This window comes from Panthera pardus, unplaced genomic scaffold, assembly GCF_024362965.1.
Source record: "Panthera pardus isolate Hobbes unplaced genomic scaffold, ASM2436296v1 HiC_scaffold_17, whole genome shotgun sequence".
In the NCBI taxonomy this organism is placed as follows: Eukaryota; Metazoa; Chordata; class Mammalia; order Carnivora; family Felidae; genus Panthera; species Panthera pardus.
Genome location: NW_026526732.1, coordinates 30,290,813 through 30,362,901, shown reverse-complemented (window position 1 = coordinate 30,362,901; position 72,089 = coordinate 30,290,813). Strand labels below are relative to the sequence as shown.

The 72,089-nt window shown below is 41.1% G+C and overlaps 1 long non-coding RNA gene across 2 annotated transcripts; it reads right to left on the bottom strand.

The window, feature by feature from the left end:
• Positions 1-41,589: 41,589 nt before the first annotated feature.
• LOC109249899 (uncharacterized) lies at positions 41,590-63,094 on the bottom strand. 2 transcript variants are annotated; one of them, XR_002072804.2, is made up of 4 exons: positions 62,956-63,094; positions 58,686-58,810; positions 57,427-57,558; positions 41,590-43,613 (listed from the first exon to the last, which is right to left on the bottom strand). It is a non-coding gene; the product is annotated as an uncharacterized LOC109249899 (long non-coding RNA). The 2 variants fall into 2 exon arrangements; XR_002072805.2 differs by lacking the exon at positions 62,956-63,094 and adding an exon at positions 58,932-59,042.
• Between the last annotated feature and the right edge of the window lie 8,995 nt (positions 63,095-72,089).

The window sequence follows — 72,089 nt, the reverse complement described above, 5'->3', positions numbered from 1 at the left end:
CTGGGTTTGGAGTCTCCCAGAGTCATCATCACCTCTCATCTTCCAGAAAACAGCCAAGCGGAGACACGGTGGAGCCTTCCAAATACATGATTGCCCTTGGCGCTCGTAGCAATTCTGTGAGGTCCGTGGGATGATCCCATTTTACACCTAAGCCCTCGACACACTAAAACAATGTATCCCCGGCTCATCAAGGCCCGGAGAGGTGGAGCAGGGATTTTCAATCTGTTCCTCTGATCCCAAAGGCCGTTCTCTTTCCATCAGATCATGCAATCTTCTTCCCTGGACTGTTTCTAGTATTGTCCACATACCTGAGCTTCCTAATTTGTAAAATGGAGATAATAATACCTAACTCTGTGACACTGCTACAAAGATCAAAGAGATTGCATAGGTGAGAGTACTGTGCAGAAATGTAGATTGTTTTTCTAATAGTAATTCCGTACAACAGCCTTTATGCCTCTTTCATACCCCCAGGCCCCTTATGCCAAACAACGGGGAAAGTTTCTGCTGGGTCAGGAAGATGGATCTTGTTGGGCCCATGACTGAAATTTCACTTCGCATTTCATTAACTTTAAGAAATGTATACATTTTAACCGAATTCAACTAGATTTTCTGGTATTTCATCTCAGGAGCTCTTACAGATGGCCCATGTGAGGTTAATCATTCATTTACCTTCCGTTTATGGCTTCAGAGTTCTCATTAAAATACCCAAATGTACTTAATGATATTCTTTAAGAAAAATCTAGCATGGAAATCAGATTATGGCGAGTCATGATTCCAAATGCATGTGCAAATATCAAAACAGGAGCTTGATGAAATGGAGGGAATTGCCTTTACCCTGATTTTCTTTTAATTTTCTGTAGTCATTACCTCCCTGGTAGGAGGGAGCAGTAACACACATCACCAGACTTGCACTGACCTTCAGGAAACAGGAATAAAACATAAATGAAGGCTGCTTATATATTCTTATAAACAATTTGTTATTCAGATTCACTAAAGGGGGTATTCATTACGCAAACCATCCTAAAAAGCTTTCTGTTAAGAAATAAATTCCAGAGTTTAGCATTTCAAAACTACATAATTTGAATACATTTTTGAACCATCCAATGGAAAATAAGATTGATTCCACATGTGCAAAGCTTGTAAATAGCTCAGTAATTCCTTCACTGTTTCCAGACACAAACTAATGGCCTCCTTTTCTTTCCCTGGTAGAAAATTAGGCTATTTTTTTCAGGGTCAGGGGGAGAGAGTGGGGAGCAAGGACTATAATGAAAAAATGTAATTCACTCAGGATTTCGGGACTGTATTAGGGATTATGTAAATCTCTTCTTCACAGGATATAGTTGCTGTGAAGAGAAAAGTCCCCCACAATTTCAGGGATGAGCACACAGCCATGTAACAAGCTAATCTTTTTTCTTGCTAAAAAAAATCTTGGAATTAGATTGTGTGCGTTTATAATACTGATAGAAAATGATAGTTTCAGTGGAGGGCACCGAATAAATAGATGAACAGGATTAGCCTTACATAAAAAATAACTTCCATATTCGGGAGTGATTCGTCTTTTCTCATTTTAAAACTCTTTCGTTTGGAGAAATGCCAGATCATGAGACACAGGGTCAGAACACCTGGATTTGGTCCAGATTTTGTGGCCTCTAAATCGTCTTATGTCTTTGAGTCTGTGAAAACTAAGTGAGTAATATCTAATATGCTAAGCACAGGACTGTGCCAGGGTGTGAGATATACACGGTAAAAATTCATTCTCGGTTTTGCCGCTGTTATTATTTAGATCATGGCCATTAAATAATGAGACCTCCCCGTTTCAACGCCAATGCCATGTCACTCAAAGGTCATCAAAATGGAACTAATTATCCTGCCTCCTCGGATATGAACCCACGGATATCTTTAACATCTTTTCCATTTACTCCCTAGCATCTGAGCTCATGGATTATCATAAATCAGTTTAATTTCCTTTATTAAGAGAGACCAGCAGACCGCCCCAGCGTGGAAACAATTCCCACAGTCTCCTGGGGGTGCGTGGATGGTGTCTTGGTACTGATTTCCTCTGTCACTTTTAAAGGAGGTTCTTAGTAACTGCAAACCAGTGAGCATCCAGCCGGGCTGCTGGCACTCACTGAGCCCCTGAAGTACTCCTGGCGGAGCCTGCTTTCCAGAAACTTCCGTGAGTGAGCTTCGCCTCACCTGAGCGCCTTGCGTAGAGAGTCCAAGAAGTCAAACTTATAAAACCGTGAAGATGAATGGAAACATGTACTGAAGGACCCCAGATATCCGCTCTGCCCTCGGTGTCCATGCTTACGAAATGACGATGAAATTTTATTCACCAATCATCACAAATATAAACGAAAATCTTTCTGAAATTATTTTAATTAGATTTGGTGTGTTTGTTTGTTTGTTTGTTTGCATCTTGAGATGGAAACAGAGAGATTTCTGTTCAAAGAAATTTTTGTGCCCTTTCAAAAGTCACAGGAATTATAAGGTAAACTGACAGGAAGGCAAACTGGCCGAGTTGCAGGGGATGCCTAAGTCTTACTCCTTAGAACAGGTACTTAGCACACAACCTCACTGACACTGAGCCAGGCGTCATTTCAGCAAAATATCTTCAAAACCCAGAGATTGTTTGGGGGGCCTGGGTGACTCAGTCAGTTGAGCGTCGATTCGTGGTTTTTGGTTCACGTCATGATCTCACAGTTGGTGAGTTCGAGGCCTGCATTGGGCTCCACGCTGACAGTGTGGAGCCTGCTTGGGGCTTCTCTCTCCCTCTCTTTCTCTCTGCCCCTCCCTGGCTTGTGCGCTCTCGCTCTCTCTCTCTCTCTCTCTCTCTCAAAAATCAATATATTAACTTTTTAAAAAATTGTAAAAGAAAGGAGATTGTTTCAGCAAGTTTCCTTGCTCAGTCAAAATGCATTTCATACTATTCAACTCTCTCTGAAAGGCCAAGAATCTAAGCACCTGGTTTATAAAAACGTGCTTACTCTGTGCCAGGTACTGTTCCGGATGCTTTATTAGATTAAATGATTTCATTCTCATGGTTCTATGAGTGTCATCACTGTCCCATTTTACAGATGGGGATGAGGTACAGAGATGTTACGTAACTTGCCCAGGGTCACACAGAGCTAGTACATGACGGAGCTAGTATTTAAACCCAAGAGCTCTGGGGGCGCCTGGGTGGCTTAGTCAGATGGGTGTCCGACTTTGGCTCAGGTCATGATCTCGCGGTCCGTAGGTTCAAGCCCCGCGTCGGGCTCCGTGCTGACAGTTCAGAGCCTGGAGCCTGTTTCATATTCTGTGTCTCCCTCTCTCTCTGACCCTCTCCCATTCATGCTCTGTCTCTCTCTGTCTCAAAAATAAATAAATGTTAAAAAAAAAAATTTAAACCCAAGAGCTCTGGCTCCAGATTCATCACTCTTAACCACTCAATTATATTATCTGTTTTCCCCCCTAAAATGAAAGTTAATGCCTTTGAAATTTGGGACATCCCATAGCATACTCCCACTAAAATAAAATTCTTAATATCTCCCTATAGAATGTAATGAGAGGTAATAATGTACCCCAGTAACCCAACTTATTAACATAATGAGTTATGAGTCCAATAACTTTCTATGTACACATCACATCGGTCAATCCACAAATGTTAATTTTCAGTAAATATATATAGAGAGATGTATCTATCTCTCTATGGTATTATTGCCAGATAACACTGCTCCATCTATGCTTTTCTCTGCAACAAATATAATCCATTTCTCTGGGGTAATCACTGGCGTCAGTTACACAGGAACACCTTTAAGGGCCTTTCATGCCGGTCTTCACAAAGGGGGTGGAGTTATAGGAGGTCACATTTACACCCCAGTCACTTTCTCCTTTAGAGTTTTAGTGTTGGAAGTCAGTTGTTTGAAACATACTGCTATGTATACACGAGGAAGTCGTAATGTGTCTGCAGAAACTCTGAGTACGACAGCTGAATGGGTGTCAAACCAATGATTAATTTCCAATCCACGATGGAAGACATTTAATGATGAGGAGTTATCATCAAATGTTGGAAATAAGCTGACTGACTGTTTTTCGGCGCCCAAGACCCCCAGTCACTTCAGAGGTTAGGGCTTCCCTTTCAGTTGCTGTAAACACAGTTTCCCCCAAGACTGTTTATATGTCTGCTTGTCAATCCAGCGCCAGTCGCCGGCACTCCCGTTCTTTACTGCTGCTGCTCCCTCATCCTGTTTACAGGGCAGGGAGGATGACCAAGGAGGCAGAATTATTTTAACTCACCACAGCCTTGGAGAAACCAGCCGGTTCCGCTTTGTTTTAAGATGGTTCATTCTACACTTGGACCTTTAGTTTAATCTTACTTTCCCAAGAGCCTGTCAGATAAAGCTCGTTGGCCTAAGCCAACGAGTTATCACTCTTTTAAGACAAATTATTCCAAGCCTGAATATCTATGGTTACAAACCTTTTTTGACCTCCTCAAAGGACAGTTTATACTATCAACTCAGGGTAAAGGATCCTTCCTGTTAATAATGAGTCTTGTTAGAATCCCCTTGGGAATTTTCCGTCATCGTTGCTGTTGTCTTTTGGGTAGCTAGCGAGCTGGTTAGCTCCTTGGACCCCGCACCGATCAATTAAACCAGGATCTCTTTTTACGAACTCCCTTTTGATACTGAGGAATGGCCAGGATTATGAACCACTACTCAAAAGTCAGTATCCGTTACAAACAAGTAACCACGCAAATGTTATACATGTGAGTAGGTCAAATGGATCCATGCCAATCTTTACCCATATCTTCCAAACAGTTTTAGGTGACATGACATGGCTGCCCTGGTTGAATACAGAAAGCAGCCCTCAGGTGTGGATGGCCGTGTTGTATAATAGGATTCATTACCTCCCTTCCACAGAACCTAGTCTCTTTAAAAAGTGAGATAAACCAGGGGCGCCTGGGTGACTCAGTCAGTTGAGCGACCGGCTTCGGCTCAGGTCATGATCTCACGGTTTGTGAGTTCGAGCCCCACATCGGGCGCTGTGCTGACAGCTCAGAGCCTGGAGCCTGCTTCTGATTCTGTGTCTGCCCCTCCCTCACTCATGCTCTGTCTCTCTCTGCATCAGAAATAAATAAGCATTAAAAAAAAATTTTTTTTTAAGTGGGATCAATGAACTAAGGGCCAGCTTCCAGCACCCCATTAGCATAAAGAAGAAATCAGGTTCTGATCCTTACCATGAGATTCCAGTTAAAGGAAAGAATTAGGACACTCCCTTGAAGTTCAACCCCCCTCCATACATCAAAAGGCGGTCTTGAAAAGAAATTACACAATGTCTTCAGTGTAAATAAGAAAGGGAAGATCAGAGATTCAAGCTCAGAGGTCCCCTCTCTTGGGACGCCTTCCCAGGGCATCAAATAGGAATCTTTGATAAAAATATAATGCTGCTGAAAATCAATTCAATTCAATTCGATGCCGAGAAAGAGCAGTGTAGTCCCTGACAGGGGAGCTCGCCTGAAGCTCACAGCTGGGCCCTGGCATTCTCCTGCTGGGTGGAAACGATTTCACAGAACAGTGACATTAGGCAAGGCCATTCTGCGACCGTGGTGGATCAGGACAGAAACAAGACCACTCCAGAACAATGTCTAGACACAAAAACACAAACAAAAATTACCCAGTCCGCCCCCCTTCACCCGAACTAATATGAATTACTGCTGCTGCTTTACCAAATTGCAGTTTTAGCCTCAGGCTAGTCTTCCTTCCTTCTAGATAAGATGTGGGAAAATATCCAATCATAGAATCATCCCCACTTCCTGACAGTATTCAATCCAGAGTAAAGCCTACTTCCTTAAACCCTCCCCCAAATCACCTCACACCAGCCCAGATCCTATGATTTATCACTTCTAACCCATCTCAGTCCCCCAGGGTGTGTGTTCTCCCATGGTGTGTGAGTTGTAAACTCACTCTTGGGTGAGTCTTGCCCCCCTACAGGTGGATGCTTGGCGGTTTCCGCCAGGGGAGGACTGACAATGTTTTCGTTAAGCATCTAGCATATGTCACGTCAAGAACAAAACAAATATTTGAAGTGTTCAAAGGGATTGGGAAGACATCTAAGAAATGGAGCCAAATCACACGGCCAAGGCCATGCAGGTGCACTGGTGAAGAGGTTCCAGACCGTTCTTGAAAACTGTCAACAAGGGTGCCTGGGTGGTTCAGTCAGTTAAGTGTCCGACTTCCACTCAGGTCACCATCTCACAGTTCATGAGTTCGAGCCCCACCTTGAGCTCTGTGCTGACAGCTTAGAGCCTGGATCCTTCTTTGGATTCTGTCTCCCTTTCTCTCTGCCCCTCCCCCAGTGCTCTGTCTCTCTCTCTCTCCCTCTCTCTCTCTCTCTCTCTTTCTCTCAAAAATAAAATAAACATAAAAAAAAATAAAAATTGGGGGCACCTGGGTGGCTCAGTCGGTTAAGCGGCTGACTTTGGCTCAGGTCATGATCTCTCAGCCCACGGGTTCAAGCTCCGCATCAGGCTCTGTGCTGACAGCTCGGAGCCTGGAGCCTGTTTCAGATTCTGTGTCTCCTTCTCTCTGACCCTCCCCCATTCATGCCCTGTCTCTCCCTGTCTCAAAAATAAATAAATGTTAAAAAAGAAAGAAAGAAAGAAAGAAAACTGTCAACAAGATGAGATACAAGCTGTGCTTTGAGAGAGGAACAGAATTGGAGGACAGGCGACTGGGAATGAGACTGCCTTTGGGCACCTAGAGCCTTCATGCCTCTCTTCCTTCCACAGTTTCCTCCGTCACTATTTTACTTCATCTCCTTCTCAAAGATAAATGAGCTTAGAAGAAGAAAGGCACTTGATATCTAACTTTTCCCATTTCCTTCTGTGTTTTGAATAGAGAAACAATGTCCAGTCCATTGTTTAACCAAGTCCTGGAAACACTGTACAGGAATAAAATAATGCCACTGTTCTAAGACTGTACTGGATTCATGACACACAGAATTAAAAAAAAAATAATAATACATTAAAAGGTCACTGCTGACGTCATCTGGGAAGACGCATATTCATTCGAATAGGAGACTCTTGTCGGTGAATCAGGCCTATAGAATAACCTGCTACTAACTGCAGTCCTTCCTCTTTCTCCACGTTCCCCAAGTGTCTTCCATTTCAGAGATTCACTGGTTTAGACGATCAGTCAAACAGTACATCCTTGTGCTTCCCAAACAAATCACATCTGCATATTTTATATTTTCCGACACCACTTTATTCTTTCTGCAGTTCAGTGGGGGGGTTTTATAAACAAAATTTAAGCCGTAGAAATGTCTCTCTCTCTTTTTTTTCTTTCAAATGAAATGTCATGGCAGCTGTGATGGAAAACAGAATAAGGAGAGAGTGCTCTGGGTGAAGAGGGGGGGAGGGATGGCTCCCCAGAGCCACTCTCCCCACGCTGCCTCCGTACCCTTAAGGATCTAAGAGAAATTTCTGAAGACTTCGAAGAACACGGTGCTACGTCACCTGCATAGCTATGGCTGCTGCCTGTCAGTGACTAAAATCTGGGAACTGGCCGAAATGCAGACGGGAGAGAGGAGCTGAGATCCTCGGGATGTGGAGAGAACACGCATGGCAGAAGCTTGGTCATATGTGAGCCCTCGGCTCTCCGCAAAGCTCCTTCTGTACCCCCTACTTGCGCGTCCTCAGATGCTCCCTCTCTGCTCCTTTCAACCATCTCTCAAAAGGCATCAGCCATTCTCTCTTCTCCTGACCCTACTCATCACTTAAGTCTGTCCACTGGAGCCTCCTTTCATGCTGCAGCCCTACGTGGTCACTGCCACCCTTTCTGAGGGACACCACCCGAGCAGAATCACCCCTTCGGCCAGGCTCTACAACCTCCTCAGCCAGGGGCCACCTGCCTGCCCACTCTTTCTTACATTACTCTTGTTAATATGGGCCCAAATCATACTGCTTCTGCCTGCCATGTCTTCCAGAACCTTGAATGAAACAAGTCTTCAAGTTCTCACTTCACGTTCAAGTACCTTATCATCTGGATACAACTCTAACAGGAATCTGTTTGGATCTAGGAAACAAACTTAAGTAGCAGGTATCCTGCTCTAAGGTTCCCCTTTTCTCCCGCCTCTACTCTATTTGGTGCTGCTTGCTCCCTAGGTGACCATACCCAGGCTCATGGTTTCAGACATCATGCATACACCGAAGATTTCTAAATTTATACCTCTAGACTCAACCACGTTCCAAAATTTATTTTCACACATCCAACTGCCAATATGGTATCCACACTTGAATGTCAAATTGGTGTCTCAAACTGATACGCCCATATTCCGCTCTTGTCCCCGATGTTCCTCATTTCAATAAATGACACCACCCTAACACCCTAATGGAAATTAAGGCCCATGACCTTGAGTAGAGAAACCATAGGACGAAAGCCGCCACCACTTCATATAATTTGTTTTGGCAATATATCAAGCTGATTTCAGTTCAAGTTTTCCGGGAAAACCTAAGGTGACAGAGCAACCTACAGTAAAGAAGTATATGAAAACCCCTCCTGAAATAAGAATGAAAGAGATTTGATTACAATTAATCTTCCTTTTGTGTATATGTGTGTGAGAATCTCCAAGGTGCTACGAAGGGAATCGTAATATGGGATCATAAATAATACACTTCAAGGTGCGTGTTTTTAAAAAACCAAGTGCCTCTTCCCTTTCTAACAATAATTCTTCCACTAGGTCTCAAAAGCAAATATAGAATGTACTTCAAAGTGGTTGGTCCACCAAAGCCCAAAAGAACATCGATCGCGTTCTAAAATGTAGGTGTTTCCCATGGCACCAGTTCAGGACTGGCCAGTTGGGCCACAGCAGCAATAACAGTTAATAACATTTATTATTTCTATCCCCATTTTACAGAGGAACAAACTGAAGCCTGAACACATTTGATGTCTTTTCCAAACCTGAACAGCCAGTAAGTGACGAAGCCTGCCTCGAATGGAGGCCTGGTGATCCCAGTGACGTGGCCCCGGGGGCCACTCTACAACACCGTTGGCTGCTCGGCTCATTCTCTCTTTGGTTCCCTTTTGGTTTAAGTTGCTTTTACTTGTACTTATTCAATCAGCTCTTCTTCGCTGAAAGAATTCCGCGCTTTTGTTTAGAGTGGCAATGTGCCCAGAATTACTTGCAGCTAGTGGTAGCCACGTGACTCAATTTTAGCCAATAAAATGTAACAGAAAGTCTACTGGTGGAGTGTCCAGGAAATAAAACCCTACTTCTTCTAACAAAAGGAGAAAAGCTCAGCTGGCGTGTGTCTTTTGTCCTCCGCCCTTCCCCCTTCAGCTCTTACTTCTCAACCTCTTTGGGAAAATTACTAATTTTGAGAAAATTACTAATTCTCCTGAATTGCTTTATTATATTTTTAATTCCCTTCCAGAAATTTGGTCAGTTGCAAGAAATTGGCACATCACAAAGAAATAAACCCAAGATGGATCCCACGTACGTGTGCACTTCAAGTTATTTGTTCCATTTCCTTAAAAAGATGGGGAATAATAACATCTTAATAATATACACAGATTTAAAGCCCATGCCAAGCTGACACATTTTCTCTGTCATTTCTTATGGAAATTTCTATATGAAGACAGGAAGAACACAGAACTGATATCTCCTTACTCATGAGGCAGGGGGCATTTCTGGGGATACGTTTGTGACTCAGTGGTGGTCTCATTTACATTTCCATCTGAGGATATCTTGCGGCATTAGATAAAACCACTTGGGTTTCAGCCAAGTGGGTGGGTGAGGAAATAGTTGAATTACATCAAATTGTTAGTTGTTGGGTTTTTGTGTGTGTGTGTGTGTTTTTTATTTCACTAAATTCAACCATCTATGGATTTTACTTCTCTAAATCCGTTCCTGTGCATAGTCACAGCCATATTTAGGAATCAAATCCATTTTTCATTTCGAGGCTCTTGATTCCTGATTCATCCCAGTCCACAGACCCTGGCAGGCATCCACTCACACACACAGGCCATGCTGCAAATGTTGCTTAGTAAATTAGATGTTTGGAGTGCCAAACACATTTTCCCCCATATAAATCGTGCTACAGATGGTGGCTAGTTTATCCAGTCCAGATAGCAAATGTCTGTGCTCACACAATACAGGTGAATAATGATATTAAGAGCCTGATAGATGCTGGCTGGCTTTCTAGCCCTGTTTCCACCATACAGGGTAGGCTGTTAGAGGAGATCGGTGTGAAGGTTGTGCTCACCCCCTAGGCCAGTGCTCTGGGGCACCGGCAGAAGCTTTGCTGGTGGAGCCAGCATTCTCCTCTGGGCTTTCTTTCTTTCTTTTTTTTAATTTTTTCTAACATTTATTCATTTTTGAGAGACAGAGGGAGACAGAGCGTGAGTGGGGGATGGGGAGAGACAGAGAGGGAGACACAGAATCCGAAGCGGGCCCCAGGCTCTGAGCTGTCAGCACAGAGCCCGACGCGGGCCCAGTCCCACCGACCGCGAGATCACGGCCCGAGCTGAAGTCGGACCCTTAACCGACTGAGTCACCCAGGCGCCCCTCCCCTGGAGTCTCTAGAGGATAAGCAGTAGTAGCTTGGCCAGAGGGGTAGCAGCTCCCACGGGGCCATGCTCACTCCACGGTGCCGCAGGAAGAGGGCTCTGGTGGCAGAGAGGCTTCGGCGGGTGGCTGTTCGTCACGCTAATTGTAGGGTCGAGGCCACCTCAAAGCAAACCAAGAATCTGTCACTGAGGAGATAGTCACAGGCAACCGGCCGTCTCTGACCCCACACATGTAACTTCAGCCAATTACAAACAGATTAACTCAGCTCTAGATGTTATTCAGAGGGCAACTGGAATCCTGAAAAAGAAAATTTCACATAAACTTTCGCTCCTGGAAGCATACATAGCTCTGAGAAGAAAGAAACGCCAACATCTGGAGAACTTCCGGACAACATAGGGGTTTCCTTTTCGTGGCAGTCAGAAGGCAAACCAGGATGTGGGTATTTTTTGCTATGTCTTGCTTTAGGAGAGGCCCCCCCCCCCCCCCCACCGCTTCCACTCCCGACTGACTTGTTTAGGATTCAACTTGCCTTCCACTCGGGTTTCAAACTATTAAAAACAAACAACAAAAAAGTGGGGCTATGCCAAACTTGCAAGTGCTTTCAGATGGAGAATCCTTGACGCTCTCTCGTTCTCTCAAAAAGCCACAGGCAGAGCAGGTCTGACAGCTGCCCTTGACGGAGTTTTTCTCCCTCTTTTTGCGTGGGAGGGAGGGCAGAATTGACTTCTGATAAAATAGAAGCAGTTAATTTCGAATTTTCCCAGGGGATTCTCTAGAGCTGATGCTTCTCTATCAGTCTCTTCTACCACTGGAGGGAGAAAGGGGAGTCAGGAAGAGCAGGTTTCCGGCTTGGGTGCCGGGGCAGATAGAGGCGTAAATGAAAAGGAGTTCACTGTTAGACATATTTAGCTCATGGTGCCTAAGGGATACGCAAGTAGTTGGGCAAATCAAAATGAATGCCCGGCACTCAAAAGAGACATCGAGTTACTTTGAAAGTCAGAAGGATATAAAAGTTACAGTCTGGCACAGAAGAGGCTGTCAGGGAAAAGAGAGAAAAGGAGAGGGGACAGAACCTAAGGGGACACCATCGTTTAGAGGAGCGCTTCTCAACCTTGGATGTGCACATGGGTCCCCTAGGGGGTCTTGTCAAGATGCAGACTCTGGCTTGGTCCGGCTGGGATGCGCCCAGAATGCTGCATTTCCAGTGAGAGCTCCCTACTGTCGCTGACGCTGCTCGTCCTCCGATCTCACGTAGAGATGTAAGGATTTTGAGGATTGCAAACACAGAACCTATAGGGAAATGGAATTAGAGATGCAGAAAGCGAAGTGGATTGGAGGGAACCCCACAGATGGGGGCAGTGGAAGAAGAAGAACGAGAGGGTTTCCGTGAGGATGCGGTCACCTGCCACAAAGAGGTCAAGACTAAAGAGAACCCTGTATCTGACGACTGAGAGGCCATGTGACCACCTTTGCAAAGTAGCTTAAAAGTGTGAAGGCAGGGGCGCCTGGATGGTTCAGTCGGTTAAGCGGCCGACTCTTGGTTTCAGCTCGGGTCATAATCTCACGGCTTCGTGAGCTCGAGCCCCACGTCAAGCTCTGCCCTGGCAGCGCGGAGCCCGCTTGGGATTCTCTCTCCCTCTCTCTCTCTGCCTCTCCTCCACTTGTGCTGTCTCTGTCTCTCTCAAAATAAATAAATAAACTTTAAAAAAAAAAAAGTGGGAAGGCAGCCTTCAGGGGGCTGAAGAATTAAGGAAGTGAATTATATGCCTTTGAGAAGCAAAAGTACCAGCAGCGCCCCGGCAGCATCCTGGAGGTTCTGGAAGAAGGACAAGCAAGTGATCTCCTGTGGGCCAAGTTCCAAGAGGAGCTTTGCAACTGTCACTATCAAAGGGCCTTTGTACCTTGAGCATGAAGGTTGAAAAGCAGCACAGCAGAGCGTTTGTGGGTAATGTGTGCTTCCCAGGTTTCTGGGCAAAGACTGAAACCAAAAGAATTACCAAAAAAAAAAACCTATGCAGGTAGAGCGTGTAGACCGTGCTCAAAAAATGCTAACTAATCCGTGTGAAAAATGGAGAAAATGCATAATAAGGACACACTAGTTGCATTATTATCATTTTGGAGCTACAACGTCCAAAAACCTCCTAATTAAAAGAAAGAAGGAATCTAGCTGCTTTCGTCTTCATTTTTTAAATATTTAACAAATACTCTGGGCATATAGGACAAATCACAAAAAGAACCTGAGGCCTTTACTTGCTCACCAGCTACTGGATACAAAGCACCAGGAAACTTTTCCTTTGCTTTCCCAAATAGATACAGGACTAATATGATACTAAGCATATTCTGTGATGATATGTGTGGGCTCATGATTTCAGATAATAATATTTCCTCTCCATGTCTAGTCATTGCCATGAAAATAAAGTTACAAAGATTCTATTTGTAAGAGAATGAATGTTCTCCCCTGATAAATGCAGATAACTCACGGTATCATTTGCTCTTGGAATCCTTCCCTATCTCATCCATTCATTAAAATTTAATGCATTTCTGATTTTTTTCTCATTCAAAAGCCATATATGGAAATCAATTAACGAACTAAGCAAATCTGCAAAATTGTTTTCAAATGCCTACGAAAAACCCTTTGGCATCATTTTATCGACACCAGAACGTTTTCTTTCCCAACACAATGACACAGCTGTCTCTTTCTGAATGGCATCGGGAGGTAAATTATTTAAACAATTTTCTTAATAATTGGAAAATGGTATTTGTGGATTCACTGATTTAATCCCAGACAATTTAATGTTGGCCACTACATGTCTCTCTCTGCTTTGTTCTGTTAAAGCCAAAAGTCTAAAGAGAAATGTGTTCCTGAGAGTCTAAATGTTGTCGAGAAATTGAGTCTAACTGGCTCTGAGTGCCTTCTGCAGAGAAGCGGAAGGAGCACCCAGACCCTCCACGTGACAGGCCATTAACATGTCTCCCAGCCATAGACGGGTCGTCATTCATGAACTACCGTTAAATACGTGAAAAGGTCAAAACTCAGTCTCTGCTTTCATAAGGCTCTGACCTAAATTTCTGCCTGGGAAACTGCATAGCGAGTATTTTACTCCTCACTTTCTGCAACTTAAAGAAAACCATTACCAGTGAAAACTGAGAGAAGAGAAAAGCAGGACAAGGCAAAGCAACAAATCAGCTGTGAAAGAGGGAGTCCATCTTACCAATACATCCTGCCTCCCACGCCGCCCCTTTTCCCTCTGCCTCAAGTTATCCCTCTCACCCATTCCCTCTCTCCCATCCCAGATGGCCCTGCAGCAGGGTTCTGAGATTAATACTCCCGTAACTTTCCTGATCTTTCACAAAGCATCACCGCAAAAATCCCTCTCTCTCTCTGCCAAGTGTTTTACCACATTGGAAAGTTCCCGGCCATCTTGTTTATTTCTCTACTAATCTTTGCATGAGAAGGGGACTTCAAGCCACAAATAGGTTGTGTGCTCCAAAGAGGGTCAGATAGATGTTATATGTCTGTGAACTGATGAGAAGGTCTGACTGACATCTGTGTGCATGGGAACGTGAGAAGCCTCCCACTCTAAAGAAGAGTTAGGTATGACAATGCTTTAGCCTCCAGAGGGAAGACAGAGTTAGACTCTAATACGGTGGTTCCTCCCCGGAGATTTGTCTTGAGTCTTCCGGTGGATGGTAGCACTCATGATAAGAAACTAAAAATCTGTTTCACAAAGAGCTCTTTCAGGAAATATACAGCAGTGATTTTGTGCCTGTTCAACAGAGGGGAGAAAGGTACTCTCGGACATATCACATCACAACAGATTATCCTTCCCTGTAACACCTCGGGTCTCCAGTAGTTCAGCAAAGGCAGTTCCCAATAAAAGGCCCCACAATACCCAGTTCAGTGGCTTTTGGTGGATAGGAAGTCATGCAGGAAGAAAATGTCGGAGCAGAAAGAGAGGATAAAAATCTGGGGAGTCTCACGGAAATCAAACACAACGTATTCAAACCCCCTTGGAGACTCCCAGAAATAGCTGGGAAGACAGGGAGTCAGTCTCACAGAGGTCAAAAGCCAAGGGAGGGAAAGTCAGCAAAGCATGCGCTTTACCTCTTAGAGGAACGATTCTTCTTTGGTGCAATTAATATATTTTGGAACCAAAATTCTCTTGGTTGCTGAAAAGGTATATAAAAGTGGATTTCATTATACATGAATTTTAAGTAAAGCAAATGTGCAATTCCAGAAAAATTTCTGTGTGCTAGTTTCTATACATAGCAAAGTAAAAGGGAGCAAAAGTATCAGAAGCAGAATAATATTTAGAGTGATAAGAACAAATGTTTAAAAAACTTGATGTTGACATCATTTTAGGTAAATACTCTCAAATTTGCATTCGTGGCTAAATAGTTATAAATCTATATGTTATTATCTGATCCATATCTATTGGATCTCTTTTCCTGACTTGCATTCTCATTAGCACCCAAAATTTCATAAGGTTTTTAGCATGGAACTTTCCATTAAGATTTACAGCCATTTGTATTTAAATATTCATGCCCTCAATCCCATCTGAGATGAGAAAGTATGGCAGCATAAATATTATATACGTGATTCCAATCTCTGAGGAAACGGTGATCTGTTTTATTTTGCCCTGATGTTAATATTTTGCTAAAACATGCCAATGTATTTGTTAGAAGAACAATATAGATTCATTAGTAACAAAAAGAAATCTCAAAGTTCTATAACGCTATTTACCACGTAGCCACACAGTCATGCTAGAAAACAAAGATTAACATGGGGCACCTGGGTGGCTCAGTCAGTTAAGGGTGCAACATCAGCTCAGGTCATGATCTCCCGGTTCATGGGTTCAAACCCTGTGTCAGTCTCTGTGCTGACAGCTCAGAGCCTGGAGCCTGCTTTGGATTCTGTGTCTCCCTGTGTCTCTGCCCCTCCCCTACTTGCTCTCTCTCTGTCTCTGTCTCTGTCTCTCTCTCTCTCTCTCTCTCTCTGTCCCCCTCCCAAAAAGCAATCAATCAATCAATCAAAGATAACAGAAATTTTAAAGGCCATTCCCATTGGCCCTCTTTATCACAAAACAAAAAAAAACAAAAACAAAAAACCTAGGCTTATAGTTACTCGGTGGCAAATCCAGTACAAGAATCTTAGTCTCCTAACTATGAGCCCAGCACTTTCACCACCCTACCGGAAAAATGAGCCTTTGGGCTTCTCCCACATCAGTTCCTAGAATGATGCTTTAAATGTTTTTCCCTAGGCTCAGAGGGGAAACCAGGTTCTCCTTCTCAACCCCTACCTTCTTTTCACCATCCTGCCCACCCATAAGCATTGTCTTAATGCAGATTACGTTCTTAGCTATTGACGCAATTCTAGGGACACTTCTCTTCAAAAATGGAGGAAAGTGAGGCAGATACTACAACCCATGATGAGAACTGAGTGTTCATTCGTTGCTATTTTCTTGTCCATGTTTGAGATTTTATCTCAAATACTTCTTAAGAAAAAGTACATTTTCTTCTTGCAAACTGGAAGAATTCTTCACACCATTTGCATTTTGTCATTCCCTGCCATACTATGTTCTTTCCACAGTCATCGAATAACGTTGACCACATATAATTGAATAAAGAATTCCTTCTAGGTTTCAAACTTCTTGCTTCACTTGAAAAACTGGGCCTTTTTCACCTGCACTACAACATACTACTGTATGGGTGAGCAAAATTTGAGAGAAATAAAGAGACACAGAGAGAGAGAGGAAGGGAGAGAGGAAGGAAGAAAGGAAGGAAGGAAGGAAGAAAAAAAGGAAGGAAGAAAAGAAGGAAGGAATGAAGGATTGAAGGAAGGAAGGAAAGACGAAAACTCCAAAGGTATGTATTAAGTAGGAAAGAATTTAAATGCATTATCACTGAAGAATGAAGAACGCTGATTTTTCCTAGTCCTGATCATTATGCCCACCGCCAAATGTCTAGGACATTGACCAAGTTCTTGATTGCATAATTCTCAGCTATGAAGAAGGAAACCAGAGCAGCTAAATGTAAGGCAGCTGATAATATGATAGCAGGGAAAGAAAAGCCAAAGACTAAGGGATAGATTACAGGGCCCTCTCAATACATCTGATGAGTAAGTGCTTGAATGGGAAATCCCATATCAAATTCCATGTTCCATGGGTTGTGTTTACATAGTGTCAGGTGCACTTGCAGACTTAAGAAGGCTTCCGCTGCCTTCTCTTTTGTTCTACAACAGGAGGGGAGGAAGACGCTATCAGAGCATGCCTGGGCATCTCTGAATTGGTAGAAGGTTACAGGAAAGCAATCAGACAATTTATTACTATGGCTGAACATCTCATCAGGACCAATTTTGCAGGTGGCATTTCTAAAACAGCAAGCACTGAGGCTGGCTGACATTCCAAGGTCAGTTCTCATTCAAGCGGACACAACCTTCACCATTGTCTGTGGACCAGAGTTAGATTTCACAACACCCAGAGACGACCAAATTACTTACACAACCTCTGATTTTTGGCATTTTCCCACTTCCCTTCCAAATTGTCATATGTTAATGCTATTTTTATTCCTTCTCCAGTTTCTTTGGTTCTTAAAACTCATGCTTAAAATAATTTCCTCCTTAATGGGAGAAAAAAAAAACCAAAATAAATAAATAAAAACTCTGAATACTTCGTAGCTAGATGCAGTCACACGGAGTTATCAGAGCCCAATAGTTCAGGACACTTCTCAGTGTCATTTGAAGGATACTTAGACGCATGATTTATAAGGGCTGTGATCTCTGAGTCAAAGTTATGCCCTGACAGAGACATCAAGATGACACTTTTAGTAGGGTATTCCAGGAAAGCAGTGGACAGTAGGAGAGGTATCTGTCTGAAGTTGACAGCAGAGAATGGTGGAAGGGGCTTTCATAGGTCAGACGAGGGAGGTGACCAGGGAACCTCAGTGAATTATGTAGGCACCCACTGTTAGAGCCTCCTTGTCCATCACACCTTTACCCTTGGGTTTTGGCCGCTTCTCTAACTCAGCCTATCCTGCCAACAGCTAGTGGAGGATCCCCCAGGGACGCACACAGACACTGACTTTGGAAGTTGTGGTGGCAGCGAGACCAGGCTAGGTTTCAATCAGGCCATTCAAGTCTCCATGGAAAGGGTTTTGTTTTGTTTTGTTCTGTTTTGTGTTTTGTTTTGTTTTTTTCTCCCCGCTAGATATATTCATACCAACCGAACAGGAAGCAGACAAGTTCAGTACAAGTTCAGCTTCTACCCCACCCCTTCCCTCTGCCATGGTTTAAGACAGGCTACAGGACCTAAACTTAGTTTCACATTACACCCACACATACTTGGACTCCATTGTAAAGCGAGGTCAGCAGACAGTATATAAAACATGAGATACGAATCAGCGCTCTTGTGTATGGATTACCAGCCAGGAGATCTAATCACCGGCAAATTCTACCTCTTGGGATTGTAGTCTTTGGCTCACCTCCACCGCCTGTCCCAGATGGTTAGTAGGTTGGGAGTGCAGGACCAGGCCCTTCTAATTCACAGCCAGAGTATGCTCATCACGTTCTCAGTGACAAACAGTCTGAAGTGACAGTGTGACAGCAAAAGCAGATGGGAGTCATAGTTTTAGTCATTGCCCATATTTCTCCATTTTTCACAAGCCAAGAAGACTGCTGATGATATTTGAAATGAGATGTCAGTGACCAGCAGGGATGTCATTCCAGCAGCAGTGATGGAACGGGGGTGAACGAGGCCAGCTGGACGTGACAAATATCAGACTAGGTCAATAGTCAAGTCACACACATGATAAACAGGAATGGCAGCAAAGTATAAGGAAGATTGCAGATACCCGTATTTGATGAGACCACAGCATTTCAAAGGTTCCTGATCGAGTAAATGATTTCCATGGCCAAATAAATTTGAGAAAAATTGGATTAAACAAAGACTGATTTCCTTGTTCAGGGTTTCTTAGAGCCTTCAGTATATTCTTATGCATTGCAAATCTCCAAGAAGCAATTGCACCACAAAATTCTTTCATTATGGATCTTATTGACATATCCTGGGACAGGTGCTCATTTGATAAATACTGGACAGTTACTAGATTTGCATGGTTTCCGTGCAATGTGAGGCTTTAAGAAAATAATTATTGATATTTCTTTCAGTTCCATTACTTTAGGTTCTACTACTTATTCAGACAATGATAGTGCTGAAGAACAAAATAAAGGGCATTAGGAAAACTGATCCAAGGAAAGGGGAAATGGTATGAAGCAACTAAACTTTGATCTAATAATTGATCAGCAAACCATCATCTGAATAAAGTCAGTGCTCCCAAAAACAGAAAGCAATTTCTGGGAAGTACTAAACATGGTTAAGACTTGCAGATGTAAAAGAACCCGGGAGAAATTTCTAATGAAATTTTGATTTGTTTAATCAACTCAGATGTAGCTTCAGAAAAATGATGTGGTTGATAAGAGGTTATAAATGGGAATGTGATTAGTATATTATTCCCAATAATGGCTACTTCCTTGTTAGCTCATGTATCGAGATGCTCACTTCGTTTAAATAGTCACTGATACCTTGTTCCAAATATCAGCAGCTACAGTCTTCTTGGCTTACTTTTCCTCACGTAATAATGCGGAATATAGACTATCCCTAAAATAAAATAAAAATAAAAATAAAGGACCATGAACATGTTGTGTGTGGTGCTTTTGCAAACTTGAAATCTACAAAAAGAAATATGAATAAAATAGCAAACTTTAAAGGATAATAAATTCTTCTTTTGCAAAGAAACGGGAAATTATTTTAATCCTCTTTGCAAAGAATTATTTTTAGAAATGTAGACCTGAATATTTTTTAGAGGTTTTTTCCTATTTAATATGTTGCAAACTGAGATAGAAAAACCTTTAATGTAAGCATTATTATATTAAATATTTATGTAAGCTGTTAAATTTTAATCAGGTAAATTTGCTTCATCTCTGAAATATAAATATGCTTATATATTTAGTTTCTAGTATAACAGTGTGAGATTGGGGGGTGGAGAGTGAATTAGAATGACTGGCTGTGAATTTTTGCTGTTATCAAAAGCAGATTCCTAGGAATATTTTAACTCGTGCCATAGTATCTTAGATCATGGAAGTCTGACTGTCACTTACACACACACACACACACACACACACACACACACACAAATATGTGAGTACATATGTATATATGTGCATGTGTATGTATATATGCAGAGTTTCATATAGAGATGTGCTATGTGAATACACATATTCTAATCCTTAGCTTTTCACTTAAGTTTTATTGAAGGTCAAACTGAATCAGTTCGTATAAAGCTGCCTCATGAAATTTTTTAAATGGCTGCTTAATATTTCATTCTATGGGTATTTCAGTTTATTTGACTGGTTGTCAAATTGAACAATGGTTCAATTGGTTTGAACACTTATATTTTATTAGCTTTTATTTTTGTTTTTGTCATTACAGAAATGATACAACAAATATATCTGTAAATACTTAAATGTTTCTGATAATGCCTATATGATAACTTCCTAAAAATAGAGCTCTCAGGTCAGAGTCTGTGCATTTTTAAGCTAGCTAGATATTGTTAAAGGTTTTACATCAGGACCAACCACACTTAAGAGGCCTTGATTCCCCTCCTTCGCATCTGGCCCTATTTCTGGACTCCAACCTATTCCATTGGCAAGTATCACAATATTAAATTACTGTAACTTTATGGTAGGCTTTATTTTCTCTAGGGCTAGAATTTTTTTTTTTCTTAATCCTTTTGATTCTGAATTCTCCTGGCAATTCTTGCATGTTCATTTTCTCATAGAAACTTTAGAATCATCTTGAATGGATCTCAAAACTTAGAATAATACTGTTATGATACAGAATTTTCCATTCAAGTATAGGAACAGAATAGCCATTCTTTCACTTCTTTCACGTTTGCATTAACGTTTTAACATTTTATTTATGTAGGCCTTGCATGCTTTCTTTTTCTATTATTCCTAGGTAGTTTATCTCTTTCTTTTTATTGTAAATGGGACATTTCCTCCCAATATATTTTCTAGGTGGGTGTGAAAAAAATTCTTGATTTCGGTTTATTAATTGTAAATGTCTTTCTTAGTTCTCTTATCAATGTTAGCCTTTCAGTTGATTATCTTGAATATTTCAAATAAATGATCACATCATTTGCAAATAACCATCACTTTCCCCCTTCTTTCTAATTTTATACCCCTCATTTCTTTAATTGCATTGATAAACATCTCTAGAACAACAACAACAAAACATTTTAGCCTCTATTGCCCACTTGTAGGCCTAACCCCCCCACCCAATAATATCCCATTAATGAATATCTAGGTGATGGCATATCCACCCTTTCTCTCCAATAATGATGTCTCACTGTCCTGATACTCCTCTTTTCCAGATAACTTCACAGTTTTACCTAAATCGTTTAGGCCAAACAGTTTTGGCAGATTACATGTAAAGCTCATGTTTCCATGGAGAAAGTACAAATCTTAAAATTCCAAGAAGCTAGAGAAAACCTATGGAACTTTTGAAATACTCCGTGAGATTTTAACACATCTCCCTTATTCTTCAGGTGCTTGGATGCCTGTGTGGAGTAGTGAAACAGAGAGCTGCCCGTGTAACAAGATAATCAAGTGAGAAACTATTTTCTGTTGTATTCTTAGGGATATAAAAAGGAAGTATTTTTTCCATCTCCATCTTAAGACAATAGCCAAGCTTGAGACCCAAGTCTGGTGCTCCTAAGTGCAGGAAGCAATTTATGACTTTGGTGTTCAAGGGTGAAAGTAGATGACATGAAGCCCCCTGAAGACAATTTTCTTCCAGGTTTCGTTTGGGAATGTAAACTCATTAAGAAAGGCTGATGTTGAGGTTTGGATAAAGGAAACAACCTGACCTGCCACGGAAAGGATGAGTAACCCAAGCCCGGGAAGAGATCCATTCCAGGTCAATCCCTCCACTAGCAAAGATTCAAGCTCTGCTTCCATACAGCACATGATGCAGAAGGGCTGTGGCTGTCTGAGCCCAATTTTCCATAAAGCAGAGCTGGGGACTAAGATCAAGCTGGTAAAACTTTACTTGGGAGATGCCAACCAGGGCTGTGAGAGTGAGGAGAAAAGGAGGCATGGAAAGATGTGAAACAATGTGATGCAATAGATAGCTAGCTGAATACCACTTCAGGAGCCAGGAGGAGAGACAGCAGGTGGCTCAACAGGCATGTTCCCATGGCAGGAGGGGCTTCTCCATTCAGGTTGACAAATAGAAATTGCACCTTATAGCAGTCCACAAGAACCAAACAAATGCAGGTAACTGATCTTGACTCCGTCTCATTTCCCATTTCTCACTAGTCGAAGTTCACCTCAAAACTTCTGTATTTCACCAAAAGCCAGCATATTGATGTTTCTCAGGAAATTACATCCCATGTCCTGCCAGCGGGCTTATCATCAAAGCCTGAAATAGTGGGGCAATGAGGGTCAGGTGAGGTTCTAGCCAAGTGAGATGAGGGAGGAGGCAACTGGGAGAATCTGAAAAATCATACAAGGTCTGAGCTCCAATAGAGTGGAGGCCAAGCCCCAGTAGCAATGGTATAGACAGCTGCAACCAGCCTTCAAAGTCTCATCGGGTCTACAGGTCCTCATGTGATCCAGGCATCCAAAACCTGGCCATTCAGAGACTGGAGACTCAGAGTCAGATTTAATTTGATATTTTAAAAGTAAAACAACGTGACATCGCTTCTCATTGAAACGCGTATCAGCGATACTAGGAAAAACGCAGGGTAATCACATGACAGAGAGCAACTGCTCATTTTACTGATCCATATTTCTTTCAAATTCCATTAACTTTCCTAAAACTGTGTCTCAGTATCCTTAAAATATAATAATTTTCTATTTTGAAATAAGTAATTTTGTTGACTTTTCCCACTTCAAATTTGAAAGAAGGGAGCAAAAATATAATGAACTTACCTGTGTCTCTTTCTACCCTCACCTTCATTTAACTTTGAGATGTTATCCCTGTTTTCTAAAGAAAACTAGAAAGTGGGATCTTAGAGAGACTGAGCTGTTCAAAAGTCACATCCCTGGTAAAATAGCAAAGCCAGATCTTAGAGAAGAAACAAGTACCAAAAATAATAAATCATTAATGTTCATGAAAACATCAAAATGAAGAAAACACTAAGAACTACATAGACTATTTTCATTTACCCACTACAGACCTTAAGAAATAGCTAATGCCTTTATGAATCTGAAGAAGAATTTAGTAACTTTGTACCCAATATGTCATTAATCATGGGAGACACCTTTTCCCTCCCAGTAAGACACTGACATTATTTTTTTTAAATAGAAATAGCACTAAGTCACAGATTTTTTAATATCCTAATTAATAAATCCATCATCTGAAGAAGTCAAATGTACCTCACAACCAGACTCAGGAACTGAAATTTTAGAATTTGATCCAGTTCACTGTTCTTCATTTGCTGCAGAGAAATCTGGCATTAAGTGAAACAGTCACGTCTTCTCAGCGTGCCTCCCTATTTTTCAGCATTTATTGTAGAAGTACTTTGTGTCATATTGTGGACTTGATTGCAAATATTCATCATTATTGGAGATGATGCTAAACATGGGGCTTTGTTTTCTGCTTTTCACATTGCTCAGAAAGGGCAGTCACAAACACATGAATGGGTCTGAGCATAACAATGAATCATAGAACACAATGACTATCATTGATAATTCGCACAACTGGAGTGGGTCCGTTTGCATAATTACCTGCCATCATTTCTGCCTTGCAACTTTGCCGTAACACAGAGCAGTCACTGGAATGTTTTATTTTTTCTTATTTTAGAAAATGTCTTCAACTGTGATAAGAATGTCTTGGAATTGCCTTAAAGAGATGCCCTTCAGGGTAGCGCATTTGACCTTTCAGAAAGAGCAAGACAGGATTTTCATTTTTATATGTATACGTCAGGGAAAATGAGGCCATTATCTGTCAGCACCAACTCTATCACACTTCCTGCTCAACTCTAGAAGGTTTTGAACAGACACAGACAAATGTGCATGAATGCGTTAAACACAACATATTGCTCTGCCCTAAATCCATAATAAGCGTAGCTTGTATTCACTGGAAACAATTTATACCAAATTGTCCAAATATACACAGAAAACCCAACTCCTATCTGATCCCAGGGTCCCGGTGCGTTTGTGATAAGGCAAAGAATCTGCTTTTTTCTTTTTTAATTTTATGATGAGTATTTACAATGAATGGTATGAAAACAAAGAATGTGAAAACACTAAAGACAGTTAAGTTCTTAAAACACAGAATCAAAACTCGCTTTTTGATAACTGCCTCTATGACACAGCCAGGGCGATTTTTCTATAATATAAATCTGGTCCCATCACTCTCCCAATGAAAGCCATGTGAGAGCCTCCCACTTCTCTCTTCCAACCAAATCCCACCTTATTTCTATCCATGTGATCCCTTGAATGAAGATTATAGCCATACCGCCCACCTGACATCCCACAATACACCTTGCACTGTCTTCCTTACTTTGGCTCCTCAGCTTACTCTTAGCATTTCCCATAATACCCTTTCTCCATTCACTTGTGGAGTCCTTGCTTCTCCTGCCAGTTGGTCACGGCTCCGATGTTACAGCCTCCTGGATGTCTTGCATGAGCTTTCTCCTCTATGTGCTTCAAAAGCACCCTCTGTGAAATACAACATAATCCTGTAGCATGTAGACTTTCTTCTCTGGTTCCTTCTCACTCTCTCCCTATAGGCTGCAAGTCCCTTGAAGGCAAAAACTGGGACTTGTAGCATGTTATATCGCCAGGGCCTGGCTTAATGCCTGACACAGACTAGCCTCTCATGCACTGAGTGGATGAATGGAAATCTTACTATCCTCAAACTATCTGTAAGAGATGAATGTGCGACAGGGAAATTTTTTAAATTGTTAGTCTGAGACAGACAAATTATATGCTATTTTTAATCTCCACTCTGGCAGATGTTGTAAACTGACTTGCTTGACATCTGATATGATGAAGCCTGAACAGTTCAGTATTCCACTCCCGAGACTCCCCTGGAGTGAAGTATGATTAAATACCTGACCTTGAGATTAAATACCTTACTTCACCTCTTCGTCCCTGAGTTTCCTCATCTGTAAAATGAAGATGCTTATAAATCCTTCCTCGTGGTGTTGTTGGGAAGGGGAAATATTGATAAAGCATGAATGATGCTTAGCGCTGGACCAGACATATAGTAAAAACACCATAAATGTTTGCCAATGCGATTAGTCCTTGTCGCATACAATTGACTGCCAGTGACTCATGTTTTCTTTGGACATTTTCATCTAGCAATTACCTTACCATCCTTTCTCCTCATTTCCTCCTCAGTGAAATGACAACATTGAAATAGAGCCTCTCTGAGGTGCTTTCATCTCCAAAACTGGCTATAAAAATGTGTCCAGAGAACTACGCCTCTTGTAATAACCCAGAATGAAGGGTGGGCGGGGTGGGCGAGGGGGGTCAAGTGTGGCCAACGATGGATACAAAGAACAAGGCAGGAGTATCCGAAGGGACATTAAGAAAAAATAAAGGCAAGAAAGTTGGTCACACAAGCAAACAAACAAAAAACATTGCATTTGTGTTTCTTCCCGTCAGCTCTTTCAGATACCACAGACAAGAGCCTCCTCCTGGTAACTTGGGCCGTTGTATATTCATAAGGCCAATTCCATGCACAGAGGCAGACAGTGGAAGAGCTGATCTCTAGTCTCCCTGTAGAAATAGTGGTTTTGTAACCACTCTTTTGGCTGCGTGCAATAGAAACCAACTAGAGCAGCTCAAACAAACAGGAGGCCGCAGATTTCATTTCACAAGGACACTAAAGGTGAACAGTGAAGACCGCGACAGCTGTTCAAGAGAACCAAGCTCCTTCTGGATGACGCTCTGTCATCCTTAACCTAAGGCCTTTGTCTTTCTGATCACGAGATCGGGTATAAGGTTCTAATTCCGGGCAGGAAGAAGAGGGAAGGACAAAAGGACACAGGCCAGCTGAGATTTTCCCCTCCTATGCAAAAAAAGTAGTACTATTTCCTGGAAGCTCCACCTGTAACGTTTATTTTGCATTTTATTGGCTAAAATTATGTCATCTGGCCACCACCAGTTACAAGCAAGTCTGGTCCCCTGGCACTCTAAACAAAAGCGTGAAATTCTTTTACTGAAGAAGACGGATGAAAAAAATGTGGTGTAACGAGCTAGCACGTTTACCACTCGCCTCCTGGTCAATAAGATAAGTTCGGCTCGACCAGCCCGCAATGAAACGTATACTGTACGTGCATGTGTTGTTCGGTGGCAGCTGAAACTAGATTAAGACACAACATTCTCACGTTGCTTAGAAATCAAGCAGGTCTACAACCTTCCTTCCCCTTCCACTCCTTGGTCTCCCTTCCATGTCCTGCCCTCTACCTAAAAAAAAAAAAAAGTTGTGTTTAGCACGTCAAAAAATCCATGAGCCCTGAGCCAAAATCTTTGCAAATACATCTATACGCCGTGTTGTGGAACATTTTTCAAGTTAACAACCCTCAAGTTTTTCTGATCATTTTTATCCGATCTTCATCCCACATTTCTATGTTAAAATTTCTATGTTAAATTTGTCACATTGTTTCACGATTTCTCTTCCCCTTCTACCACTGCTATTCTGGGGGCGAGAGAAGTAAATGTGCCCAGTCATTAGGTCCCTGGAGACTCCAGAGCGTGGTTTACCACAAGGGCTTCTGTATCTTTTCAATAGCTGGTGATGCACAGGTCTAAAACACAGGATGGCTCGGTATAGACGACGCACAGGATATATAGAGGAAATTTCTGAAAGTAAAAATACTACGTTGACTTGAAAGAGAAAAGAAGTGAGAAAACATGAAAGCCTGCAAGTTTCCTATGTGCAGACATACATCTAACTCAAAATATTTGTACAAGTTATCTAGGAGGTATTCAAAATATAACCAAAGGAGATAGCCCTAAAATATCCAAGGCTTTAAATTTTCTGAAACAAGCAAACATCCAGGAAATTGAAAGCCAGATCCTTGTAATAAAAATTGCCCTTCAACTTAGAAAGTCAAAATACCATCACGAAAACAGGAAAAAGGCTTGGTGGAATCAGCTGAAAGGTAAGAAGAAAATCTACCGGCTTTCCCTCATATTTCGGGTCATTGATCGTTTCCAAACAACTTAAGCCAAGTTTCCTGTGCAGATCAGATTCTCTGGACTCCAGGGATGACCCAACAGGCTTCAACTGCTTCTTTACATAATCACTAAAATTATATACAGGGTGAAGACGTGATGATCACATAACGATTTGATCAGGATTTTAGCCTAGGATAAGGCAATATATTTATTGCAAATCATTTTGCAAATCATTATCGCAAATCAGTTCTATTAGTAGGAAAAAGCTTCAGTTGGATAAAAAGACAAGCGGTCATAAAACCAGAGTTTGAGACCTGGACAGACACAAGTTACCAAACCAATCAAACCAGTCTATCACAAGATAAATATATTTGAACGCAAGGAAAGGTGTGCTCTGTCCTCATGCTTTCAAGGACATGAAAAGCAAGCAATTGTTTGCTCGTTTTTGTTCTTGCTGTTGCCGCTGTTGTTGTTGTTTATTAACCTTTGAATGCTCTCTGGAATTGCTAAGCACAACGTTTTTAGTTTCTCATGCCCTATTCTGGAGGCAAAGTGTATATGCTGTGAAAACGTAATTAGCCAAGTTCCAGGATCAGTTAAAGAAACTAGTAACACATTTGTCCAAAGTGCATGCCAGTATGGCTGGTTGAAACCAGTGCAAGGAAATGAGTTTACTCTGCTCATACTAATAGAGAAAAAAGAATGGGAGGTAACAGTAAGCCAGTAGCCTATCCGAAGGGATATGTTTACACAGGACCAAGAGAAACGCCAATCAGCGAGAATCAAAATCTGAAATCATTTGTCAATTGGCTGAAAAAAAATAGAACATACTAGGATATGCACATGGTGCCATCTCTCTGTTACCACGTGCCTCCTCCAAAATGTAACAACGCACAGTTTAAACCGCATATCAACATCAAGCCTCTACTGCCAAGCTATTGATTCTTACTGTGGAAGAAATAGTACTCACTACATTTTCCAAGCCTTCCTTTGCAGTGAGGTAGAAACCATAAGACTGAGCCTCCACCAATCAGAAGGTGAGTTGAGCTCACCTGCTGGTCCTGCTGGTCCAAGGCAATCAAAGTGTTTGTGAGTTGATCACCCTCCCTCTCTGCTATCCATGTGGCTGACAGCCAAGTCCTCCAGGATGATAGAATTTCAAGGTGAAAGCAGCTCAGATCCCTGAGTCACTGTCGGAAGAGAGGCTCTGAGCCCATCAGCCAGGCTTGTGTCATCCTATGTCAAGAGCTGGGCAGAGCTGAGTTGCAGTTAGGTTTGAACTTACTTGAGTGGGTTCTCACATTTCTCGTCCCTTAAAGGAATAAAGGTTTGGTCACACTGGTGCAAGTGGACATCTCTTTTTCTTTTTCTTTTTCTTTTTTTTTTTTTTCTTTAAAGAAAAGAGCAAAAAAGCCAGCAATTTGGCAAGTAAAGAAACAGATTTGAAGAATCATATTCCCTCAAATGATTGAACTGAAAGGGCGGACCTACGCCAGCCGACTCCATCTTGCTCTGTGTCCTCCACCTTGAGTGACTATGTCCCCGACATGCCCCCTTTCGGGGAAAATCGCAGAAACCTCAGACCACGCCTCCTCCCCTTGAGTAACCTCCCGCTCACCCGTTCAAACTTCCCGATCAAAACACGCCCGGTGACTGCGTAACAGGACTCCGACCCTTCCCCAGCCAATCGGCCGAGGCCACGACCCTCCCCCAGCCAATCGGCTGAGGCCACAGCCGTTACCTCACCAACTGCCCCTAGACCCCTATAAAACCTTTGTGCTTTTGAAACTCGCTCTCTCTCCCCGGTATCTCACCGCTGCGTCGGTGCAGGTAGGGGATTGAGCTCGAGCTAGCTCGAATAAAGGCTCTTTGCTTTTGCATCGGACTCGGCTCCCTGGTGGTCTTTGGGGATCACGAATTCTGGACATAACAGAACAACAATTTCTTCCACTGATGACTTAATAGCATGACTGGTCATACATTTAAAAAAAAAATCGGTACATGAGTTCATTCAGCATATATCTGTTAAACCCCACTGAGTGGCAGGGACTGGTCTAAGCATCTGGCACATTTCAGAAAGCAAAGTAGATAAAAAGCTCTTCCCTGAAACAGTATACATTTCTGCCAATGGTCAAATTATCTTAAATGAACTCCTCTTTTAAAATGTTTCTCTTGATTAAATATTTTGAGAAAGAAGCTATTTCTCCAACAGTTCGAATGTTATGCTCAGTATGATCTTTATCAAATGGCACTATCCACCATATTTCCACCTCCAAAGAGAAAACTTGCTAAATATGCATGCCTCTTGATTTTCTATGAAATCAGAGCTTTGGCTTAGAGTGGTTATAACCATTTCTATTTCATAACCAAAAAGTCTTTAAAGCTATTGTTGGCTCCCATAGGTGTCCTTTTCCGTGAGGATGTGCTAGCAGCAAACGCTGTCAAAGACATCGAAACAAGTTAAGAGTTTGGGACATTAGTTATGTGTTTTCCTTAAGGGGCCTTGAAAGAAGGAAGAGGAAGGTGATTCCCATTGTAACTAATATGCTACTTTGCATATTACTATCAAACCTGCCAGGTCACAGTTTAATGTGCTTAACAACTTCCTCATGTTCTCAATCATAAGAGGTAACATCCTGTCACCAAGCTTGAGTATCTGTTCTCTTTCAATATGGAAAGATTCAAATTAACGGTGGGTGAGTTCACTCGCATGAAACTGGCTGCCTAGCAAGACTGGAATGTATAAAAGTGCTGTTTACCTCAAACAACACGTCCTCGGAGACAATTTGCCATACTACGAAGATCAAGAAAATGGAGGATAGAGTCATTAACACTACAGATACCTTTGAATTGTGTGCATGCTCTTCTGAGGCATATTACCACTTGACCTTACTTTTATAAATTGATATTAAGGTTCATAAGCAATTGAATGCAGACAATGCGTGTATATATGTGTGTATATTTGTTTTCCTGGGGATTGTGGCGGAAAGTAGGTGCTGGAGGAAATAATGGTCGGAAGCAAAGGTTGAGTAAAAATGCTATGATATTAATAATACACACCAGTTATGGGGTCTACTGTATGGCGGGTACTTTGTTTATGCTATCTCATTTAACCCTAAACATTTTTTCTCACTTTTTAGATGAATATAGAGGAGAAAAGTTAAAGCTCAGAGAAATTAAGCATGCCCTGGACTCTAAGGCATCTTGTTAATAATTGACAGGGCTGACATTTGACTCTTGGTCTGACACGAGAGCCAATATACTTTGAAATATGTCACAGATCCTCACATAGCAGGCTCATCTGGGCCAAGGTAATCCCCGTGAAAGAGAACACAAAGCTGGGCCATCGGCCATGGTTGCCTGAGGATATAGACCTTTGGTCAGACAAGGGTTACAGGTAATGTCACTCCGTAAGGCCAAGTAACAGGCCAACTTGCAAGCTGGTGGAGGAGTAATCCAATATTACCAAGTGTCCAAAGAGGAGACTCAGTGGGATAGAATTAACTAAAACTTGAGTCACTGCTGCTATGGCATAACTCTTGCAACCTCTAACCTCCTTAAACCTCCAGCATTCGACTCTCCCTTAGGAGGAAGCCCCACACCCGCACTGCTCTGAACTCTAGGGCTTTCCCAGGGAGCGGGCCTTCCTTTTCATCTGAATTCCAACATTCTGCGGGGAAACTAAACCTGCCCAACAGGTTCCGAAGATGTAAGAAGCCCAGCAACAGGAAGCCAGTTGACCCCATTTTTAAAACCCTATTCAAAATAGCCCTCATCCTTGCCTCCCCTTTGCCACTCAAGGTGAAAGGTAGCTGCAGATCCTATACAGTAGATAACTGCCCTCAGATCTCCAGGAAGACCAGATGAGCTCCCATATCAGAAGGCTGACTTGTCTACAGCATTCAGTAGAAGTTAAAGGACCAATGAACCACCCTCCTCTCTCCACCAGGTTCGTAACAAACTGAGACACACACACAGGACTCGAAGGAAGGATCAGAAGGAAAGTCGAATTGCTGGTGGAGCTGGATTGAGAACAATATTTGGACCCTGAAGGGGCTTACCAATACACGGCCTCATGGTATGCAACTGACTTTCCAGATCTGGCTGTCACAGGCCCCTGCCCTGGCCAGCAGAAACTTCCCAGGAACTTCGACAGATGGAGAAGAGAACTTCCACCCCTTGGCAAGGTACCTGCAAGGGGAGAGAGTAAAAGAGGCAATCACACGCAGTAAGTAAGCGGCCTCTACCGTATAAGTTCCTTTGCAGGAGGATCATGGGTGAATAACTGTCAGATTCTTGCTACTTCACCAATGAGATAAGTCCCTCTTTCTCCCCAGGGTGGAGTAAGTAATACAGAAGAAGGTCAAAGGTTAGTACCTTGCTACTCAAAGTATACCCTTGGGCTGACATGATCACCCGAAAGCTTCTTGGGAATACAGAATCTCAGGCCCATCCCTACCAAATACCAATGTGTGTTTCAACAAATTCCCTGGGGTGATTCATGTACACATGACCGTTTGAGAACCAGTGCTTAACTGAAGTACTTTAACAGAAATCCCAGAACAGGGCAAAAGAATTTCTCAAACAGAAGCTGAAGTGAGGTGGCCGGGGGGCCGAAGCCATCTTCAACATTTCATAGTGAAGCTTGGAATTTTAAACTAGAGCCATAGTTTCAGTTGTTTCAAACTAAATGAATTGAATACATTCCTGGTCTGCTGTTAGCCTGTGTTTAGCCAAAGAGTTGGAAGCGATCAACAGAAAATAATGATTGCATTTGTTCACTTAACAGGCCTCAGTTTCAAGCATCTCAAAAACTGAGAATCACCATCAAATGGGAGGCTCTAAAGGATAAATCCTGCTTGGTGGCCTATCACATGGACAGCTCCCCTGCCCAGCTTCTGGCTTCAAGGGATCCATACCACGTGATCTTTATTTTACAGGCAGCTTAGAACTGGAAACAAGCTGACAGTTCTCTCGATGACAAGTCTAGTGCTGAGTGGCAGATTTTGTCATATATACGTGAACCCCAATTATTGACTCAATTCTTCAAGAATCCAAATATTGCATTTAATTTTCTATCCCACAGCATGGTCAGAAATGCAATCGGTTTTGCAACTTTCACATCTACCACAACCAAAGAGTACTTTGAACAACGTTTATGGGTCTCTCCCACAAACGCCAATGGAAAATTATTGCCAGCAAGAGGCTTACCTCCTGGCTACCATCTGCCCTGTTTGAAACATTTCAATCTCGGATTGCAGGGGTTTTTTACAACTCGTTTCACGGCTTTGGGGAAGACACTCTGCTTTGCCAACAGCAGGCTCCACTCTCTTTCCTGAAGTCTGTACCGCTTGTGAGCTGTTGGTATTTCTTCAGGACCATCGGCACAGGCACAGGGTGATCGGAGGATTGAGTCTTCATGCCTGGTTAAAGAGAGAGATTGGAAAGAGTGTTTAGTTGATTAGAAAGGAAATCTCTAACCCTTGCTACCCAGAACTGAACCGGTATAAACTGGCACATTCAAAAGAAGCTACTGGGTTTACTTAACATTCCACTTGGTTCCCTGTTAAGAGTTCAAAGCATGCTGATATTGCTATTGCTTAGTCCACAGAAAACTAGTAAACAGCGGGGTGTCGAATATTGTATGATATATAGCTTTTTTTGTAATAGTGTGTATTTACACAGAACCTGTCAGCGTATTAACACAAGGCATTTTCACAGTAAGCTATTTTAGAAGCGTACAGGAGAATGAATATGTAATTTTGATTTATTAAATGCTTTTTCTTCTTAATATGGAAATGTCAGAGGCCCAGATTATTCTGGGGGAAAATCATTTTCCGTACATGCTATTCTCTCTGTGTGAATTTTTCTCACTTCTGAAACAAATTTCACCTTTGAAGCTGTATCAGCAAAGCACAGAGAAAATGTTGTTATTTACTCACTAATTACCTGATTTATCAAATCAATACAGTCTGTTTGGGTAACCCATGGCCCAAAGAGCCTTTTGAACGGTGATTTGAATCAGTTACTCAGGAAACTAAAGGGTTCCATGAACTCGAGGAGGTGGAGTGTGGTACTAAGTTATTTATGTTAGTTGTCTGACTTTTTCTGGGGGAATGTATCTTTTTCCACGTGATTTTCACGTTGTATGAAAGAAGCTAAGTCACCTGTGCCAGGTTTTTTTTTTTAAAGTTTGAAATGACTGCTTATAATATTGAGGTCATTTTATATACAGAGAAAGCTATTTTTAGCAATAATAACCAAGGAGCTAATGGTCCATCTTCAAATACTTTGAGATAAGGCAGTTCACTTCCCTTTGAGTAGCTACTTCACTAAAAGCTGCTACATAGTCGAGTGCCATTTCTTGCTGGCCTTTGTAAGCAAACATTGTTATAATGGTTTCATTTAACTGCAAATTGGCAAAAATACCCCCCCCCAAATAAAAAGCTATTCTTATTACAGTCAAGTCCACTTATAATATAGCAAGCCATTATTAGTAATGTCAGAGCAATAATGCAGAATGTTATGTTTGAGCCGAATTTTATTACAGCTTCCTAAGTGGTCTACATCCATTTTCTCATTTGCTTCACACAATAATTCTGTGAGATAAGAAAGTTGGGTAGCACTATTCCTATTGTTTTTTACTGTTTGAGAAGTAAGCTCAGAGAGGTGATAGAATCTGCCCGAAGTCATACAGTTGATGATGGATGTAGACACAAACCCGGGTCTTCTGGCTCCTTGTCCAAGCCTGTGGACAAACCACAAAATGATTGCAAAAGCCCTTGATAAATTAGTCCTGCTTTGGAAATTTCCTAACCAGATTAGCATAGAATCTTCTTTAAGATAAAGTAGATGTGTCAAACAAAAAGGAAATGCAGTAAAAAAAAATTGTTATGTAAGCTTTTAAGATATACGTAAGATTCACTGTAACTTAGAAAAATAACACCTTAGGCTTATGCAAGCTTTTTTATTTCACAAAGTAATTGTAGATATGTTACCTCATTTCACAGGTACAATAATCCTGATGTTTGATACAGCAGATGGGAAACTGAGTATCAGCATGTTCAAGTCATTTGCCCAAGGTTTCCAGGTGGCGGAGGTCAGGCCAGAATCCTGGTACTCTAATTTCCAGGATGATGTTCTTTCCATTGTCCCATAACTTGTTGTCACCTTATATAAGGTGAAGCCTAATAGAATTAATTAGGCTTACGGTCCTGTTCTGTGATTTTATTTATCCTCTCTACTCAGCTCTTTCTTGTACCACCAGGTGACAATCAATAAACACCATGTAACAAATTTGATGACATAAAAAGTTCACCAAGGAAAGATAACCTATGGGTATCACTCCTATGGGAGTGGGCTACGAGCCCAATTTTTAGTCCTCCTCTCTGAATAGTCATGGCTTTCTACTCAAAGAAATTCTTCCTTGAATCCTCCCATGATCCATTGTGTGGTACTGTGTTTGGAGACAGCCCAAATCTCATACTCATCTGGTGGGAGGATTCAGAGTCCTTAGAAATGTGTTAAGAATTGATTTTCACTGACAACCCCATTAAAAATGCCTGATTTGAAAAAGACACAGTACTTGAGAAGCATTATCCACATCCTATGTTCAAGCTTCATTTCCTCATTTGTTTTTCTTTAGTCCTGAAATGTGGACTGTGACCGTGCAACAGTCTACAAAGTGACTGAAGAAGATAAAGCCTTCAAAAATAACTTTACCCTTCTGGAAAAATATAACTTGTACGGTGTTCCAAAATAATGCTGACTTAGGCCGTAAGGAAAAAATATTTGTATCTCAAGATGTAGAAGGGGAAGTTTTCAGACATTATCTTATCCATACATGAGGCTTTGAGGCAAACAAGACATAACAAAGAATGCGAAAGAGAATATGTTTCAAACGTCTCCTCCAGCTTGTTTTCCAGTAGCCTCAGCATACAGAAACAACATCGACTCTACAGATGATAAACTTATTAATCAGGTTCTTGCAGTAAAGCTTGTCTGTATGCCTACATTACTCATTCAGAAAGTTCTAATGTAATAACCCTGCATGCGACGTTTTACTCTCCCAGTAATCGTAATTATCAAATTACTATGTTTTTAACTGTCAGTATACAGTGTGGAAAAAAAAAAAAAACCTTTTGAAAATTATAACTTGCTTGAGTTTTAAAGAGTGAATAAACCTGACAGAAATCTTGGCTTTTATTATTAAATTTTCTCCAAACATTTTCCCCTTTCTTAATGGTACCCATGAGCTTGGTCTCACGGTATCCACAATCAGCTTCAGATCGCATTCGGAAGCAATTTGGTTACCAGATGACCCAGTGTGGCATGCTGTGGGCTGCTCCCAGCCTCACCTCAGCCAACAAATGACCAAATTTGTGTATTGGGGGGAAAAGTTTTAAAGGAAAGCATGTTGCTTCTTCTCAATTCTAGAACAGGTATTTTCAATTCTCCCAGAAGGCTCTCCCATCAGTCATCTATTCAATTATTAATCAAGCATTGCTTGAGCACCTCCTGTGTGCCAGGTCAGCCTTGGCCCAGGAAACACAATACGGAATTAACTACAATTTTGTCTTCCAGACGCTTCATCCCATCTCACACAGATACACCATTAACAAAGAGCTCTCAGTCCAATGAAAGAGAAAACAATTAATTACAATGACGTTTCATGAGCACAAATGGAGATATGAGCAGTAATATGACTAGAGCAAATTTAAGTTGAACTTGCAATACGATCTTAGAATATACAGAGATATTCTATACCTAGAATATATGGAAAATTTATTTATATAATTTACAATATATATAGAATTCTAGATATATTCTAATATCCTAAATTACTCTAAATATAGAATATCTACATGTGTGTATATACATATCTATATATACTTATATATATATATATATATAGAGAGAGAGAGAGAGAGAGAGAGAGAGATAGAGATATGTATGCACACACACACACGCACACACACACACACACACCCCTCGGGAGTCCCAAAATGAAAGTTAAAAGTTTGTTCAATAACTCTGTCCAGTTATCAATTTCTCCACCATCACTATGAAGCTAGTGCCTTTAAGGACTTCTCAGAAAAAGATGTTAGTAGAAATCATCTCAAATGATGCATGACAATGTTTTTGTAACATTCTACCTGAAAAAAATACTTATTAATTTTATTTTTGATGCAGAAAATAGCCAAAAGCCAAGATCATCAGTTATTTTGTTGCATTTTCCTATTTTTTTAGAATGTTCAAAATTCCCTACATATGGTAAATTCTCTCTTTTCCTAAAAAATGAAGAAAATCTAATTTAAAATTAAAATTATGTCATCCAAATGTGTTTTGTAATAATTCAATTTTGTTTGAAGACTGACATTCTTTGTTTTTATGAATTTTAACATGTGGTTAGAAATGACAGCAAGTCTGTGTGTGTGAAATCTTCTTTTAAAAACAGGAAGGTTTGGGGATCCTGGGTGGCTGAGTCGGTTAAGCATCCAACTCTTGATTTCAGCCTAGGTCATGATCTCAAGGTTCATGAGTTCGAGCCCTGCCTGGGACTCTGCACTGACGGTGGAGTCTCCTTGGGATTCTTCTCTCTCCCTCTCTCTCTGACCCTCCCCCACTCATGCACGTGTGTGTGTGTGTGTGTGTGTGTGTGTGTGTATCTGTGCTTGCTCGCTCTCTCTTGCTCTTTCAGAATAAATAAATAAATAAACATTAAAAAAAAAACAGGAAGGTGCATGGCGCATTGTAACGCCTGGTCTCACCTAGTGCGGATAAAGAACATACTTTCATTTGGGTAGTAATCTGGATTCATCCAAAGTTCAGGTAAAATCCACCCTTAATCAATGCTTGGCTCTTTTAATCATCATCTTCTTCCTCATCTTTATTCTCCCCCTCGTCCTCTTCCTCATCACCTCCAGCAGCATCATCACCATTTATCAAAACTTTGCTAACTTCAGGCACTGGGCTGGATACCTTATACCTAATCCTCACATTAATCCTTCTAGGAAGCTGATCCGTAGAGAGAGGAAGTAAACTCTGCCTCAGTAGCTAGCAAGACAGAGCTGGAACTGGAAGGAAGCACATCTGAGTGCCAAGCCCTTTCCACTAGTTTCTTGGTGGAGGCCACTCTGTCCCCCGTCTCAGCCCAGCTGCAGGACAGTCCACACGCAGGACTACCACACGGCTTCCATGAGTGCGTCGGGCCAGCAAGCCCCACCCCACACCCCAGCACCCACATAACCTCTGCCCTGTGACTGGCTTCTGCATCTGCTGAGGCAGTGTGAGAGAAGTCTGGGAGAAGAGGCTGATGTCCTCAGAGGAGGTCATCTTTAATCCCTCAATGGCTTCTCTGTGCTTCTCCGATGCAAAGACTGATTTCGCTTGAGCCCACACTTTCTCTCCGATTCTTTCTTCCTCGTAACTCACTTTTTAAAAGGAAACTTAATTTTGCAGATCAGATGCTGTAATTTAATAGGAATCTAAGAGGTAACTGCAGATGGTCAGAAGGTGCCAGGAGTAGTTTCTACTGGCTCCTTTCCCTTCAACCCTGTAACAAACACTGCCACCTGTTATCGGCGGGCAGCTCAATAACAAATTGCATGATTGGAACTAAGTTGCTTTAGCTTCAGTACAATTACTTCTTTTGTTGGGAAAAGTGTACTCAAGTCAGGCAGTTTATTGGATTTTCACCAATCTCTCCAGCTCTTAGGTACTTGTGTAGAATGTGTGCTAGATAGAGGTAAGAGTTAGAGGGAAAATGTGCTGTGTTTTTCAGCGCAAATTGTAACACTGAAATTATTAGCGATTTTTCTGTATGAGGAGTCTGTAAAATTTCATTAAGTATAAATCCAAAAAGAAGAAAGAAACTTTGTAAGTTTCCTGATCAAGCCACATGTCCATTTTCAGATATATTAACTAACTAGAATGAGAAATCACATTCTAAATATTTATCATGGGTAAGTCGATTCAACACCAATAAATATTCCTATAGCCCAAGAAGGCATCGACTAGACTTATCTGCTATGGAAAACAACTCTACATTGAGCATACTGACACTTTTTCCAAAAGGAAAATGTTTAAACTTTAAAAATCAGTGGGATACCTACTTCAACTCTTGGTTCTTCCCATTTCGCTTCTTTTGATTGTTACATAGTTTTACGTAGATTACTACATTTTTCAAAAAGGTTGCTCTCACAGAGGTGATGAGGATATCCGGTCTGATGGTTCTCAGACATTTGAATCAAATCATCTTTGCAATACTATTCCATGAAATTTTGAAGCCAATAAACTGTGTGTTTTAATGTCCTTGAAGATATGAGCAAAAATGGCACACCAGTGATTTCCAAATCAGTGATGGTTTCATCAATATGTAGAGTATCACTGGCCATCTATATTTTAAAGAATTCTGGGGGCGCCTGGGTGGCTCTGTCGGTTAAGCTTCCGACTTTGGTTCAGGTCATGATCTCACGGTCCCTGAGTTCGAGCCCCGCGTCGGGCTCTATGCTGACAGCTCAGAGCCTGGAGCCTGTTTCGGATTCTGTATCTCCCTCTCTCTCTGCCCCTCCCCTGTTCATGCTCTGCCTCTCTCTGTCTCAAAAATAAATAAACGTTAAAAAAAATTTTTTTAAATAAAAAAAAGAATTCTGGCAATAAATTTCACGAGCTTAATCTCTAAACTGAAGAAAAATGATTGCTTTTTTTAGAACTACCAGGTAGATCAGAAAGTAAAGTATTAGGAATTTAAATTAGGAATTAAAGAAGTAAAGTATTAGGAAATTTAAAAAGTAAAGAGTACTTGTTGTAGAGATAAACAGAGTAATAATACTGCTAACAAATATGCAAAATTGAAATAAAATTCTCAATGTTATATTACTAGAAATTTCATTGAAGAATGCAGGAAACAAAGTTTTTTCATTGATAATACTGTATTTCCTTTCTCCTGAAATGCATTTATACAAACATTTGTCAAGTACTTGGCAACATGTCAGATTAGGTGCTAGGAATAAATAGGAAAAAAACATAGCACACACGTCAGAATTATTATACAATTATTTGTTTGTACCATACTGCAGTTTCAGGGAAGGGGAGATAATTTTTTAAAAAGCAGGACAGCTGGGGCACCTGGGTGGTGCTGTTGGTTGCCCATCTGGCTTCAGTTCAGGTAATGATCTCATGGTTGTGAGTTTGAGCCCTGCATCAGGCTCACTGCTTGGATCTTCTGCCCCTCACTCACTCTCTGCCCCTCCCCACTCACTCTCTGCCCCTCACTCTCTGCACCCCCCCACTCATGCTCTCTCTCTCTCTCTCTTTCAAAAATAAATTAAAAAACATTTTTAAAAAGCAGGACAACAATAAACATTCTTAATATGTAACATCCACTGGATAATCTTAATGAGCTATTAAGTAGGTTTCTGGATTACTTCCATTGTTCCACATTCTTGAAAATACCTAAGATATGGGACATCTTGATGCAAATTAATTCTAGCCATCATCTCATCTTTGCCGCACTCACTCAGGATTCCATACCATTCCATAAACTTCAGACCATTTGAGCCTGGTGACAATCCTGTACACCACATTTCATGGGTAGATCTTTCAGCATCCTTAAGAAACAGGGTACTGCCCTCACCAAGATTATTCCAATATGAAATATCCCCCAAATGGGGAGGTTGCTCCATTTTCTAGACAGCCAAAAATACAACAAATGATCACCTCACTTTCTCACCTTTGGTGGCCCAATATCCTTATAAGCCTTTATGCTTAAACCCTTCCTTCAAAAATAATAAGTAAATAACAAATGCTTGCACTTAATGTAATGCAACTTGGTCTCAGTGACTTTGCAGGATACAAAATCAATATACAAAATCAGTTGCATTTCTATACACTAACATTGAGATATATGAAAAAGAAACAAAGAAAAGAAGTCCATTCATAATAGCATCAAAACCAATAAAATACTTAGGAATAAATATATTCAAGGAAGTGAAATATCTATACACTGAAAACTATAAGACATTAATGAAAGAAATGGAAAAGACATAAATAAATGAAAAGATAGTCCATGTTCATGGATTGGAAGAATTAATATTGTTAAAATACCCATGCTACCCAAAGTCATCTATGGATTCAATGCAATCTCTACAAAAATTTCAATGAATTTTTTTACAGAAACAGGGAAAATTTGTAAAAATCTGTGTGAACCACAGGAGACCCCAAAAAGCCAAAGAAACCCTGAGAAAAAGAATGAAGCTGGATTTGATCACATGTTCTAATTTCAGACAATACTACAAAGCTATAGTAATCAAAACAGTATGGTATTGGCATAAAAAAGACACATAGACCAATAGAATAGGACCAAGAACCCAGAAATAAACCATGCATGTGATCAACTAACATTTGATAAGCGAGCCAAGAATATTAAAATGGAACAAAAGCGAGCCAAGAATATTAAAATGGAACAAAGATGGTCTCTTAAATAAATGGTGCTGGGAAAACTGGACATACACTTTCAAAAGAATGAAACTGGACCCCCATCTCACATAACTCACAAAAATTAACTTGATATGAACTATAGGCTTAAATATAAGACTCAAAATCACAAAATTCATAGGAAGAAAACCATAAGGAAAATGCTTCTTGGCATTGGTCTTGGCAATGATCATTTGGATATGACACAAAAAGCACGAACAAAAGCAAAGCTAAATAAGTAAGTGGGACTACCTCAAACTAAAAAGCTTCTACACAGCAAACAAACAATCAACAAAATGAAAAGGCTATCTACAAAATGAGACAAAATATTTGCAAATCATAAATATGATAATGGGGTTATATCCAAAATATATTAGAAGATCTGTACAACTCAGCAACAAACAAACAATCTGATTACAAAATGGGCAAAGGACCTGAATAGATATTTTTCCGAAGAAAATATACAAATGGTCCACAGCTAAATGCAAAGATGATCAATAGCACTGATCATCAGGAAAATGCAAATCAAAACCACAATGGGATATCACCTCACACCTGTTAGATTAGCTCTTCTCAAAAAAAGACAAGAGAAAACAAGTGTTGGGGTGAATGTAGAGAAAAGGGAAACTTTTTGCACCTTGGTGAATGTAAATTGGGTGGTCACTGTGGAAAACAGTATGGCGGTCCCTAAAAAATTAAAAATAGAACTACCATATTATCTTGCAATCCCAGTTCTGGGTATATAACCAAAAGAAATGAAATCACTACTTGAGGAAATATCTGCACTTATGTTTATTAAAACATTGTTTACAAGATCTGAGACGTGGAAACAATCTAAGTATCTGTTGACAAATGAACGGATAAAGAAAATGTGATACACACACACACACACACACACACACAGGAATATTATTCATCCATGGACATGGGTGAACCTTGAGAACATTATGCTAAGTGAAATATGTCAGACAAAGAAAAACAAATAGGGTAGGCTCTCACTTACATGTGGAATCTAAAAAACTGAACTCACAGAAACAGAGAGTATGTTGATCATTGCCAGGGGTGGACGTGAGGGGGATATGGGTGAAAGTGGCCAAAGGGTACCGACTTCCAATTATAAAAGAAGTAAGTTCTTGGGATTTAATGTAAAGTATGGTGACCAGAGTTGCTAAAAGGCTAAATCTTAAAAGTTCTCACCACACACACACACACACACACACACACACACACATAAATAGTAGCTATGTGAGGTGGTAAAGGTGTTAATTAACTTTATTGTGGTAATCATTTTACAACATATATATGTATATATATCAAATCATTACATTGTACACCTTAAACTTACATAATATTATATGTTAATTATAACTCAATAAAACTGGGGAAAAAAACCATGAAAAAAAAAAAAGAGCCCAGATAGGCAGGTGATAGTCTCAGTTTTCAATTTGGTGGAAATACCCTTGTGTTTCTGATAGACACATAGGTCTCTTAGGATCGGAAATCTCTAAGTCAAGTGAGCCCAGAGTTACAGAGATTAGATGAAATCTAGGTGTAGGTGGTATATCATTAGGAACTTCATGTAAGGAACCACTTCAACTTACATCTCTTGTACACAAACCTGTGTCTTCTGTCACTAGAATAGTGTTATGTCCTATTCACTGATTCATAGTATATGCAATAGCAGGCAGGACAAACACTAACTCTGAGAGATAGTATCTTCCATATGGTGTTTTAAGATGTCAGTAAGCTTGATAGTTCTCTGAGGCCAGATTCCTTTGGAAGATGGGTTCATAAGAACTATGAGTCTGATAGACATCAGCCTTCCATTTTTTTCCATATAATGAGGCCTTGGATCAAAAGCAATGGGAGACTAGGGACATATAGAAACCATTTGTCAAATGTATGGTGGAACTCTGAAAGGCAAAAAGGCAACTCTCACTCCAGCATAACTACCTATAGAAGTGAGGATAATTTGAAGGACGCTTCTTCACAGCCGGTTAAGGAATGAAAAGAGAACTCAAAGTGGGATGATAGCTAAGGGACAAATGAAGTAGCTAGACTGGCCCTACTGCTAGGATGGTAAGCCTACCATCCACATCTGTGCCCAAGAAAGTTGACAACCTATGGATGATATGCCAGTGCCAATTCCTGAGGGGCCCTAGGCCTGGCAGTTGGGCTACAGGAGGAAAGTCTCTTGCCAGAAGCACATTCAGAAACCAAGCAGGAAGAAACATGGGAGTTCCAGGAGGCTGCCCCGTTGGTTATGGAGCCCAGACTATAACTGAGAATTTGGGGAACATGATCATACCCTCAGAAAAGAGACTAGACCCTAACAAGGGCTCAGGAGCTCACAGTGGAGCTCAGAGCCAGAATTAACTATGTACTCTGAAGAAATGTACCCCAGCCTACTCAGTAAGTGACTTCAAAGGACAAGACTTTTCCAGACCACACCAGTTGGTGAGGCCAGGGCTTCAAGGCAGAGCAGAGCTGCGAAAAGCAAGGATTAACAACACTTTTATTTATAGCTCACTCCTGCTTATTAAATTCTCCCCAATTGTGTCTTTTTCTTCAATTTTCTCCCACTCTGTCCTTCAGCATTTTCCATAAGAGCACCCCACCCCCCTGTGCTCAGGCATGGGTAAGGCCTTTACAATTCATTTTCCAGCCTCCATCATCTCTACATCCTCAAAAGAGTTTAACAATGTAACTTGTCCTTAAACCTACTGGACTATTTATTGAACTGTGTTCTTTTTATGGCAGTAAGACAAAGTAACAAGAATTCACTTTCTAGAGCCATGTGTAATCACTCTGATACAAAGTACTATTGTAAAGGTTGACCATTTTGACATAAATATAATGGTGTGGACTCACTTGGAGAGCATTTTATACATGAAGTGGTGTTACAATTGCTAAGGCAGCTGTATTCTTACTGGAGAATAGAAAAGATTCTTTGAAGCATTCAAAAACATATAGTCACTGTGCATGTTAGCGCTGCCCTTGAAATAACAAAAGGCCTTTTGATAAGAGTTCTAAGCTACAAGTGTTTCTATGGATGCTTGAGGATAATGGGCACAGATTCACACTCCTGCATTTACTGTTGACTCATCTCTTTTGTGATTCTTCCCAGTGAACAAAGAAGAATGAAAGTAGACATGAAATGAACATATACTGAGTCACATGGGGTACATTTTTGCCTAGTTTTCAAAGAAATGGTTTAGTGCACTAAGTTCTAATACAAGGGATAGTGGGAGTTGAATGGGTTCAGAAAGTACCCATGGATGTATTCAGCCCAAATTTGAGTCATGGAATCCAACGAAGCTCACGTTACACTTTTGTTTTCATTCAAAGAGAATCAAATTATAGCTTTGTAAATTTCTAAGGGCTTTTCAAATTAAATGACCTATAAAAAAAAAACAACAGAGAATTGAGTAAATGCCAAAGTAAAATCTTATAAAAAAAATAGCAACAATTTCTTAGTCTCTCCTAATCGCTTGTTAATCAAATCCTTTACCATTACCTTTAAAACTGTAGGATCTGAGCTTTGACTCACAACACCCCAGTCAGTCCCTTTTCTTCAGCCACACAGGTCACCTTCAGTTTCCCAACTTTGCTAAGTTTTATTATACTTTGAACCTTTGCACATTATGTTTTCTTTGCCCTAGAAAATTCTTTCTCCCCACCTTCTCCTTACATAACTGGCTCCTTTTAATCCTTCAAGCCTCAGTCTAAACATGACTTCCTAAGAGAGATCTTCCAAAAATTTTGATTCAAAGCAATCCCAACACCAGCAAGCTTTTTATGGAAATTGACAAGCTGATTGTGAAATGTATATGGAGATGCAAAGGCCCAAGAATACCCAAGAAAGAATCTTAAAGATGTACAAAGCACCTACTGATAAAAGAAAAGAGTGGTAGATTGAAATCTAGTAAAATAAGAATTTCCCTTCATTTAATGATACCTGTGAAAAAATTATGAAAAAGGTGTGAAAAAAGACTTGAAAAAACAAGCCACAAATATGAGTGTATGTTTGTGTAGTCTTTTGTCCAGAGTTTATAAAGAATTCCTACAAATCCATATGAAAAAGAGAACCCAGTAAGAAATGGGCAAGAGACTTGAACAAGCACTCCAAGGGACAAAATAAACAAATGAAATTAACACATGAAAAGATGCCCAACCACATTAGTCATCAGGGAAATGCAAATTAAAATCACAATAAGAAAAAAAATATGTAAATCCTTCAACATAGCTAAAATTTAAAACTCTGATAATATCAAATGTTAGTAGGTATGTGAAAACAACTCGAATTTTCATTAATTGTTGGTAGGAGTATAACTGGCACAAATCACTTTGAAAATAAATTTGACACATCTACTAATGCTAAATATATTAATATACTATGATCCAGCAAATTCTTTTCTAGGTATAGAAGCAAGAGAAAAGTATACATATGCTTCCCATACAGCAATACTTTTCATAGTAGCCCAAAACTGGAAACAACCCAAATATCCATCAACAACAGAATGTTAAATAAAATGTGACATATGCCTACAATGAAATACCAAAGAGTAATGAAAAGGACCAAACTGCACTCAACAACATAGAGAAATGTCACAAGCATAATACTGAGTGAAGTAAACCAGACACAAAAGAGTACATACTGCATGATTTCATTTACATAAATTGAGAAGCAGGCAAACTAATCTATGGGTTTGGAAGTCAGGATGGTGGTTATATTAGGAGGGGGAACAAGCAGGCTTCCTGGGGGCTTATGCAATAGCGGGGAAGTGTTTGCCCACATTTGGGACTTTTTGTAAGGCAGTGTTGTAGAAACAATTGAAGAATTATTTCTCCCTTTATACATTGCATTTCCATTTCTTTCTTCTCTATTTCCATGTGGTTATTAACCAGATTATTTACAGTTCAGAGCTTCCAAAGCAATGCCAAGGACAAACTCTGGAGACCTGCTGAGCTCTGGATGTAAGTTAATATGTTTCCCAGTAAAAATTGAACTTTCCTTTAAAGAATATGAGCATGTATTTCAAACAAAAAAAAAAACTGAACACACAAAAACGCTCATACACTCGAAAACATATGTAAAAATCACTAAATTACAGCTTATAAAAACAAAAAAAACATAAAGTGGCCTAATAGTGGACATCTGTTGTATCTTGTCTATCTAACCCAGCTCTCTCTTTTCTTCCAATAACAGTACACATTTTTCCTTAAAGGAGTATGGTTTATGTGGTTTTAGTGAGGCTGACCCTACCCATTCTTGGTCTCTAGTAGGAGACACCAGAGTGAGCCTTCCCCTTTCCATTATGATTGATTCAGGAATAGATCTATGGGCCAAGCAGGATCAACTGCACTCTTCTCTGAGATTTCCTACATAGAAGTAGTATGAGAAAGAGTCTCCTCCCTCTAGGGTGGCAAGTTATAAGAAAAATGAAATCTGGGGTGGCCTATAGCCATCTTTCTTAACCATTAAAAAAGAAGCCATCTTATTTAGATCATAGATGAAAATAAAGCCAATATGTAAAAAAGTCAAGAGAAGAAGACAGAGCTCTGAGAACAAACTTGGGACCCTGCATTCCTAACATTTATTTTTCTGCCTTCAAGTGTTTATATTAGGTTTCTGTTATTTGCAGTTAAAAGTCTCTGACTATTATAGACCAGAAAACAAATATACCAAAAATCACTTCGGGAAAATTAAAGATACCTGCCTGGGTACACAGTTATATAGGTCTTAGACAGACTTTAAAATTTTTCCAGATAGTTTTAGCAGACTATTTTCACAAATTATTTACATCGGCTTGTTTTGAAGTTGTTTGCCAGACCTTTCACGCTCACTTCTTTCAGATAAACTCCAAGTTATTTATTTTTAAAAAAACAAAACAACAACATACGCTCTCTGCATACCTATTAGAGTTCTTTTAAACATTTTACTGATCGATAGTATCTTCAGGGAGCCTGGGTGGCTCAGTTGGTTAAGCAGCAGACTTCTGCTCAGATCACGATCTCACTGCTCTTGAGTAAGAGCCCTCTCTCTCTCTCTCTCTCTCTGCCCCTACCCCACTCATGCTCTGTCTCCCTCTCTCTCAAAAATAAATAGCTTTAAAAATAAAAAATAAAAGTAAAAAAAAAAAGTAAAAATAGCCTTAAAAAATAGTATCTTCAGCAATACAAATTTAGGGAACCAAGAGAGACAAAATTCAAACCAACCATTTCCATTTTTATTAACTTAAAAAATGTTTAAATGTAGTTCTCTCTGCATCACTAATATTTGGAATTATCAGATATTTTAAAACATCTTCTATATTATGGGTTGTCCATAAGAAAGAACATGTATTTCTGGTCATTTTAAAGGATCCTGCTAAAATTATCAGCATATGACTTTGGCTACTTTGATATACAAGATTGATTTCTGCCATCCAATAACCTACCATTTGGTTTGTGAAGAGGTATCTTCTCAATGTATTATGAATAACTGTCAAGGTAAAAGATAGTAATTGTTCCAAAGAACAGAGCCATGAGCAACACCACATCAGCGGTAAGTGTGCCTGGCTTGAAGTGTAAGTCTGACCTCTACTAGAAAGAAGGGAAAGCAAGAGAATGGTGTGACGGTAGAACCCAGGAAACATGGAATTCGTTTGTGAGTATCTAAAAGAGAAGAGGAAATAGCAAGAATAGCCTTAAATATTGAGAACGGACCCCTGTGATCTAAGACAAAACTCAAGAAATGTAGTTTCTCGAGAACTCAAGAAATGAAAGTTTCTAAGCCAAAACTTAAGAAACCTGGACTAAAAAAATTCTCACAGTGTTAATGCTCATAATCACTGGGGATTTTTACCACTGGTGCCTTGGACCAAAACAACCAGGAACGAATGAACAATCATTTGAACTCATTCAAACTACTGAGAAGCAACCCAGAATACACAACCTGGGGATGGTTGCTCAAGCACACCAATAATTTGTCAAGAAACAAGCATATTTCCTACTAATCTAGTCAAGACAAATAACCTACTTGACCTTATAGCCGTAACCTTGGAAACTACAGCATTTCACCCTGCCAAAGTCTTGATGTATACGTACATGTATAGACATGTAATATTTCATTATTAGCCATTTACAATTTATTTTCTTTTTATCAAGTGTAAATAATGGTTTTCAGAAATTAAGGAGAAAATGCAACACTTCCAGGAGTCACAGCGATCCATCTTCAAAAAATATAAATTGACTAACACATGAGTCATACACCGAGTGAGTCAGTCCAATCAGGGTCTAGGCTAAGCTGGTGATTCATCATTAAACTGAATTCATATTCACGTTTTTCTCATCACTTGAAGGCAAACACAAGAGATTAAATTATTTCGTAAATGCATCTTCTTGACAAATACATCAGACCCACAAAAGAAAATGGTAACTTCGTTGGATGCCAAGTTTCCCTGAAGTGAATCAAATGCCTCCGCACAGCACAGCCTGGGCCACGTGTTTCAGAGATGCCAGCCACACAGGGAAACACAAGACAGAAGCTTCAGATGCCAAGTCTTGGCCTCCTAACACCTCAGGAGCTTATCAGGCTGTTCCAAGTAAAGAGAAGGAAGCACTGAGTTCTTGTTATCTTCTTGTGCAATGTGGGCAAATCACTATATTTCCCGGAACCCAGTCTTAAGCGCCATCAGATTAAAATGATGCAAATCAGCCTACATGTCCCATCAGGTTAGGGTGGAGATTGAACATATGGTATGCTCTCTATCCCCCCAAAGGGAAAAGAAAAAAGAAAAGCATCTGTACTCTGGCCCTGTCTCAATGCCTATAATTCCCACTTATTACTGCTTTTGAATTAAAGCATTCATTCTCAACTGTGCTTCGTGACAGGATCACCTGGGGAGTTTTTGAAAATATCATTACCGGGGTGGGCACCTGCCTGGCTCAGTCAGAAGAATGTGTGACTCTCAGTCTCGGGTCGTGGGTTTGAGCCTCACATTGGGTGTCGAGATTACTAAAAATAAAGAAATAAATAAACTTTAAAAAAAAAGGTAGCTGAAATATATATATATATCTCATAGATAGATAGATAGATAGATAGATAGATATCATTACCTGAGCCCCATTCCAAAACAACTAAATTACAATTTCTGGAGGCAGGGCTTTGGCACTCACCAGTAAATTTTCAAAAGTTACGCAGGCAATTCTGACCTGTAGCCAGGGTCGGGAGCCATGAGAATAGTGTGGATTCCACACGAGCAGCTTTTGTATCACCTGGGAACTTGTTAGTAATGGAATTCTTGGGCCTCGCCTCAGACAGACCGAGTCAGGGACTTTGGGGGACAGGATTCAGCACTCTGAATGTCATTTTAACAAGCCCTCCAGGGGATGTTGATGTAAGCTAAGCTTATAGAACATTGCAATAGAATAAGGGCATAAAGATCCCAGTTAAAACTCAATGATATCTAGAAATGGTACCATGTTAAATGACTGTACTGACACTAACACTTTAGGTGGAATTAGCTTAGCATTTTAACATAATACTCATTTAATCTGTTCCTGAAAGAATGTGACAGAGGCTATGTAGGCTGAGATGGAAAAAAAAAAAAATAGAAAGGAGGATCTAATCAGTGCTTTCCAGTACAAATATAATGTGAGCCACAAATATGAGCCACAAATGCAAACCACTATGCAATGTGAAGTTGCATAGCTTCCACATTAAAGAAGAAAAGGAAATAGGTAAAATTACATTAAATAATATATTTATGTAGCCTAACGTCTCCAAAAGGTTGTCATGTCAGCATTAATCGATATAAAAATTGTTGATGTTTTACATTCTGTTTTCAAAACCTGGGATGCTTTTTTCCACGTTCAGCACATCTCACTTTACACTAGCTACATTCCAAGGGTTCAATAACCACATGTGGCCAGTGACTATCAGATTGGATAGCACACCTCTAGATCAGTGCTTCTCAAACTTTAGTGTGTAGGTGAATTACCTAGAACTCTTGAAAATGAACATTCTGATTTAGAGCTAGGATGGGGCCAGAGATTCTATTTTCTTCTAAGTTCCCAGGCCCAGCCAACTACAATTGGCTAATTGTACAATTATACAACTATAATTGTTGGGCCAACTGCAAAATGAAAATGCCGAGCACCTTGCTGCTATCAAAAAGACAAGAAATAACAAGCGTTGGCAAGGATGGAGAGAAAAAGGAACCCTTGTGCACGGTTAGTAGGAATGTAAATTCATGCAGCCACTACGGAAACAGTATGGAGTTTCCTCCAAAAATTAAAATTAGAAATACCAAACGATCCAGCAACTCCACTTCCAGGTACTTATCCAAAGAAAATGAAAACACAAACTCAGAAAGACGTGCATCTCTACGTTCATCACAGCATTATTTACAATAGCTAAGATACGGAAGCAGCCTAAGCTTCCAATGATAGATGAATGGATAAAGATGTGGTATATATACCCAATGGGATATTACTTGGCCATAAAAAGAATGAAGTCTTGCCATTTGTGATAATACGGATGGACCTAGAGGATATTATGCCAAGTGAAATAAGTGAAACAGAGCAAGAGAAGTACCATATGATTTCACTTATAGGTAGACTCTAAAAAGCAAAACAAATGAACAAAACAAAACAGAAACAGACTCAAAGATACAGAGAACAAACTGGTACCCAGAGGGGAGGGACGTGGGTGTGTGAATGACATAGGTGAATAGGATTAAGAGGTTCAGTCTTTCAGTCATAAAATAAATAAGACACAGGGCCACAAGGCACAGCACAGGGAAGATAGTCAATAATATTATAACGACTTTGTATGTTGACAGATGGTAACTAGACTTATCGTGGTGACCATTTTGTAATGTATATAAATATCAAATCATGACGTTGTACCCTTGAAACTAATACAATATTGTATGTCAATTACTCTTCAATTTAAAAGAAAAAGGAAAAAGGAAAATGCAGGGCTTCTTGTTTAAAAGGCAGAGAAAACAATGCCTTCAGGGGTCCTAAAATGTAAAATTTTCTCCTTTCTCCTGTGGTCCCTTCATACCTGCCATAGTTCTTTTGTCTTTAATTGGAAGCGAGAGAGAGCTGGAGAGAGAGGCAGAGGGAGAGAGAGAGAGAGAGAGAGAGAGAGAGAGAGAGAGAGAGAATCCCATGCTCAGCATGGAGCCCAACGCAGGGCTCGATCCCACAATCCTGGGATCAGGACCGGAGCCAAAATCAAGAGTCAGATGCCCAACTAACTGAGCCACCCAGGTGCCCCCTGCTGTCATAGTATTTTTTAAATTTTTTTTTTAATTTTAATTTTTATTTTTATTTTTATTTATTTATTTATTTATTTTTTATTTTTTGCTTCTTAAGTCACACTCCCTGGGGCATGGATAAGGCAGGGTGGTGGGAGAGGATACTCGGGGACTGAGCGCAGACCTCCACAGGCAAGAAGGAGACGGTGCGCTGCAATCTGTCGTGTCCAAATGTCCCACTTCACCCAGTACTTTTTGTTGTTCTTTTTGTTGGCAAACCTGGAGCCCTACGCACAGGTGTGAAACTATAAAAATAACTCCGATCTTCCTTTCAGACAAAATGTAGTTGTTTAATTAGGTTGATGGTAGAAATAAGAAAACTAATCCTAAAAGTTCCAACATTTTATACCACAAAGGTAGGGGTCTTTTTTGCTTCCATGGAGGAGATAAATTGTCTCTTTCAAACCTCAGTCCCTTTACTTCCAAGGGGAGGCAGGACTCTGAGAATCCTGGCAGTTTGGCTCAGAGACAAATGAGCCGCCTTGGATAGCGGGAGATGTCAGGGGAAACCAACGTCAGGAGAACTCTGGCTTTTTCTTCCAAGCATCCTTCTCCTGACATGATGATCCAAAAAACACACAGGCCCTGACGATTTGTCAGAAATGGTGCAGGAAAACAACCTATGAGAATGACTGGAAACTTCTAGCTTTTTTTTTTTTATTAACTGATTGATAATCTTCCTTAAATCACAAAGGTTCTGAGGTGACCTAAAGGTAACATATGCCAGAAAAAATTTAAATTAAATTAAATTAAATTAAACACCAAGAAAGATATAAAGCAGATTATATTGTTAGAATCAGAGGGAAACATTAGAACTCCAATTTATAGGCCAAGAGGTCCAAAAGAGTAACAGTACTTGATTCTGAAGTGTTTCTAAGTTACTTGCCACCAGAAGTAAAAATGGAAATGTTGTCAGTTACATTGTTAACTGTAACTACAGCTACATGCATTGTCCATGAGGAGAAAAGCACTGATGTCCTAGAGAGAAGCAAAACGTATTTGGTACTTAAGTCTAAAAGAAATTACTCACTTGGATGCTAAGAATTATGACGGACAATGTCCTCAGTAATATTAGTCAGAGTCGAGGCGAAGTATGCCAAAACACTCTGCTTTGGCTATTCCTTGCGGCTTCTTTCAGTAAATGGCAAGAGCACAACCGAAAATATAAAACAGAAATAATACATCTTAGGGGCGCCTGGGTGGCTCAGTCAGTTATGCATCCCACTCTTGATTTCGGCTCAAGTCATGATCTCATGGTTCATGAGATCGAGCCCCGAGTCAAGTTCCGCTCTGACAGCACGGAACCTGCCTGCTTGGGATTCTCTCCCACCCCCCTTCTCTCTCTCTCTGTCTCTCTCTCTCTCTCCTCTCTCTCTCTGCCTCTCTCTCTCTCAAAATAAAGAAAGAAACATTTTTTTTAAAAAAGGAATAATACCTCTATACTCCCTGCCAATTCATTTTTCTGATCCAGTTTAATATTTGGTGAGTAGTATATAGAGCGACAGGGTATAGCAGATGTTTTCCCACAGCTGGGCTTGATAATTGGTCGGGAGAGAAAACAGATAGACACAGAAGCCAAGACCCGTAAGTCTTTCCGATAAGCGTCGTACAACCTCTTTGAAGAGAAAGGTCTACTGTGGATTGGTCGTCTGACACTTCATCAAGCTGCAACAGAAACAGAATTCATAGGCACGGCCCGTGATTAAAGAAACAGGATCCCATGTGAAGATCGAATCCTTAAAACCTGTTGTTACTGTCTTCATGCAATTGGAAACCATCTTCACGCCCCATCTTTCGGAAAGAAAGTCACTCCTCTATACATAGCGTGGAAGCCGGGGGACACAAAGGCCAGTGGATATTGCCAAACGTGCATGAGTGACAGCAGTACTGGGGGCCTCCTGAGAATGCCCAGGCCTTCTGAATTTAAGTAAATTACTCAGCCTATAAAAAAAATGTCAGCCTGGGGGCACCTGGGTGGCTCAGTCAATTAAGCATCCAACGTTAGATTTCAACTCAGGTCATGATCTCATGGTTCTTGAGTTCAAGCCCCGTATCAGGCTCCACACTGACAGTGTGGGGCCTGCTTGGGATTCTCTCTCTCTCTCTCTCTCTCTCTGTCCTTCCCTCTGCCCCTTCCCAGCTTGTTCTCCCTCTCCCTCTCTCTCTTTCTCTCAAAGTTAATAAATAAACCTTAAAAACTTTTCTTAAAAGACATTGAAAAAACTGTCAGCCTGGCCAGCATAAAGCTACTAATGTTAAAGAAATTATTAAACAGAACCGTGAGACATTACCAAAAACTCACTTTAACGTATGTAGCTATGGCTTAAGTCCTCATTTGAGCACTAATCAATACCTCTTATAGACATAGTGTCATGAAGAATGAGAGGGAAATATTGGTAAAGAGTCTCCCACAAAATTAATTACAAATTCCTTTATTGCATTATTGGTCTGTAGGCCTCCAAAATCAAGTTATACAGATTAGTGTGTGAAGTAACACAGGGACAGGTGACCAGTGGAGAGATGGTGGGCATGGGCTCAGATATCAGGAGAGAGGGGAAGTGAAGTTTCTTTCAGCCTGAAAAGAAAAATTGACACGGGGAATGTACACATGATGAATTTAAAATATTATCCTATGAGAATAGGATCATAAAGGAAGTAATAGATTTTAGCCCTCAAATCAACTTTCTCATATCTGTCTTTGGTATGAAAATTTCTGCATGACCACTTCAACTTATAATAAAAGTTATATATAAACTCTGGAGTCTAAACAAAATATCATCACTTTTATGTACTAAGAATGTATCTTTTCGCCATAAAATTGGAACTCTAATTTCCTGGGAATTTATGGAAGACGTTTTTAAAATCCCACGGAAGGGTTAAAATATGTGTGTGTAGCCACTCTTCTTTTAATTAGATTTTTTATCATTTTTTTTATTTGGGCTGTTACGGTAGTTATTATTTTAATTAAATTTTTTACTGCCAGTGCTCATTTTAATGCATTGAATGTTATTCCTAATGAAAGGAAGGCAGTTTAATATCATCTGAAACTCGGCGGAGCCTTTGTAAAGTTAATTTTTCTCCAAGGATGGATCTTAAAAATGCCTTGACCTCACAGACTTGGAGCCAAAGTTAGGTCGGTTTCACTTGGATAGTCACTGACCCATTAAGAGGATTGCCACCAGCTTTATTGGGCAAAGTAACATTGCCCTGAGTCTAATAAAATTCTTACTGTCCATCCAAGTCTTCAGCGGTTGAGTTCATCCTCGCTCTTCTCTTCCCAACTTCATAGCAGAAAGAATAACCTTTAGATGTAGATTTCCATGAAGCCCACCCTGTTTGATCCAGGGCCTGGCATTGCTATGAAATCAGCCCCCTGTTTCTCTACTCGCCAGGGAAATATATAAGTGTGTGACACTTTCCCTCTGTAGCACATATCATGATTTAGAATCATAGACTGGTTTGATTATTTAATCAGTGTTTCTTCCAACCCGACCTGTGTGCCAAAAGGGTGAGCAGAGTGTTTTATTTGCACGCCATTGCACCCTGCACTGGCCAAGCACTTACCAAGCACACAATGAATGTTTGCTGACTGAGTAAATGAAATTTTAAGCTGGGAGCATTATAGCGAGCATCATGATGTCTGCCTCACCCTTAATACAAATGGGAGAAACTAGGAGAGAGTTGGTCCTGATTCTCATTTATGGTTTGCTTAATTTTTAAAAGTATATTTTATATAATATTTTAGTTAAAATCATTTAGTTAGAAAAGGATGCTCTGGGGGTGCCTGAGTGGCTCGGTCAGTTAAGTGTCCAACTTGGGCTCAGGTCATGATATCGTGGTCCATGGGTTCGAGCCCTGTGTTGGGCTCTGGGCTGACAGCTCAGAGCCTGGACCCTGCTTCAGATTTTGTGTCTCCCTCTCTCTGCTCCTGCCCTGCTCTCTGTCTGTCTGTCTCTCTCTCTAAAATAAATAAACATTAAAAAAATTTTTTAAAAAGGATGCTCTGATTTAGTAAGCACTTAGTGTGTTAACCACTATTTGGCAAACAATAAACTTGAGCAAGCCACTGCAAAGTGCTAAGAAGTATATTAGCTAAAGACTAAAAACAAGGGGCGCCTGGGTGGCTCAGTCAGTTAAGTATCTGACTCTTGACTTCAGCTCAGGTCATGATCTCACCATCGTGAGATCGAGCCCCACATCAGGGTCAGCACTGAGCTTGGAGCCTGCATGGGATTCCCTCTCTCTCTGTCTCTCCCCCATTCATGTGCACACATGCACATTCTCTGTCTCTCTCTCTCTCTCTCTCTCTTAAAATAAATAAAAATTTAAAAAAAATTAAAAACAAGGAAGTAGGACCCAGAGGTCGGACGCAGAGGAGCCCAGAGACTTTATAGGGCAATAGGCCTCACAACCAAATTATATCCAATATTGGGAGAACGGCATTTTCACTCTGGGATTGTGTCCATCCTGGAGAATGCAACAGACATAGAGTCTCTGGTCTTTCCCTCATCCCCTCAGTCTTCTCTCTCATATTTTGCCTCCTTATACCCAAAACTGGGGAGAGCTATGGGATAACAAGGGCTACCCTTTTAGATGAAGAGCTTGTATTTTCCTGTTTCCTGTCTTCATCTCTTGACAGAGAACCTTGACATTTTCCTTCCTTGGATTCTTTTTCCAGTATACATAAATGAGAATCCTCCCCCCTCCCCACCCCCGCCTCAATCTCAATCACTTGAGTGGTATGTATTTTTTTAATGACTATGCAGTCAAAGGCTTTAGAATACTTTCTTCACTATAGGAGAACAAAAAATCCAGCTAGGTAGTCAGCAATGTTCATTTAACCTTCCTTATCTAGAGGAGAAGGCACTTGGCAGGGGGAATTTCGAAGTAAGATCACTCCTTCCTGAAGGGCAGCCATGTCCTCAACGGGCATCAGAAAATTCTCCTTCCCCCTTGTTCTTACACACACACACACACACACACACACACACACACTAGTGAACAAAGGCACAGTTGGCACATATCCAGTCAGACTTGTGGTCTATGGGATAACTTGAAGGACTACGAGGAGGTTGGTGTGGATTCTGCTGAAGGAGAAGGTGAGGAAGAAGGAGAGAATACTAAGTTGACTGAGAAGACTGAGGAAGATTAAGATGTCACAAAGGTGCTGCCTTTCCAGGGAAGCCTATTCTCTTCTAAACTTTGGGAAGCTGTGGGCTGATGGGTTCCTTTGTACCCAGTGCTGTGCACCCTCGTATACAATTCCCGACCTATGCTTCGAAACCCAACATAATGATCCAAATGGCCCATGTCTCTGATGGGTTTGAATACAATATTCTGTGTCTTAAATGGGGGGGGGGGGGCAGGGGGAAGAAACAGAAAAAGGTCACTCCCTTCTGCCTGGTCCACATTCCCCTGTCAGTGCTCTTTGGCCAGACTCCAGGGTGCATCTGGCACTCAGTTCTGATGATCACAGCACATTCTGCCTACTTAGCCCTGCACTTTTCGTTTGAAGAATTCCCGATTCCCAAACTACCTTTCCCTTCCCATTCACCCCTGCCCATTCTCTCTGTACCCAGATCTGAGATACCCAGCAAGCCGATGTACAGATGCGATAAGCTGATAAGAGCCAAAGGAGCCGTCACTGAAAGTTTATACTGGAAACCAGATGTAATTGCCTTAAGCACAGAGAAGCTGCCATCTCAAGGTGATGCCTCAAGGAGTCTCAGGTAGGAAGGTGCCCTGAGTCGGTGGAGGTGGGAAGATATTAAGGGCTAACAATGGTGACTCTTGGACTGGGGAGGAGCCACGATCCTTGGAAGACACAAATATATTGAAGCAGTTTATTTGGTAGCACATATAAAACTGGTAAGACTAAAAAAGCAAACAAAACAAAAAAGAAATAGAAATAAACAGTTGGTAAATGCAACCAAAGCAAGCAAACAAGAGCTGTGAATGGCTGGTGGCGTTCCCTCCGCTTTACATCGGGGGGAGAGGGTGCAGTCACCCCCCAAATGAATACTCCTTGTTCGTACTCCAACAGCCGAGTACTCACTACTCAACCCTTCAACCACAGCTCTCTTAAACTCAGTCACGGAAACCTTCAATTCCTCCTTAACTTATGCCTTTTCTGAGGACCTAGATCTCAGTGTAGGTGGTTTGAACTCTGTTTATTAACTTAAGCTACAGAGAAACTTCTTCATTTTCCATCCTCTGAGGGCATGGTGACTTATTTTCCTTTTCCCTTTTCCCTTTCCTCTGTGAACTTTCCCAGTAATCCCTGGGGAGAAGTAGGGCTTACTTTAAATAGCCTGAGAGGTACTTGAATTTCCATGTCTCAGTGATCTTTAGCCATGAAGTTAATCATTACGATTAAAGAAGGTCACCATAACTTAGGATTGGCAATAGAACTGAACTTTTTCTCCCAAGAACCTAAACCCTTCAAACCCGGCCAAGTTTTGCAGCAATCGAAAAAGCTTTCCCTGAGTCAGCAGTGGAGGCAGGTGACAGGAGTGGGCAGGCACAGGTGAGGTCACGGTGAGGTAGTTACGGGCCAAGCAGTATGGGGAAAAACCCACACCACCATTATTCCAAGACAGGCCTCATTTGGTCTTAAGGTCAACTGGTGGCCTAGCAGCTTTTTATTCCCCCTTTGCTACAACCCTCTATCTTACCTCTTCCTCAGCCTTTTCAGAAGAAAACACCCGTGACGAACTGACACATATCTTCTTATTTTCGATATTTTAGTTTGCCAAATGCGGATGCTGAGGTCAGTGTTACCTGTATCATATCTCTTCCCAGTTTGGTCTCTCCCCCACCCCCAAAATCTAACCCAGCCTCTCCCTCCCATGCCCCGTTCTCCTCTTCTCCCCACCAGCAAGACCCACTTATGCAGCGACTTACCATCTAACCACTCATTCCTGAGAGGATCAGTCTCAGAGCCACATCGAAAAGTCAATTTTTAATAAAGTTTCAGGAAGTGTCCAAAGCGAGACTGTTTGATGCAAACAGGAAGCAATGTTATGCATAAATAACCTGTGGAGACAGAGAAATCAGACAGTTCCAGCATTAGGCATCCATGTGGGCAGAAGAGAAATCCATCCCTGGAAGCAAATGGCCACTATTAATTGTCCACCTGTAGCTGTGATGTGCTCAAGAAAGAGGAAGGGTAGAGGGCACCTATGCAGGTCAGTGGGTTAAGCATGTGACTCTTAATCTTGGCTCAGGTTGTGATCTCACGGTCCATGAGTTCAAGCCCCGAATTGGGCTCTGTGATGACAGCGTGGAACCTGCTTAGGATTCTCTCTCCATCTCTCTTTCTGTCCCTCCTCCTCTTCTCCCTCTCTCTCTCTCTCTCTCTCTCTCTCGCGCTGCGCGCGCGCTCACGCTCTCTCAAAATCAAATAAACTTGAAAGAAAGAAGAAAGAAAGAAAGAAACAAACAAACAAAGAAGGAAGGAAGGAAGGAAAGAAGGAAAGAAAGAAAGAAAGAAAGAAAGAAAGAAAGAAAGAAAGAAAGAACAAGGATAGGAAAAGAGCTACCACCATAGCCACATGTACACTAACCTTTAATTCAATTCCATTCCACAAGCATCAAGAACTGACCGTGTACCCAACACTATGACGCGCATCAGATAAGCAAGATATATCCGTTTCCTGTCCTCACAGAGCTTACTGTTTAATGGGTAAGCGACACAATGTGATATGGCATGAAAAGCACTATGGCGGAGAAAAGAGTGATCTCAGGGACCATAGGAGGATTCCTACCCAGACACAGGGAAGATTTCTGGAAGAGGTGACATCTCAGCTGCGGACTGAAGCCTGAACAGGACAGCAGTTATGCAAACCTAACTGAGGATTGGGAGGGAAGGGAAGAATTTAATCTTGACCAGAACCCTGTGAAGTATGTGTGACTGGCTCCGTCTTCCTAGTAAGATAACCACGCCTCACAGGCATTAAAGACTCACGTTCTCAAATCCAGTCCATGGCGGGTGTGGGCTTGGTCCTCGGGATAATCAAGCCCAAGGCCGGCCTGGTTCCTTGCATGACACCAGGCCTCTAGCCGCATCTCACCTCTCTACCTGTTCCCAGACCTCAGAGAAGCACCTGGCAGGATCAGGACCGAGAGTTCTGGCCAGAAAAGGAGGACAGGACAATGCTCACCTGTGGGGATTTTATCTCTGAGCAGCAAGGGCTCAGCAGGGACATGTGTCCTTCAAATCGCCTCGGAGTTCCTGTACAAGGATAACTTCTAGTGTCCAAGCAGCACATCGTATGGAAACTCATTCCTGAAAAAGTGCATGCAAACGATTTTGAAAAGCAAAAGAGACGCTTTATTTAGAACAGACCTGTCACGAGGACCTTTAAAGCAAAGTCTTGTAAACAACTGTAACATCTCCTTTCTCTTACGATGAGGCACGCTTGGAATATTGGAGTTGGCTCTTCCTGGCATAGCACATTCAGGAGATCAGAGGCTGTCAGAGGCAGTTGGAAAAAAACGACCTTGATAAAACAGTTGGCTTTCATTCCGGCCCCGTTCATACTCTGAAAAGAAAATTAAGCGACTGACGTAAATGTCCATCACTGAGTATATTTATTTAAATCCTGAATGGCAAAAGGCAAACATTGTAGATATTAATGAAGAAATAAAACAAACATTTGACTTTTTTTCTTTGCTCAATGATAATAACCTTGTTTGAAAGCCTGCCTTGCCAGATTGGCGATGAAAATTTCCTTTTCACCGAAACATGATGCAGATGAATACGTTTGAGACGCGCGGATGGTGGAGCGACCTCTCTACTGGAAGTCTGCTGTGCGGGTAACAAAAAGTAACACATCTAATGCTTTACTTTTCCCTCAGAGCCCAGGATGTCAGTTTTTAGCCCTGCTAGTCAGGAGGAAATGGAGACTTCAGAAGGGCCTGGCTGTGGTTGCCAAGGGATTAGTGTAATGTGTGCAAGACTCACTTCTGGCTGGCATGGATATTTCTGAAACCACCAAAAAGCTTCATTTTGGTGAGGCCACTTTTCTGTCTCAGATATTGAAGGAAGCATTGCTGGCTATGATGCCATCAGCCTTCAGCAGCTTGCCAATGGGAGGCTGGCTCCAGACAAACCCCAGTTGCCTGCTTGTTCTCCTTTCCAGAAAACACTGAACGCATTTGCCCTAACCTAATGCTCCTCACACACATTTCTACCCCTACAGAAATGAGGATTATCTCGAGCCTCCCCAGTGATTAGGTTCGAAGCCCCTAAGTCTGAAAAGAGACATTCTTTGGACATTTCTTTCTAAATGTCTTTAGAATCACCACATTCTTTCGTTCTGCCATTGCCATCTATTCTGAACTTCCCTTATGTCTCTGTTCTTGAAGCAATCTCATCTGAATTCATCCTGCTCTCAGTTCTCTCTCTTTCTCTCTCCCTGCCTCACCACCACCACACCTCCACCACCAGGGTCAATGCTGAGGTAAGTCAGAGATAAGTCAATGAGCTAAGACCAGGCCTTCTACTTGTTAAATTGGAGGGCTCGCGTGGATCGTATATCCTGGGGCTGACATCTGCCCTAAACAACTTTGTTTTCTGCCTCTGCCCTGTGCCCCACTCCAGCCCCCAACACATTCACATTAGGGCCCTTGACGAAAGAGTAATAAGAATACCAGGTATCATTTTGGCTCTGACATTTTCACTTTAACTCCCTTCTCATTTTTAACAAGGCAGCGGTGGCCTCTGGAGATAAATCCAGACACGAGCGTAGGAGGGAACTAACACATCATAAGCACCCATTTTGCCCCTGTTGTACCCAGCCGAGACTGGTGGTCAAGAGCACCGACTCTGGAGCCAAGGACCCAAGGTCATACCCCAACACTGTACTTTCTAGCATTGAGATCTTGGCCACTTTACCTGGCCTCTGTACCTCTTTGTCCTCATCTATAAAAGAGGGAAAGAAATAGTGCAATGTCTTAGGGGTGTCAGCAGAATTGAATAACTCAGTCTGTGTCAAGCACTTAGCACATTATAACCCCAGTAAACACTGGCTATTGTTACACCTGAGGGTGGGAGGTGGGCAGGGGTGCGGAGGGGGGCGGGGGGGGGGAGACACAAGCAGCTGATCTCAGCCAGTAAAGATTGTTGTTTTCCAAATTAAAAAAAAAAAGAAAGAAAGAAAAGAAAAGAGAAGAAAAGAAAAAAAAGAAAAGAAAAGAAAAGAAAAGAGAAAAGCAGAAAAATTTAAAAAAAAAAAGGGGGGTGGGCAACTGGGTGGCTCAGCCGGTTAAGCGGCCGACCTCGGCTCAGGTCACGATCTCGCAGTCCGTGAGTTCCAGCCCCGCGTCGGGCTCTGTGCTGACAGCTCAGAGCCTGGAGCCTGTTTCAGATTCTGTGTCTCCCTCTCTCTGACCCTCTCCCGTTCATGCTCTGTCTCTCTCTGTTGCAAAAATAAATAAACCTTAAAAAAAAATTTATTAAAAAAAAAGAAAAGAAAAGCAGAATCCAAGCAGTTCATCTTTTTTTTTTTTTTTTTTTTTTTTTTTTTTTACATGCTTTCTTTTAGCTTAATGCTGCATTGGAGGCATAGAAAGCATTTTTGAGGTTTGTGCTCTAGAAAAGCTATGCATGGTTGAGAGACTTTTACAAAGTAAACATAAAGTTGGCGGGGTCCTCCATCTGTGGACGTGATGAGACTAGAAACCAGGCAGATTCTCCTGAGATTTCTTTGTGAGAAGATGAGTTACCCAGCCAGATCATGAGCCCTGGTAACCTATAAATAAATCTCTTTCTTCAAATCACCTCGTTGGAAGATAACCTTTTATGTTGTGGCTTTTCACAAAAATTAATTGATGTTGTTACATCTCTAAAATCCTTCATCCTAAGAAGAAAAGGCTTCATCTATATCTTACTCCCACATTTACATGCTGTCCCTGTCTAAATGGTATCACATGTCCGGTCACAGAGTAAGAATCCACACAAATGCAATCTGCAAGTACAAGAAAGCACCATGCCTGTTTGACCGTGAATGCCCAGATTAAATGTCAAATGAATGAATGAATGAATGAATGAATGAATGAATGAAACAGCTCAACAGTAAAGCAATGAGCTGTTTTAACAGAAAGCATAGTTCCCTTGGGAATAATAAGAGATGACTTTACAGACAATGCTTAACCTCCGAGTTATTATTTCCACAGGTAAAGCCAGGAAGTTATGGAAACCTCTCCCTGCCCCACGGTCATAGTACAATGTCACAGATAGTCACAGGCAATTTCATAGCAGACCTGTGAGTGAAAGGCACCCATGGCATCAATCTGCATTGAAGAGAGTTACACTTGGGGCACCTGGGTGGCTCAGTCGGTTAAGCATCGATTTCGGCTCAGATCATGATCTCACTACTGTTCGTGGGTTCGAGCTTCAAGTCCAGCCAGCTCTGTGCTGATGGCTCAGAGCCTGGAGCCTGCTTCCGATTTTGTATCTCCGTCTCTCTCTCTGCCCCTCACTTGCTCATACTCTGTCTCTCTCAAAAATAAACGTTAAAAAAAAATTTTTAAGCAAAAAAAAAAAGAAAAGACTTACATTTGCAGCATTCCCAGTAGCTGCTCACCTCAAGTGGTAGGACAACGCCTTGGTTTTTCATTTTGTTTTGTTTTTTTAATGTGTATTTATTTATTTTGAGAGAACATGAGTGGGGGAGGGGCACAGAGAGAGGGAGACAAAGAATCCGAAGCAGGCTCCAGGCTCTGAGCTGTCAGCACAGAGCTGGACACGGGGCTTAAACCCACAAAGTGTGAGATCATGACCTGAGCCAAAGGCAGATGCTTAACCGACTGAGCCACCCAGGCGTCCCTGACAACACCTTGTTTAATCACTAATTCCGTTTTTTGAAATTAAGGAAATTAAGCCCTGACTTTTGTAAGCAAGTATCTGAAAGCATAACACTAGGACCTATTCTTAGATGTGATTTCCTCCTATCTCCAACCTATGTCATCAGTCTTTGGGATGTGGGTAAGCTGTAAGGGTCCCAGCTTCACCATTTTTTATGTCTGAGACTGACCTTGAGAAGCTCTCTGTTACTGCTGTTCCAGTTACTGGCCAGGTCAATAGCTCAGCTCAACAAACATTTTATTACTCTGTGATGGGTTCAGGCTTCCTCACGTGCTTTTTTCTCTGTACCCTTTGCGGATTATTGACTTTGACCCCTTTCCACCTAAAGACAATGCCAGGCCACCGGGTCAACAAAAGAACCCCACTCTTGACTCCACAGGGCCAAAGTCTTCAGTGATTAACCTTCTTTGTTTTGTTGATGACACCCCAAATAGTCTGCCTGAAAGATACACTATACATACATATATATACATATATATATACATATATACATATCCATATATTCACATCTATATCATATATAGATCATTTCATCTCAGAACTTGCCTCACATTGATTGTTACCTTCTTCTGACCTGAAAATTCCAAAATTATCCAAAATTCTTTGGCATCGTCAGTAGCTCGTATAATTCTTCTCTAGCCTCTGGGTCCCCATAACTTGCTTTACTCTTCTTAATATCTAGAGGTGCTGTTTATCTTGCCTCTGTGGATTTGGAGAGGAAAAAACAGTTTTAGTTCATAGTCTGCTTACAAAGATCATCTCTGCCTTTCTCTCTGTGTGATTTTTCCCCCATTTCTTTAACAAAAATTCTCCCTTTACTCTTTCTTACATGCCAGTGGGAATGAAAGGCCAGGGGAAGAACCTGATGACATTTTTAATATCTATCAAAATTGTACTGTCATATCCATTATTATGCATCTCCCATAAGAAGAGGGAGAAGTAACTTCTGAAATGCACCCTAGATCCACCCAATAAAAACGGAAATTTCAAAATTCGAAACTGTTTGAATGTTTCCAGCCAAGTAATACTTAATTCTTAATCAATAATGAAATAGTGTAATAGTCCATGTTCTGGGTAGGCTTCTTGTTTGTTTTATGTGGTCTTACACAAGAATGCAAATACCTCAAGAGGCAGAGAAACCTCCTAAGAGAGGCTTTGGAACAGAAACAGGTGCTAACATCTGCCAGTGACGGGCATTGGAAAGAAGCTGAAATCAAATAGATTTTCTTGGAATTTCAGATTCCTCAAGGTGTGCCTGAAATCATTTGGAAAGATACTAGATTCGGCAAATGAAAGATGGACTAAAGACCGATTCCCCGTCTCTAAGACCCAACCAATCACAAATAAATTTTGTACTTTCCTCCTGCTTTTCACTATTTTCCTTGCAACTTTGAGACCTCTTAGTACATAAGAGGCATTCTTGGAAGATCACTCACATGAAGATCCTAAGGAGGAAAGATCAGCCGTTCATTAATAATGGTGACTCATTAAAAGTTTACTTAAAACATTCCACAGGAATGCCATGGAGATCTCTTCTACATGCTACTCAAAGTTTAATACTTAACCACATTATGGTCCGGTGCCTTCAGCTCTGTCCTGCCCTGCAGCGTGTACCCAAGCTTCTCATAAATTAATGGGTCATTCATCGCACTGGAGCTCACCCACCTCCCTAGAATTCAGGATTTACTGCCAACATTCTCACTCTGCCACAAAATTAATATAGCACTGTTAGGACACGGTGTACTTTGAAAACAACCAGCAATCATGATTCTACATTTAAGCCCCTGAATCCAAGAAATATTAATTAAAAAGATAAAAGGTACAGCAAAAAAGGACCACTGTACATAGTTAGAATTAATCTGTTTTAACTATTTCTCGCTTGCAAAAACGTAGAGATAGTAACTCAAAATAAATCAAGTTATTAGAAGAGTAGGAAAGGAATGACCTTTTAATAAAGACTTGTTTGTTCCATCAGCCTTTCATAAGCTATCCAATATAATTCTCCCGAAGACCCTGCAAGGTAGGCATCATTATCCTTATTTTAGAAGCAATGAAACTTGGGGCACCTGGGTGGCTCAGTCGATTGAGCATCTGCCTTTGGCTCAGGTCATGAACTCACGGTTCGTGGGTTTGAGCCCCTCATCCGTCTCTGTGCTGACAGCTCGGAGCCTGGGGCCTGCTTTGGATTCTGTGTCTCCCTCTCTCTCTCTCTCTGCCCCTCCCCCACTCTCTTTCTCTCTCTCTCTCTCTCTCAAATAAATAAACATTTAAAAAAATTTTTTTTAAAGCAATGAAACTGAAGCTCAGGGAAATTACCCCAACTTACACTTACTAAATGGATTTATAAGCATTAAAAGCTATATGTAGAATCAGGATTCACACTCAGGAACACCCAACTCCAGAGCTTTTCCACTAAACACATATTGCCTTCCTAAGATCAATTGATCATGCTATTATTAGAACCATCAATCAATATTTTTCCTTTCATGTGAGTAATAAAGTGAAATATACATTATTGACAGTACTTACTCTTAAAGGAGAAATTTTCCAAAACCAGTAGTTCCACGCCTGGCTAATCACCAAAATTACCTGGAAAGCACTTAAAATATTCCCTAGGCCTTTCTATAGAACTACTGAGTCAGAATCGCTGAAGATGAGCCCAGGAATCTCCTTAAATATAAAGCTCTCAAGACAATTTTTATAATCAGCCAATTAGGGAGCCATTGGGTCTTCCAACAGTGGAGACAAAAAGCAACACTACCACTTGGAGATACAGTGCACTGTACTTTTTCAAAGTATTATAACATCCTCTGTTTCATCCCATCCTTATAAACACCTGCTGGGCAGGATGTGGGGCAGATATTTTTATCCTCCTTAGATACAAACAGAAACCAAGATCAATAAGGGAAGGACACTTGAATGATTTTTTTCCACTTTCTTACGTAAAAATGGATCACCTAGGAAAACCAAACTGGCTTTGGATATACAGCATTAAGAATGTAAATATCTTCATCTTCTCCTTTCACTGGGATAACAGGTTCAATAATATTAGAGGATGAGGGGACTTCATATTTGTTCCTATCTCCCATTCTGGGGTGTAGAAGTAGTTATTCTTCAGTTATATAGTAAACAGCATATGATGGGGCCCGAAGTCCATGTGGATGTTTCAGAAAGAATTTTGCCTCAAGACACAAATTATTTAATAAAATAAACTGAAGCTAGCATGTCTTTGTTCAAACAAAAATATTTCAGAGTAAGAGCTTGAGGTGTTTGTCAGACTTCTACCAAGTTCTTTCTCTCTCTCAGATGGCTCTGGATGGCGTCTTTATAACCACAAGTCCTTTGGACTGATTTCTCTTCAAATGATAAACATAGGCGCGTCTGGGTGGCTCCGTCAGTTAAACGTCCGCCTTCGGCTCATGTCATGATCTTACAGTTAGTGGGTTCAAGCCCCTCATTGGGCTCTGTGCTGACAGCTCAGAGCCGGAGCCTGCTTCGGATTCTGTGTCTCTTTTCTGCTCTCTCTGCCCCTCCCTGGCTTGTGCTGTCTCACTCTCAAACATACATAAAATAAACATAAAAAATGATAAACATACTTTCCTACTGTTCAATAAAATGTCTTGTAAAACCAGCATTTTATGCACATTTCAAAATTCACATTATATAACCTGTTTTGGAGATGCATCTTATGGGTGATTTTTATGATGTAAGTGGTTTTTACGAGAAGTCTTGTGACCAATTAATAACACATAAGTGTACAGAGACCATGTCATTATAACCAGCATTCGGTCAATTATGCAACATTTCAAAATACCTGAATGTTTGGCAATATGTTGACCAAATATACACGTGTATATTCTCTTAGTTATATATCATGGCCATGTTATATTTTAAAGGAACCCAACATGAATTACCAAATCAAAACCACAGTTCACCCAATTCAGTGTTTGATCTCAAATGATGGCACGGCAGGGAGGCTGCCTCAAGTCGAAGAACCTGGCTGGAAGTCCAAAGTCATTCCCATAATATCATTTCAATCCAGAGTACATGAAGGGTATTCCATGCCTTATACTCACCTGTGTAATAACAGATCAAGTCTAAACTAGGAGAACGTGCAGAGGAAAAAACCAAAGAAAATAATTTGGAATTATGCCACAGATTTCACATGCAGCCTACTGAACAAAGTAAAACTTTCCCATGGAGGGACAGAGTCCATGTGTACAAAAGTGCAGTTAAAACAAACAGAATTACATTTTTTGGTCCTGGCTGATTCACGGCTGCTTATCTACAAAGCCACAGGATGGCAATCGAAAAATTCCTGTTGTGCAACTATTGTCCAAATGGTTTTATGGAGAAAAAAAAATTGGGGTCAAATGCTTGGGTTCTAGTCCAGTTTGCCTGTAATCTGGTCATATTCAGATCAAGCTTTGGAGAAGCCCGTGCTCATGAAGACCACAAGTACAGACAGCAGCGGTTTTTCATGATCTGACTCTACGTTTTTAGCCTCCACTCCCACCCTGTCAGTAACCCTTCCCCATCTCCAATCTATGACCTTTTTAAAATAAATAATTGGGGATCTACCAGGAGCCAACAACTGTTCTGTGTCCTGGAATTACATGAGAGATAAGTAGAAAAGTTCACTTCTCCATAGAGTTCCCATTGTCATGAAGCAATACTGAACCTAGACAAGTAAACGTGTAGTGGTAGAGATGGCCTTTTGTGCACCAACATTTCCAGAGTGGAGTTGTCACTGGTAAGCAAAGGCCCTACCCTTATATTTCGCAGCCTCCCTTGCATCCAACAGTGTCCACATCGCTAACTTTTGCCAATGTAAAGTGAACAGCAGTGAATGTATATCATTTCCAGGACAAGGTTGTTAAGAACCTGCTGTGCCTTCTGTACTTCTTACTTTTCCCCCTGGTTCCTGCTGCATGTAGAAAACTCTGAGGTCCTGAAGACAGAGCCTCCAGATGGAGGGATCTGGGTGTCTGAATCCCAAGTGAAGGTAAGCCGCTCGCTAGTTAAAACGTTAGCATTGAAGTGTTAAGTGAGTATGTAATGGCCCTGAAATATGTCAAATTATAGAAATGTTGGGGTGAATATTTAGAGGTTCTATCAGTAATCTAGCATAGCATATCAGGTGCCATAATGCTATTGAAAATAATGCACGTGTGGAGAATGAGGAATGCAGCGGGTAGAGCTGCTAATCTAAATAGAGTGGTCGAGGAAGACCTCATTGATAAAGTCACATGAAGGGAGACTGGAAGTGAGGGAGCAAGTCAAGTGAAGCTCTTGGGAAAAGCTTTGCAGAAAGAAGGGGTAGTGAGAGCAAGGTTGCTGAGAGCAGAGCATGCCTGCTATGTCTAGGGAACATCCACGAGGCCAGGATGCCGGAAGTAGAGTGAATGATGGGAGTTGAGGTCAGAAGGTAAACAGAAGGACCAATCCCATTGGGCTTCACATGCCATTATAGAATCTTTGGATGTGATTCTGAATGAGATGGAATGTTATTGAGAGATTTTGAGCAGGAAAGTGGCTAGATGTTACTTACGTTGTGCAAGGATCACTCTGGATGTTGAGGTGCGACTATGTTGTGTAGAGTTGAAAGGAACAAACGTGGAAGCAGTTAGGAGGCTGTTGCAAAAATCCAGGTGAGAGACACTGATGGCTCAGACTAGGGTCATGGCAGAGGAGGTGACAAGAAATAGTCAGATGTTTGGGGATGTGGGTTGAGAGAGAGTTAATTTTTTTTTAAGATGGGAGATATTATGATTTATTTCATGTTGATGGAGATGATTCAGTAGGGAAGAGGGAAATTAATGATAGGGTAAAGGAACAGAAGAATTGAGGGAGCCATATCCCTGAAGAGAAGGAAGGACATGAGTTAGCTTTTGACAGAGGAATGTTGGTATCCATAGCAGTAGGAAGGAAACAAGTCTAGGGACTCAGATCCCAGCTTGTGAGTAGATGTGATGTGGGAGCATGTGGGAATCTCTTCTGATTCCTTCTATTTTCTCATTGAAACGAAAGGCTAAGTCAACCACTGAGAGTGGAGATAAAGGTGTGGCTATTTTGAGAAGAGAGTAGAAGGTGAACAATGGTCGTTTTGGGCAAAGTGCGGGCCACAAACAGGCTAAGAAAATGTAATAAGATGTCATGGCTACATTGAGCGCTCCCTTTAGTTCACTGACCCTGGATAAGACGAGAGTCCATGGCCCTGAGTTCTCCTCCAGCCAAGGGCAGCTTCTCAAGAAGAGGATGGAGTAGGCAGAATTGGAACTAACCAAGGTTGAGGGCCATTGAGTCTTTAAGACAAAGTTAGAGAAGGGAAACTCAAGGAGTTGAGTCTTCATACCAGGAAGTGATGCTCATGGAATTTAGTTTGAGCAATTGAGGACACTAGGAGAGTGAGGCACAGTGAAAATCCGTGGGGGTTGGTGGATTCCTGACCCTGGTGTAATCAAAGAATTATTGAAGTCCAGATACTGAGGCAGCAATCTGGAAGCATCGGAGCTGGGCTGGAGGCAGTGTGGTTGTTGGCAATAAGGCGGCCATATCAGACTGCTTACCATTCCCTGAAGTTCAGGGCATTTCATACCGCTTTTAAATTTGCTCTTGCTATGCCTTCTTCTTGGAATCATTCTGAAGCCCCTCCTTGGTTCTTACTCATTCTTCAGGGCCCAGATCAGATGATACTTCCTCGTGCAGCGTCCTCTGATCCTCTAACTCAAAATTAATTGCCTTGTCCACTGTGTTCATACGATGGGTTTTACTCACCTTTCATATATGAGGCTTATCATAGTGTATCATTGTTACCTGTCTACAAGTCTGACGCCCACAGCTTGTGATCTCAAAGAGGACAGGCTAATATTCTACTCACTCCCGCATTCCCAGCTGATGGCGAAGAGGCTGGCCTTAATAGTTTAATCACCAGGGGCCACAGGTATGCTTGCCCTACTCTAGTCCGTTTTCCAGATTCTAGTCAAAGTGATTTCCTTAAAAGTGTAAATCAGATCATGTTATCCCCCCTGCTTAGAACGCTTAATAGACTTTCCAATTGCTCTTAAGATAAAGACCAAATTCTTTCCATGGTACACATGGTGCAGGACTCGGCTGGAGCTAACGTCTCCAGCTTCATTGCTCACCATTTACCCTCTGCTTTTCACGCTCCAGCTACCCTGGCCGCTCAGTACGTCCAATGGGCCATGTTTCTTCCTGAAATCAGGGACTTCTCATGTTCACTTGCCTCGATCTGGCACCTGAAACATTACCTTTCAGATATGAGTTCGAATATCCCCTCCTCAGTCTTTCCTGACCCGTCGCTAGGTGGGGATGACTTTTACATACTCTCAAAATACCCTATGTTTTTCTCATAGCACTTGTAACATCTGTAATTACATAGTCACATGGATGGTTTGCTCCCATTCTGGTCTGGAAGGCCCCTGAAGACACTAATCTACCTGGCTTTGCTCTTTACTATGTTCACAGCACCTACCACAGGGCCTGACTCATAAAATCACTTCATAAATATTTCTTCACTAAATGGCTTTATTAAACTGCTAAATCAATGGTTCTGCAGTTTTTCTTAATATTCCGTAAAAGATAGCCAATTGGGTTCTCTAAGCACTTATATTTCCTACAACAAAAGATAACGCAATCAATGCACACACATGCACACACACACACACACACACACACACACACAAACACACGACCAGTCTTAATGACTTTTCATACAGATCTTTAAAATACATAACCAGGCATGAGGTTGTGGTTTGCAACTTATAGGCTATACATAATTATTAAAATGAAGATGATATGTATGTGGCTAAACCAAGGGCTATTCCCTCTTGAATGAGTTATCATGAAATCTTGCTGCACTGAATGTTTCAGAAGGCACCCCAGGGTTAGAATCGATGCTCACCAGAGTTTTCCTGCATAAAAGATAACCACATAATGAAAGGCAAGTGTGTGCCCTTTTGTGTGTGTATATTCAACTAAGAGCCATTTCCTAAGCCTATTGCATAAATGGAAAGTGGACTCTAGTTGTTACTTTCCATACCTTAATGGAATTTTTCAGATGATAAGCACTAGGGTGGCAAGAAAAAAATTACATAATGTCTCTAGGGAAAATCCTCATTTGTTCACTTTCTCTTACACCTTAGAAATACAACTATAAGGTGCCAAATAGGCAAAATAACAGACCTCTCTAACTAAATACATTTCTCTTTTTTAAGCTGATTTTCACTTTAAAAAAACCAATGAACATACAAGAATCCCTGAAATTATTTTCTTTTTATAAATATTTTTTTTTCCTAGGAACTACTTTGGAGAACCATTTTAACGTTTATTATAGAAAAGTTTAAATAGTAAAGATAGTATAATGAACTCCCATCGCCAACCACCAAGCTTCAATAATTGTCAATAGTCTGCCACTATTTTTTTTTCTCGGAAAAAATTTAAGGAAGGTGAAATACAGGTAAATCCAAAAAGTTGTTCAGCAGAATTGCCCCAGATGTCTCCATGTTCTTTATCTCCCCCGCTAGTCCCTCTCTGACCCACCGGAGATGAGTTTTTGTGGGCCAGTCCCTCTCTGACCCACCGGAGATGAGTTTTTGTGGGTCAGTCCCTCTCTGACCCACCGGAGGTGAGTTTTTGTGAAGCAAAAAGGACCGTGCGGACACCATCATGGCCGATAGAGGAGGATTTTTCAGGGACCTGTTCAAAAGGATCCCCCAGTTAGAACACCTCCAGAATAATCCCACTCCTGACCCCAAGACTCATATCAGAAGCATCTCGAGATGACTCTGACATGAATACATTCGAATTCAATTTTAGGAATTGACGTGCTACTCACAGTCTGACACAGACATGCTCGTGACTCATAATCTCTTTCTGCACAGGCTGCTTCTCAAATCCCTGCAAAATGTAGTTCACATGCAGCTGTTGAAATTTACAATTATACTTCCTTTTTACGATGCCGGGTTTGAACATAAGCTGGTAATGTGACTTGTCTTTATGTCTAAGGCGTGGTCTCCTAATTTCTATACTTTGCTCTGTATTTTAGAAATTACTCTGAACCCTGGCTATTGTACTGATTTTGTAATAGCTTTTGGCCAAACACATGAAAAATTTGGCTTCACTAGAGGAAGATGGACATGAACATTTCAGCTTTAAAGTACTTTCTGCATTGTTCCAAAGGAGAGGAGAGGCCATGGGGCCTTATCTTAAATTTGGTCTAGTGACCTTGATAAAATTGCTCCTGCTCTGACCTTGAAGTCCACACCAGTGGCTGGGCTGTGCACCCTGAAATCCATCCCCTTAATGACCCAGCTTGCTGGCAGGTGCCCAGTTTCTTCGCCACTACGGCTGAGGGCTGTGCCCCAGACCCAGCACTCCACAGCTCCCTGAGGCTTCCTTTTGGTTAAATGCATCTGGAGGGATGGCCTGCATTGATTCTCACTTATATAAACCTCCATTTAGGGCTGTTACATCCTCTCAAGCTCAAGGTATTCATGGCCTTACCCGTTAGAAATTGCTGGTTTGGTACTCACTTTCCTGAGCGGTTATTGAAATTTTCTTCTTGTTTAAATCCTTACCATTACACACAACTCAGCCTTCCCCACCTCTTGAGTCTCCCCAGACATTGCAGGTATCTCCCCAAGCACCTATGTCCTGGGTAACGTGAGGCTCAGAA